Source organism: Mustela nigripes, chromosome 12 (assembly GCF_022355385.1).
Source record: "Mustela nigripes isolate SB6536 chromosome 12, MUSNIG.SB6536, whole genome shotgun sequence".
In the NCBI taxonomy this organism is placed as follows: Eukaryota; Metazoa; Chordata; class Mammalia; order Carnivora; family Mustelidae; genus Mustela; species Mustela nigripes.
Window position 1 is genome coordinate 71,653,157 of NC_081568.1, and position 62,549 is coordinate 71,715,705.

The window sequence follows — 62,549 nt, forward strand, 5'->3', positions numbered from 1 at the left end:
ACACCTGAAACTAATATAACCCTATATGTTAACTATACTGGAATTTAAAATGTTGCAGGATTTTTTTCTGTCAGTGCCCGTGGTTCCTGGTCACACCACTTCGAAAAATGAGGAGGTAGACCAGACAGTGGTGGGCAGCAAAGAGATAGTACAAAGCTCCCAAGGAGGGAGGGTACCCGAAAGGGTTTCCACCAGAGTTTCTAAGTTTAGGGGTATTTATGGGCTTGTTGGCAGGCTGTCTTAATCTGATTAACCCTCCCAGCGTCTGTCATCCAAGCAGATTTGTTACATATTATATGGGAAAAGGTGGAGGGCTCCTTCCAGAGCAGTGTAAGATCCTTTTAAGGATGGTGTCCTCTTAGGGTTGGTGGAGGGCGGCCTCTTGTCCCTGCCTCCCTGCCTTCCAAGTATCCTTCATCATAAAGTAAATTCTTTAAGGGTTTCCTGGGTGACTCAGTCAGTTAAGCATCTGCCTTCAGCTCAGGTCATGATCTCAGGGTCCTGGGATCGAGCCCCTCATTTGGCTCCTTGCTCAGCAGGGAGCCTACTTCCCACTCTCCCTCTGCCTTTCCCCCTACCACTACCTTGTGCTCTCTCTCTCAAATAAATAAATATTTTTTTTAAAAAAGCAAAAGCAAGAAAAGGAAAAACAGATAACTTGAACCTTATCAAAATTGAAAACCTTTTTGCATCAAGGGACAGATAAAGAAAGTGAAAAAACACTCTACACAACAGGAGAAGATATTTGCAAATCATGTATCTGATAAGGAATCAAGATCTGAAATATATAAAGAATACCTAAAGCTCCAGCAAAAAGACAAAAAACCTTATCAAAAAATGGACAAAGAATTTGAATAGACACTTCTCTGGAAATATACAAACAGCCAATCAGTTCATGAAAAGATATTCAACATTCTTAGTCATGACAGAAATGCAAATGGCAACCACAATAAGATACCACTTCATATCTATTAGGGTATAAACAAATGAATAAGTAAGTGAAAATAATGAGTGTTCACAAAGATGTGGAGTTGGAACCCTCATACACTGGTAATGGAAATGTACAAATGGTAGAGGTGCTGTGGTAGTTTGGCAGTTCCTCAAAAAGCTAAATAGAACATTACCATATGACACAGCAATTTCACTCCTAGGTCTATACCGAAAGAACTGAAAGCAAGGATTTGAATAGATATTTGTATGTCCATATTAATTATAGCAATATCCAAAACAGCTACAAGGTGGAATAAAGCTAAGCGTCCACCACCAAATGAGTAAATTAAATAAATGTGGTATAGACATAAAATGGAATATTACTCATCCATAAAAAGGAATGAAGTTCTGATATGGGCTACAACAGGAATACGTAACGCTAAGTGAAAAAAGTCAGACACAAAAGAACAAAGAGTGCATGATTCCATTTGTGTGAAATATCCAGAATAGGCAAATTCATGGAGGCATTAAGTAGATTAGAGCCTACCAGGGGTGGTGGGGAGAGGTGGGGGATGCACGAGGGCAGTAATTGCTTAATGACCACAGAGTTTCTGTTGGGATGATGAAAAAGTTTTAGAAACAATTAGTGGTGATGGTTGCACAACAGTGTCAATGTAATTAATGCCACTGAATTGTATACTTAAAATGGTTAAAATTATAAATTTTATGTTTTACCATAATAAAAATTTTTTTTTAAAAAACCAACAGAATAAAAAAACAGCAAAAAGTAAATAATCCACTCACAACATGGGCAAAAGACACTAAGAGACATTTCACCGAAAAGGTACACAAACGACAAGTACATGAAAAGATATTCAACATCATTATCTATTAAGTAAATTCTAATTAAAACCATAATAAGATATCACACCTATGAGAATGGCTAAAGTAAAAAACAGTGACAATACCAAATGTTGGTGAGGATGCAGAGAAACGGGGTCACTCATGTTGCTGGTAAGAATATTAAATAGAGGACAGTCACTCTGGAAAGCCTTTTAGCACTTTAAATATGCAAGTACCATATAATGCAGCAATTGCAGTCCTAGGCATTTATTCCACAGAAATGAAAACCTATATTCATGCAAAAACCTGCTCACAAATGTTTATAGCAGCTTTACTCATAATAGTCAAAAACCGGAAATAACCCAGACATCCTTGAATAGGTGAATTGTTAAAGAGTGTGTGATACATCCATAACATGCAATACAACTCAGCAATAAAAAAACAAAGAACTCTGAATGCTTGAAAGAACCTGGGTGATCAAAACAAAACAGAACAGAACAAAACCCAGTCAAGAAATGAACAGGAAACATGAACTGACATTTGTGCAAAGAAGACCTCCAGATGGCAAACAGACACATGGGGAAAGTGCTCAACATCACTTAGCATCAGGGAAATACAAATCAAAACCACAATGAGATACCACCTCACCATCAGTCAGAATGGCTAAAATTAACAAGTTAGGAAGCGACAGATGTTGGAGAGGATGTGGAGAAAGGGGGACCATCTTACACTGCTGGTAGGAATGCAAACTGGAGCAGCCACTCTGGAAAACTGTATGGAGGTTCCTCGGAAAAATAAAAATAAAACTACCCTATAACCCAACAATTGTACTACTAGGTATTTATCCAAAGGATACAAACATAGTGATCCGAAGGGGCACCTGCAGCCCTATATTTATAGCAGCAATGTCCACAACAGCCAAACTATGGAAAGAGCCCAGATGGCAGATGTCTATCAACAGATGAATGAATAAAGAAGATGTAGGAGATAGATATATATCTAGATATAGATCTAGACAGACAGATAGATAGATAGATAACTTGGCCATCAAAAAGAATGAAATCTTGCCATTTGCAACATGGGTGGAACTAAAGGGTACTATACTAAGCGAAATAAGTCAGTCAGAGAAAGACAAATACCATATGATTTCACTCGTATATGGAATTTAAGAAACAAAACAGATGAACATAGGGAAAGGAAAAGAAAAGTGAAATAAGGTGAAAACAGTGAGGGAGGCAAACCGTAAGAGATACTGAACTCTAGGAAACAAAGTCAGAGTGGCTGGAGGGGCGGTGAGTGGGGGATGGGATAATTGGGTGACAGGCATTAAGGAGGGCATGGGATGTAATGAGCACTGGCTGTTACATTCAACTGATGAATCACTAAATTCTATGAAAGAAAGAAAGAAAAAGGAAGGAAGGAAGAGGGGAGAGAGGGTGGGAGGGAAGGAAGGAAGGGAAGACCTGAGTAGATCTCCAAAGGATGATACTGAGTGAAGAAAAAAAAAAAAAAAAAAAACCCAAAAGGTTATATACTATGTGATTTCACTTATACAACACTCTTGAAGGATAAAGTAATAAGAAATGGAGAACAGATTAGTGGTTGCCAAGGATTAAGGAGACTTTCAGAGTGCAAGAGAAATGGGCATGCCTACAAAAGGGGAACAAGTAGAGTCCTTGCTCTGTATTTTGACATCATCGAGGTCATATCCTAGTTGTGATATTGTACTACAGCTTTGCAAAATGTCACTGAGGGAAATTAGGTAAAGAATACACGGGATTTCTATATTATTTCTTACAGTTGCATATTAACCTATAATTATCTCAAAATTAGAATTTAACATATACATTCATACTCTATATTTAATATATTATTAAATATCATTAAGTAATTAAAAAGCAACATTAATATATTTAATATTTGTATAATATATATTAAATGCAGAGAGAGATTTATGTGTATATTATCTAGAAACAATACAAATGTCCATTGATAGAATGAATAAACAAATTGGGATCTATTCACTCAATAAATACTACTCAGCAATAAAAAGTAATGAACTGCCTGGGCACCTGGGTGGCTCAGTTGGCTAAGTGTCTGACTCTCAATTTCAGCTCAGGTCATGATCTCAGGGTCATGAGATTGAGCCCCTAGTTGGGCACCACACTGGGCAGAGCCTGCTTAAGGTTCTCTCTCTCCCTCTCCTTCTGCTCTTCCCCCTGCTTGTTCTCTCTCTCTCAAAAAAAAACAAAACAAAAAAAAAAACTGCTGATAATGCAATAGCTTTGGTGAATCTAAACACAAACAAACAAAAAAAGCACTATGTTGACCAAAAGAAGTCAGATACAAGAGAATGCACACTTTTCATTCCATCTATAGGAAATTCTAGAACAAGTAGAACTAATCTGTGCTGATAGGAATCAGAAAGTGGTTACCTTTGGAAGATGGGTAAAGAAGAGTCTGGAAAGAGGTACTAGGGAACTCTCTGGGGTGATGGAAATACTGTTTATGATATCTGAGGTGGCAGTCACACATACATATAAAGGTCAAAACTGATTAAACTGAACATTTAAAATCTGTGCATTTATGCATGTAAAGTATACAGATAAAACAGCTCTAATTTCCACAAAAAACTTTGAGAACTTACATTCATCAAGACACCCTCAATAGAGTGCCAAGGCAACCCAGACATAGAGTGAAAAAATGGATTTGAGTAACCAACTAAGGGCTCATATCCAGAATAGAGAATGCTCAAAAAACAGTAAGAAAAAGACTGAGAGGGGCATCTGGGTGGCTCACTCATTAAACATCTGCCTTCAGATCAGGTTATGATCCCAGGGTCCTGGGATCGAGTCCTGCATCGGGCTCTCTGCTCAGCAGGGAACCTGCTTCTCCCTCTCCCACTTCCCCTGCTTGTGCTCCCTCCTTTGCTGTCTCTCTCTGTCATAAATAAATAAAATCTTTTTTTAAAAAAAAAAGAAGAAAGAAAAAAAAACAAGATAATTCAATAGAAAAACAAGCAAGATACTTGAATAAGTCCTTCACAAATAGAACATTCCAATAAAAAATGGAAAAAATGATTAATAAGACTAATTATCAGGGGCACCTGGGTGACTCAGTTGGTGTAAGCATCTGCCTTTGCCTCAGGTCGCAACCTTGGGGTCCTGGGATCGAGCCCCTCATTGAGATTCCTCCTCAGCAGGCGGTTTGCCTCTCCCTCTCCCTCTGCCCCTACATTCCCCTCTCACTTCCTCTCTCTCCTCTCAAATAAATAAATAAAATCTTTTAAAAGAAAAAGGCTAATTATCAGAGAAATGCAGTCAAACTACAATGAGATACCTCTACAGATCCACCAAAATAGTTAAAATTAAGGACACTAACAACGCCAAGGGCTAGCAAGGATGTAGAGCGACAGAAAGTCTCACGCACTGCTAGAAGGAGCATAAATTGGTTCAATCACTTGAGAAAATTGGTATTTGCTATTCAAATTGAACGTGTTCAACGTGCAAGTCAACTCCCAGGTACATACTATCAGAAATGCAAACGTTCTTGCAAGTAACGAAGGACATATCTATGTATAAGAATGTTGCTAACCGGGGCGCCTGGGTGGCTCAGTGGGTTAAGGCGCTGCCTTCGACTCAGGTCATGATCTCAGGGTCCTGGGATCGAGTCCTGCATCGGGCTCTCTGCTCAGCAGGGAGTCTGCTTCCCTCTCTTTCTCTCTGCCTGCCTCTCCATCTACTTGTGATTTCTCTCTGTCAAATAGATAAATAAAATCTTAAAAAAAAATGTTGCTAACCATGTCATCCGTAATAGTCTGCTACTAGAAATATCTCCACTATCCATCGATAGTAAACCAGAAAAATACATAGTATAGTATGAAGACAAGTGCACTAACTTGATGAATCTCACCATCATGATGTAGAAGGAAAGAAATCAATCACAAAAGAATATATACAATGCATACTGTAGGCTTCAATTTATATAAAAGCCCAAAACTGCCCAAATCACAGTGTTCAGACATATGTACTTAGGAGATAAATCTAAAAAGAACAGCAAGGTAGTAATTGCCTGAAAGGTCAAAATAATAGCTCCCTATGGAGACAAGAAGAGGACTGTGATGAGAAGGGGTAGCTTGGGGGCTGGCAAAGTTCTGTGTTTCTGTCTGGGCAATTAGTTACGCAAGCATTTGCTTTGCAATGATTCATTAAGCTGTACATTTGCTTAATGCATTTTCCTATAGCATATTATGTTATATTCATAATAAAAGCACAATTTTTTAAATAGGTTTTTTAAAAGATTTTATTTATTTATTGACAGAGATCAGAAGTAGGCAGAGAGGCAGGCAGAGAGAGAGAGGCAGGCTCCCTGCTGAGCAGAGAGCCCGAGGCTGGGCTCAATCACAAGACCCTGGGATCATGACCTGAACTGAAGCCAGAGGCTTTAACCCACTGAGACACCCAGGCATCCCATAAAAGCAACTTCAAATGAAAAGAGAATATACCTTAACAGTTAGGGCCTAAGGGACCAGAAACTTTGGATACCTTTTCTTCTTTTCTGTAGCTCTTTTTCTCTAACTTAAACAAGCAACTAGAGATGAAGAATGGGGTGTTTGGAGTCAGACCTTACCTGAGCTCAAATCCCAGCTCTCTCTTATCAGCTTTATGACCTCAGGCAGGTCACTTAAGTCTGTAGGCTTCTCTTTCCTAATCTGTGAAATGGGGATAATAATAATGACTATGCTATTGGGCTGGTGCCTGGCTCATCAGAAGCCCTCACAAAGTGTCTGCTGCTATTGTAGTAAGTCTAAATCACCTCTACCATGAAGAAACAAAAGTGAAATCCAGTTTTTGGCATAAAACACTCCACTGGGATTTCTTAATTTGTTTCTTCTCTGCCTGGCAATGGGCGCCACAGAGACCGTGCCTGTCTTGACCTACTGTTATCCCCAGGGGGCGACACAAATCCCAACTGAGAGGAGTCCAGGTGTTTTGCTTTTTTTTTTTTTTTTAATTTCTTCTCAGCGTAACAGAATTCATTGTTTTTGCAGCACACCCAGTGCTCCATGCAATATGTCCCCTCCATAATGCCCACCACCTGACTCCCCCAACCTCCCAACCCCCGCCCCTTCAAAAACCTGTTTCTTCAGGTTGTTTTTCAGACTCCATAGTCTCTCATGGTTCATCTCCCCTTCCAATTTCCCTCAACTCCCTTCTCCTCTCCATCTCCCCATGTCCTCCATGTTACTTGTTTTGCTCCGTAAATAAGTGAAACCATATGATAATTGACTGTCTCTGCTTCATTCAGCATAATCTCTTCCAGCCCCGTCCATGTTGATACAAAAGTTGGGTATTCGTCCTTTCTGATGGAGGCATAATACTCCATAGCGTATATGGACTTCCTTATCCATTCATCCGTTGAAGGGCATGTTGGTTCTTTCCACAGTTTGGCGACCGTGGCCATTGCTGCTATAAACACTGGGGTACAGATGGCCCTTCTTTTCACTACATCTGTATCTTTGGGGTAAAAACCCAGTAGTGCAATTGCAGGATCATAGGGAAGCTCTATTTTTAATTTCTTAAGGAATCTCCACACTGGGGCACCTGGGTGGCTCAGTGGGTTAAAGCCTTTCCCTTTTCCTTACCTCCCCCATAGTATATAATTAGCCACCTCTCACAAAGCTGGTGGAGCAGCACTTTCTGCTGATGGGCCCTGTCCCCATGCTTTAATAAAACCACCTTTTTGCACCAAAGACGTCCCATGAATTTTTTTCTAGGTCATCCTTGGCTCTGGACCTCACCCCACTGAACCTCACCTATGTTCCAAAACCACATCACTGGGACTACCTTCCCAGATCCCTTGAGGCATGCAGCTTACCAGCTGGGTTTACCCCCAAATCATCCAGGCATCTGCTAGGTGACATTTGGGGCTTCCTTGGAACCTCCAACCCCATTCCCAGTTCTCTATCCTCATCCTTTCCCTGCAATGAGATCCCTCCCACACTGCCCTGGCTGTTCCCAAGAACTTTTGCCTAGAGGCAGTGGGACCCAGAACCCCAGAGAGCTCAGGGCAATTAGCATGCCTGAGTTAGGACCTAGGCAGGGTTTAGGGGCCAAGTTTCTCTCTCAGGTGTCCTCATTCTGCCTTTACCAGAGCATTGGGTTAAAAGCAAAACACCTGAACAGACACTTTTCCAATGAAGACATACAAATGGCTATCAGACACATGAAAAAAATGTTCATCATCACTAGCCATCAAGGAGATTCAAATTAAAACCACATTGAGATACCACCTTACACCAGTTAGAACGGCCAAAATTAGCAAGACAGGAAACAACATGTGTTGGAGAGGATGTGGAGAAAGGGGAACCCTCTTATACTGTTGGTGGGAATGCAAGTTGGTGCAGCCACTTTGGAGAACAGTGTGGAGATTCCTTTTTTTTTTTTTTTTTAAGATTTTATTTATTTATTTCACAGACAGAGGTCACAAGTAGGCAGAGAGGCAGGCAGAGAGAGAGGAAGGGAAGCAGGCTCCTCCTCGAGCAGAAAGCTTGATCCCAGGACCCTGGGATCATGACCTGAGCTGAAGGCAGAGGCTTTAACCCACTGAGCCACCCAGGCGCCCCACTGTGGAGATTCCTTAAGAATCTTAAGATTTCAAAAAAAAAAAAAAATGAATCTTAAGATTTCAAAAGAACGTTTTTTGGTGGTTGTTTTGTTTTTTGGGTTTTTTTTTAAGATTTTTTCTTTTTTTCCTGAGAGACAAAGAGTACATGAGCACAAAGAGTGGCAGAGAGAGAAGTAGCCTCCCCGCTGAGCAAGGAGCTGGATGCTGGACTGGATCCCAGGACCATGCGATCATGACCTGAGCCGAAGGCAAACGCTTAACCGACTGAGCCACCCCAGCACCTCGAAAGAACTTTCATTTATTAAGAACCTTATATGCCAAGCACTATTAGAAACATAATAGGTATTTTTTCCTTCAAGTCATTCCATGTAATGAGAGAAACAAACAGGGAATTAAATATTAAAATATGGTGTGGTGGGACGCCTGGTTGGCTCAGTTGATTAAGCGGCTGCCTTCGGCTCAGGTCATGATCCCAGAGTCCTGAGATCGAGTCCCACATCGGGCTCCTTGCTCGGCAGGAAGCCTGCTTCTCCCTCTGCCTCTGCCTACCACTCTGTCTGCCTGTGCTCACACACTCTCTAACAAACAAATAAATAAAATGTGGTGTAATTAATCCTATACACAATACTATGAAAATAGCTTGGGACAGAGCAAGGAGGAATGTAGGAATGTAGACTGGAGCGGCTACTGTGGGGAACAGTGTGGAGGCACCTTAAAAGACTTAAAGAATAATTACCGGGCACCTGGGTGGCTCAGTAGGTTAGCCTCTGCCTTCAGCTCAGGTCATGATTTCAGGTCCTGGGATCGAGTCCCACATCAGGCTTTCTGCTCAGCAGGGAGCCTGTTCCTCCCCTCTCTCTCTCTGCCTGCCTGCCTACTTGTGATCTCTGTCAAATAAATAAATAAAATCTTTAAAAAAAAAAAAAAAAAAAGAGGGACACCTGTGTGGCTCAGTTGGTTGGACAACTACCTTTGGCTTGGGTCATGATACCGGAGTCCCAGGATCAAGTCCCGCATCGGGCTCCCAGCTCCGTGGGGAGTCTGCTTCTCCCTCTCCCCTTCTCCTCGCTCATGCTCTCTCTCACTGTCTCTCTCTCAAATGGATAAATAAAATCTTTTGAAAAATAAGTAAATAAATAAATAAATAAATAATAAAAATAAAAATAAAAAAGAACTATCATGCGATCTAGCAGTTCCACTTCAGTTATGTATCTGAAAAAAATGAGATCACCAGCTTGAGGAGATATCTGCACCCTAGATTTGCTGCAGTTTTTCTCATGGTGACCAAGACAAAGAAACAACCTAGATGTCCATCGTTGGGATGGGTGAAGAAAATATGGTACACACACACACACATAAACACACAGTGGAGATATATTTAACCATAAAAGAAGAGAGAGAAAAAGTAAGAGAGAAGGAACCACTGCCTTTTGTGATAACATGGATAGGCCATGGGCTGTTTGGACAAAGCAGACACACCACATCTTGGTTCTCCCCCACTGCGTGCAGTTCTAGGTTCCCAATCTCAGTAGCATTATTAGACCCTATGCCAACGATGTGAGCCGGTGCTGAGTGTCATTTGTCTTGATTTCCTTCTTCCCTAATTTCACAACCACATCAGTGAACAATTTCAAGGGGCCTAGTAGGGGCCAGGTAGGGCTGAATATGGGGCCAGAGATGAGTCAGAGCCAGTCTTCCTTTCTCTAGCTTACATTCTGGGGCAAGCTATAGATGGCCAACCCCTGCACACATTCTAAGGAGGCTGCACTCTCCCTCATGAGATCACATCTAAAATCAAAACTCCAGTCAAGACATTCCTGCCTGCACAAACTCAAAATGTCTGTTTGTGTTTGCCTCACCGTTTCAAAGCATTCCTTTCAGGTATGGTACAGAAACTGAACCAAAGGGTAATCTCCTATGACACTAATTTCCATATTTGGTACAGAGAGCCTCATCTACCCAGGATGTGACACTGAGAGAAGGGAGCACACAGCACACCTAAGTTGGCGACACTGGTACTGGAAGACTCAAGCGTGGGTGTCATTTGTGCCATCCAGTCCTACGTATGCCTCCTCTGCCTCCTGTAACTCAACAAACTGAACCAAGAATTGGAAACCACCTAAATAATCAATAGGAAAATAGCTAAATAAAGTAACTATTAAATGTTTTTTAAGGGATATTAATGATATGGAAAATATTTATGATTTGTGAGGTAAAAAGCAAGATACAAAACTCTGAGATCAAATTCACTCAAAAATTATAATCTACACCTGTCTGAATTATATACATATTTATAACCCAGAAGCACAGGTGCCGTTGTTAAGACTTGGGCAGCTTTTTTTTTTTTTTTTTAATGTTTTTTTAGGGGCACCTGGGTGGCTCAGTCAGTTAAGCATCTGCCTTTAGCTCAGGTTATGATGCCAGGATCCAGGAGTTGAGCCCCACATTGGGCTCCCTGCTCAGCAGGGAGTCTGCGGGAGATCCTCTCTCTCCCTCTTCCTCTCTCCCTCCCCCCACTGTGTACGTTCTCTCTCAAATAAATTCTTTTTTCTTTAAGATTTTGTTTATTAATTTGAGAGAGAGAGAGAGATCACAAGTAGGTGGAAAGGCAGGCAGAGAGAGAGGGGGAAGCAGGCTACCTGATGAACAGAGAGCCTATGGGGCTCGATCCCAGGACCCTGAGATCATGACCTGAGCTGAAGGCAGAGGCTTAACCCACTGATCCACCCAGGCACCCCTAAATAAAATCTTTTTTAAAAATAAGATTTATGGAGCACCTGGTTGGTTCAGTGGGCTAGGGCCTCTGCCTTCAGCTCAGGTCATGATCTCAGGTCCTGGGATTGAGTCCCACATCGGACCCTCTGCTCAGCGGGGAACCTGCTTCCTCCTCTCTGCCTGCCTCTCTGCCTGCTTGTGATCTCTCTCACTGTCAAATAAATAAAATCTTTGAAAAAAAAGTAAGATTTATGTTTTTTAAGTAATCTCCACATCCAACACAGGGCTCAAACTCACAACCACAAAATCAAGAGTCAGATGCTCTGCCAAATGAGCCAGTCAGGCATCCCACTGGCAGCATGTCTACTCAGTGTATGATGTGATGCTCCAAAAGTCAAAGACTATTTGCCTGCAGCACTGGGGCATGGAATGCAAAGACTGTGCCATCAGGAAAAGCCCAAGAACCCTAGTCCCACTAAGGGGGTATGAGCTTCCTGACAGGGGAACCTTCAACAGGGAGACAACAAGGAGGCCAGAACTCCAGAAACTATACACTGATTTAGCTGCTTTACTTTTCTTTGCAATCCTACTTTGCCAGTTTTCAATAAACTTCAGTACCTAGCAGAAAACTGGACCTAAACTAGAATTTGAAATCTAAGAGGATTCAAAGAAGCAGAGTACTATCGCTAAAAGGAACAAAAACAAGCTGGTCAGTTTAGCTTCCTCCCAAACAAAGCATGACCCCTGTCACCACTCAAAGGAAGGACTCCATGCCATCATTAAAATGAAACACACTTTTAATATCATAGATTTATATCTTTGCCATTTATTTTTAAAATCTTATTCAAAATATTAAATAATACAATTTCAGATATGAAAAATTACTGCAATAAAACAGTTCAGGTGTATTTCACTGTGCTCCCCTTCCTTATCAGGACAGTAAATTGTCCACCTGAAAGAAATGGTGAACTGCCCTACTTCTTCCATCTTCACACAAAGCACATGCCCACTGGCTCGCCTGGGCTTTCTGAACAGGTGTTCAACATATAGTAAGGGTTATGTTTTCTAAAAAGTTGCAGTGACATTTGTAAGTCAACCATGGTTCAAATCACATATTTACATACTGATCAACTCTTTATTATATAAAGACAGGCTAAAATGAAATACAGTAAATAATTTCCAGTTGCTGTGAAAAACAAAACAGAAGAAAATAAAACAAGTACTGGGGAGAAAAAGTCAGTGTACACATATATCCTTTATGTATACAAACAACTTCATTCAGGCATAATTTTAATTTGAAAGGCCTAGACACAATATTATTTAAGTGATAATGGCCCCTAAGATTTATTCAAACTTACTATAAAATAATAAACAAAGTGAACAAATCTGATACAATTTCAAACTCTACTCCTTACTTGAAAGCTTGGAGGAACCCATGCTACAATCAATTGCTAACTAAAAGCAATTGTATGTGTATTTAATATTTTGCCACAATTTCTATCCCTAAATTTAATTCAGTAATTCAAGCCAATATATGGTATCTCTGGAATATTTTATCTATGTCCACTGCAAACCGCAGTCTCTCTATTGCCAGAATTTCTAGAAACATTTATTAATGTGTTGCCTAAAATTGCAGTCGGATTGAGCAATATCATTATCTTAAATTATGTTTAAATTATCCAAAAATATGCAAATCAATTTTCCTGAAAGAAAAAATGATACTTATATGCCAAGCACTATTACACACATCCTTGTAGATTACAGTTTGGGAGCACAAAATATGTGCTAAAAAAATAGTACTTGGATGGCAGAAAGAGAATCTGAGCCAGCAGTTCCAGATAATGTTAGGATTTAGTTGAAGGCTAGGATCTTTTATTTTTTTTTTTTTTTTTTTTTTTTTTTTTTTTTTTTTTTTTAAAGATTTTATTTATTTATTTGACAGAGAGAAATCACAAGTAGGCAGAGAGGCAGGCAGAGAGAGAGAGAGAGGAGGAAGCAGGCTCCCTGCTGAGCAGAGAGCCCGATGCGGGACTCGATCCCAGGACCCTGAGATCATGACCTGAGCCGAAGGCAGCGGCTTAACCACTGAGCCACCCAGGCGCCCGAAGGCTAGGATCTTTTAAAACTAGCATTACCAATACTTCCAGAAGAAGTACAATAAAGAAATCTAAAACAAAACTAACAGAGAACGCTTAGCTCCACATTCTGGACACCTGATTAAATTTACCTCTAAAAATGTAGATAAAAAAATTATATACTCCTTGTTTGTGACATTTCATTTCCAAAGCACCAAGGCAAAATAAAGAGAGACCCCCATCTCTCATTTAAGTACCAACTGCCTATGGCAAAACATCTGCACAATATTATATAAAAAAGTCAAGCAAATAAAATTACATAATAAGCAAACTCAAATCACAGTGCTTTAAAAAATATAATCATTGGTAATCTTCAGAGAAGGCATGGCCTCATTAACATTCTGGTCTAGACGATGATATTCCACTGTTTTGGAACAAAGACCATCACGCCATTTTCTGCTTTGAACCAGAAGGAAAATCTGGAAAATAAAATAAAATAAAATAAATTAGATATGCCAAAAAGAAAATAGAGGATATGCTAAAAGTATAACAAGTATAAAAAGGTTTTATACAAGCCTAGGTTACCAAATTCAAGAAGTAAAAAAACAATAACAAAAGGGCTTTATTTTCCCTCTTGTAAACAAAAACAGAGCTACTCAAATTTTAATGTATAGAGTGCTTGCTGAAAACTGATTCTGGATTCTATCTATAGAAATGAATTAGAAAACCACAGTGGAGCCCAGGAGCCTGCCTATTTAACAAGTCCCTTAGATGTTTAGAACAGATATGGCCCAACATTTCAACACTGGGATAGAGTATCACTGGCACTCAAAATAAATATGTAATGATTTTATAGTCAGGGAAAAAAATCATTAAATACTATTAAGTTCAATGCTTACTTAATTAGAAGTATTAAATTAACAATCTTTCTGGAGCATAGGGGAGCTCAGTCATTAAGCATCTGCCTTCGCCTCAGGTCATGATCCCAGGGTCCTGGGATCAAGCCCCATGTCAGGCTTCCTGTTTGGCAGGAAGCCTGCTTCTCCCTCTTGCACTCGCCTTGCTTGTGTTCCCTCTCTCACTGTGTCTCTGTCAAATAAATAAATAAAATCTTAAAAAAAAAAAAAAAACTTTCTCCATAAATACTCCCACTGAAGTAGAAATGGTAACTTAAGATGTAACATCTCTTTTTCAAAAACCACTAGGCTTTGGTTTTGCTCATTAAAAAACAATTCTACTTCCTTTTTTAGAAGCACACAAGGTAAAGCAATCTGTCTGTAATTTGTTAAAACATACCACAAGTTTATAAACTGATCAGACATCTTAAAATTTTACCATCAATTTAAACTTGACTGAAAAAGAAAAAAATTCTGAATTATCAAAACATTAATAAGAAATAGGACTGAGATAATTAAGGGCAATTTGAGGGGCTGAAAACCCCAAACATACCTTCCTTTTGTTGTGATATGTAATGTAAACAACAGCAATACAAAAAGCAAAAATAATAAGATGAAAAAAGAAATGGCTATCTTCCTCTTCAATATTTGAGGATGGGGTCTTAAAAGATCTCACTGACTGTTCAATTTCCATGTAGTTCCTGTTTTCTTCCAGAGCCTCACTGGACTCCTCGTCCCTGGGGCTGGTGGTCCAGTCATAGTCTGGTTCTCCATAGTCTCCATTGTCCAGAGTATCTTTGGCAGTGGACGGAGAACTATTGAGTGTGAGAAGATCCTCCTCCTCTATGCTGGGATCTTCATTGTTATCTGTTTCCTCTTGAGACAGAGAAGTAGTAGGTGAGGGATGAGGGGCTACAGATGCCCCTCCACCTTTCTCTGTACTAGTTGTGGGTCGGAGAGTGGTGCTGATTTGGAAGACAGAAAGGTTGGTTTGGTTTTCATGTGTTAAAGCACTCATATTTGGAGCAGAAACATCTTGCTGAGGTACAGCGTGGCCCGGCAAATCAGTTTGTGGTTGAGCTAGAATAAAGAATATTAAACTGAAAGCTCCAACTTCATCTCCACCAGGCTACAAGCATATTTACCTAAATTTTTCACTAAGCATTTCTCTTTGCCAAATTCCTTTCCCTTGAGAATTTATTAATAAGTCTCAATGGCCATCAATCAGTTACATGTCTTCTTAGTCAACTATTCATCAGGTAAATAACTCTTTAGCCAGAAAGTAAGAAGTTTAGCACAATAAGAGACCTACTACATTACACAGCATGTCATCAAAAGATAAAGGAAAGAGCAGATGGGATAACTTTGGGTCACAATGGTAAAATTCATACAAAGCTCTTTCTTATCCATCCCCTCTGTTTTCTTTTCAAAAACGGGCTGGACTTCAAAAACCCTTGTCCAGACTGCACCCCATCTCCAGAACAGAAAGACTGGTGGCCAATCCTGGCTCAAGAAGGTCACAAACTAGATACAGAATGTGAACCTATAGGGTGCCTAGGTGGCTCAGTCAGGCATCTGCCTGTAGGCTGAGGTCATGATCCCAGAGTCTGGGGATAAAGCCCTGAGTCTGGCTCTCTGCTTAGCAGAGAGTCTGCTTTTCCCACTACCTCTGATGCTCGCCCTGCTTGTGCTTTCTTTCTCTCTCTCAAATAAATAAAATCTTTCTAAAAAATGTGAACCTAAATATTTTCAATACAATACAACAAATTTAAGAAGAGCTATAAGCAAGCTGTAATCAGCATTTCTAAGTGATACTAGAACCTGAAGACCAACTTCCTTTCTTTCTTCCTTCCTTCCTTTCTTTCTTTTAGGTACTCTTAGGACGAAGAAAGCAAAAACTCAAGGGGAAGAAAAGGAAATTGGATTAGGAACTTGAAAACTAAGTGTTTAAAAATAAACTATTTTATTTTTAAGATTTTATTTATTTATTTGACAGACGGAGATCACAAGTAGGCAGAGAGAGGAGGAAGCAGGCTCTCTGCTGAGCAGAGAGCCCGATGCAGGGCACCCTGAGATCATGACCTGAGTGGAAAGGCTAAGGCTTTAACCCACTGAGCCACCCTGGTGTCCTGAACTAGACTATTTTAAAGATTGGGTAAGGCAATCCAGAATGGGAATGACACCAAATATGTACAAGCTCTTATTTCCCTATGCTCCCACCCACTCAGTATGGTTTACTAAAGTAGTTAAAATTATTTACAGAAGTAACTCTATACACCAAAAGTTCAGAAGAATCCCTGCTGAAATTTAACAGTGTTTCTAATATACAATCTAATGTAGTATCTGTTGAAAAGCTTCAAGAATACCCATTATACTTGTAAAAATAATGAACTGTCTGGGGCACCTGGATAGTGTAGTGGTCAAGCGTCTAACTTGATTTTGGCTCAGCATCTCAGCTGAGATTTTGACTCATGATCTCAGCATCATGAGATCAAGCCTGTGTTGGGCTCCACATTTAGCAGAGTCTGCTTAAGACTCTCTCTCCTTCTCCTTCTGCCCTCCCCCAATTTGTGTTCTTTCTCTCTCTCTCTCTGAAAGTATATAAATCTTTTTTTTTTTAAAGATGAATTGTCACATGAGATCTAAAAACACAAAGATACTATTTTAAAGCCTATCAAATTAAAGTAAAATACTTTGTAGGGGTAAGATTAAACCAAATCATTCCTGGGCTTTCACAAACATGTGTATGCACATAAATCAACAACCTAACAGACCACTCTTTGTTCAAACATGTAATACTTGAATACATGAATACACTCTGGTTTGTGTATCATAGTTGACAACTCTTTTGTATAGAAAAAATGGCTAGTTTCAATGAGACTGACTGGAATCTCTTAGAAAAAAAATTAGTAAATTGGTTAAAAAAAATTAGTAAATTAGTAAAACTGCCTTAAAGTATTTTCAACAGTTGGCCCCTTGAAACTTTCCATTAAAAGAAAACAAAGAAAGAGGGCCTACAATTGAGTACCGTAGTCAGAAATCAAGAATTTCTTAAGACTTTTTATATTTGCATTTACAAATTACTATTTCTCTGGTATATTTAACTTTCCTGTCGAAGTCAGGGAAAATATGATTTAAAAGCTAATTTTTTTTAAAGATTTTATTTATTTATTTGAGAGACAGAGAGAATGAGAGAAAGAGAGAGCATGAGTGGAGAAAGGTCAGTGGGAAAAGCAGACTCCGGGACTCCATCACGGGACTCCAGTATCATGACCTGAGCCAAAGGCAGTCACTCAACCAACTGAGCCACCCAGGCGCCTCAAAAGCTAATTTTTTTTTTAAAGCTGGGAGCCAACTAACTAACCTTCACTTTTTAAAAAATTGTCTTTCTATATGTGACTTTTAGAATAATCATGTATAGTGCTCACTTCAGCAGCACATATACTAAAATAGAACTATCATGTATATTTAAAGGACACAAGCTGATAGGAGTGCAAATGACTGTAATTATCCCCACCTCCCACCCCTTTCCCTGTCCAGAAACCGATCCACTGTGCACTCTGGAATTCAGTGAGATATCAGCAAATCCCTTCTTTTATCTCTTACTTTCTTTTTATAACTGAAAACTGCTCTCCCTTAAAGACATAATTTCCCTGAAGTCCTTTTAATTAACATTTGTTTATTCACCCACATCCTTGCACCTCTGGGTTTGGAAGAGGGGAAAGTATTCTGGGGTGGTTGGGGGAGGGGTAGGGACAGAAGGGCCCTTCCAAACCATTCTCCCGTTCCCCCCCTTAAATGCACCGGCCTTGATTCTCCCATCATCAGCTATAATCCAATAACCTTTGTCCATCAAAGGTTCCTATTCTCAATGACTTTAGCTCCTGGCTAAAATCAGTTCATTCCACCCAAGTGCTCCTGTCTGGAATCCAAAACCTCGACCTCTCTTCTGATAAGCCAGACCTTCCCCTTACCTTATCAAACTTATCAAACCTTAACTTATCAAACCATGGTCACTATCATCACAACTCTTCCATAATCTCAACTGCAGGCAACCTACTTGCTGATATGACCACCTATCCTAATTCATTCTCTTGCCTTCATAGTCCAAAAGGACCTATGATTCTCTGATCCCACCATCTTCTCAGTCCCCCATGACCACCATCCCACCCTTACCCAATACCCTTGTCCTTTCTCTTTACCAAGATTCAATTTTGTAGTCAGCCATGAACCCTCCCTTATGTACACCACCAATCCCCTTTCCCCTTGCTCACGCTGTCCCATTCACTTGGCAAGGCTACATCCCAAGTTCAATCAAACTCTGTGACTACTCCCCATCCGCACCAAGCAGCTAAACATGGCTGGAAATAAATACACAATCATGTCACCATTTTTATTTCATTTTAAATTCAACGCCAAAGATTCAGATGTACGTGTAATGTTGCTGGCACTTATACTGTATATTTCTAGTTCATTTAGCCTCCCATTCCCTTAGGAGACCACTCCATTCACATGCTCCTCTGTTCTCAAAAACACCTTCTCTGTTGTCCTCATTTTCAACGGATGGCATTACTTCCTAACTGCTCTGAGAAAAAGGGAGCCATGAGAAGAAAATTTACATGAACTACCAGAACTCTAGACTTATAAATCCAACTGCTACTTGACATCTCCTCTTGGATGTCTGACTTTCAAATTAACATATTCAAAATGAATTCTTACTTAGGCTTCCAGAAGAATGGGAATAGACAAACTTTTCCCTATTCCTCCACTGAAAACAACTAACCCTGGATATTATATATAAAATAACATAAGACACTGAAAGGTGGAAAGAATAAGGCAGAGTGGTTACAGAATTCAGGACCTGAGGAACAACCTAGTTGTGACTTCCCTGGATTTTCTTTTTCCCTCACGTATTCTAGACCTGTAGCTGAAGAAACCAACATGGAAACATCAACGAGTATGTACAAAAACATGCCGTCTCCTGTCCCACTACAAAAAAAAAGCCTGTTCTCTCTAATCAAAAAAATTAGGAGAGAGGCAGCCTAGCAAGAAAGAAAACTTTAGAAAATGACTGCTCTACTCCAGGCAAACACTTACACACAGACACACACACACACACACACACACACATGACAGCTCCGCTGTCATCCACACCAGCAAAGGCCAAGTAGAAAGCCTACTGCAGAAGCCACCTTCTGCAGGCTGTAACAAGGTGCCTCTTCCTCCTCCACAGTGTAATGGTGTCAGAAGAGGCCTAGTATAGAGTCAAGACTTTAATCATCATCCAGTAGTAACAAGGCCACCCCCACCACTGGATAAGGGGAGACAGAACTCCCACCCTAGTCCAGAAGTAACAAGAAGACCATTACCCTTTGGGTGTCAACAGAGATCAAGTGGAGACCCTAGAGTTCTACAGCTATCTGACAGTACTGTGCAGCAACCCCCTCCTCCCCTCCCAGAGCAATGTCATAAAAAGCCAACCAAAAGAGAAAGTTAAGACCCAAGGCTTAAAAACACGAACTCCCACAACTCACCCAGTATGAAATACATCATGTGAATAGCCCTATAACTATTAACACAAATGAATCTTTAATTTTAAAACTCCCAAAGAATTAATCTCCAGTCCCAAATGGTTTTATGGAGAATTAAATGTTTAAAGAACTATCACCAACTCTACAGAATCTCTCCCAGAGAACATGAGGAAACAATGTGCAATTTATTTTATGAAGCCAATATTATTATCTCGATACCAAAACAAAACCACTACATAAAAAGAAAACTACACACTAATATTTTTCATGAACAAAGATGCAAAAATCCTTAACAAAATATTAGCAAATAGAAATCAGTAATATATAAGAAGAATAATATTCCATGAACAAAGGTTATTCCAGGGTGCAAAACTAATTCAGTATTCAAAAATCAATCGATGTAATCTACCATAATAACAAGTTAAATAAACCTTGACCTAAGTCTCACACCTTATACAAAAATGAACTAAAAATGGATCACAGGAGCTTCTGGCTGCCTCAGAGGAGCACGTGACTCCTGATCCTTGGGTCATAAGTCCAAACCCCATACTGGGTATAAAGATTACTTTAAAAAATAACAATAATAAATAAATACAATAAAAATATAAATATAAAATTTTTTTTAAGATTTTATTTATTCATTTGAAAGAGAGAGAGAGACCACAAGCAGGGGGAGAAAGAGAAGCAGACACCCCCAACCCTGCTCCAACGCAGAACTGGATCCCAGGACCTGGAGATCACAACCTGAGCCGAAGGCAGATGTTCAACCATCTGAGCCACCCAGGCACCCTTGGATCACAAATTTAAATGTAAAATGTAGGGACACCTAGGAACTCAGTCAGTTAAGCATCCAACTCTTGGTTTCAGCTCAGGTCATGATCTCAGGGTCATGAGATCAAGGCCACCTCCGGTTCCACACTCAACACAAATTCTGCTTGGAATTCTCTCCCTCTTTCTTTCCCTTCCCCTGGGCTCCTCCCCTTGCTCTGAAGTGCACACATGTGCTTGCTCGCTCAAATAAATCTTTAAAAAAATAAAAATAAATGTAAAATCATAAAGCTTTTAGAAAAAGACAAAGGGAAAAAAAATCTTTAGAATCTAGAACTAGGCACAAATTTGTAGACCTGACACACAATACATAAAAAGAAAAAAAAAATCCATAAATTTGATTTATCAAAATGAAAAACTTTTGCTCCATGAAAGACTTTCCTGTGAGGATGAAAAGATAAGCTATACAAAAGAAGAAATATTTGTGAGATCCAATGCAAAAAAGGACTAGTATCCAGAATACATTAAAAAAACCTGAAAACTTGGGGCGCCTGGGTGGCTCAGTGGGTTGGGCCTCTGCCTTAGGTTCAGGTCATGATCTCGGGGTCCGGGATCGAACCCTGTATTGGGCTCTCCGCTCGGCAGGGAGCCTGCTTCCCCCTCTCTCTCTCTGCCTGCTTCTCTGTCTACTTATGATCTCTCTCTCTGTCAAATTAAAGAAAAAAAATCTGAAAACTCAAAAATGAGAAACCTAACCATCCAATTAGAACACAGGCAACAGACACAGAGGCACATTTCACTGACGAGAATATACAGATGGCAAATAAACACAGGAAAAGATATTAGCCACTAGGGAAATGCAAATTAAAACCACAATAAAGCTATTACTGTACACCTATCAGAATGACTAAAATAAAAAGTAATGACAACACCAAATATTGGCAAAGATGCAGAGAAGCTAGATCACTTAAATGCTGCTGGTGGTAACATAAAATAGGACAACTATGACAGAAAACAGTTTGGCAGTTCCTTAAAAAACTAAATACGTAACTACCATATGACCCAGCTACTGCACTCCTGGGCATTTATCCCAAAGAAATGAAAACTTACAATCACACAGAAAATCCACACATGAAAGTTTGTAGCAGCTTTAATCATAAAAGTCAAAAACTGGAAGCAACCCAGATGTCCTTCAAAGGATGAGTGGTTAAACAAGTGCAGTGTGTCTATATAATATCAGAGTATTACTCAGCAATAAAAAAAAAACAAACTACTGACACGTGAAACAACTCGATGAATCTACGAAGAATTACACTAGGTAAAAAAATTAAAATTAAAAAAAAGCCAATTCCAAAAAGTTACATACTATATGATTCCATTTATATCACATTCTTCAAATGATAAAATTAAAGAAATAAAGAACAGATTAGTGATTGTCAGGATTTCAAGATGGAGTGGGGATAGGAAGGAAGTAGGAGTAACTATAAAAAAGCAACACAAGAGGTTGGTGAAATGCTCTTTATCTCGACTGTATCCATGTCAATACCGTGGTTGTGACATGGTACTAGAGTTTCTTAAGATGGGGAAATGGGTACAAGGTATACAGAACCTATATTATTTCTTACAATTGTAAGTGAATCTACAAGTATTTCAAAATAAAAAGTTTAAGGAAACATACTTTTACTTCCCACTCCAAACGAGTAAGGCCTTCTAAACCCTCTGCCTGCTTCTACTTTAACTCCTACTGTCTGCTTTTGACATAGCAGCCAGAGTCTTCCTGTAAAAACTTAAGTTCAATTATGCTTAAAACCCTCTGGGAGCTCTCCATTTCTATCAAATGTAAAACTCTAAGTCTTTATAATAGCCTACAAGATCCTACATGATCTGGCACCCATTACCTCAACCTCATATCTTACTAAACTCCCAAACTACTCTATCCCTGTTGCCTACTTAACGGATATCAATACCTGTTTACTAAACATGCTCTTGCCCCAACTGTCACCACAAACCCTACACTACTTCCCAAGTAGCATCTTTGCACCTATCACACTCTCTGAAAAGCCTTTCCCATAGTTTTCAGCCAGGCAAAACCCACTCATTCTTCTAAGGGTATCTCCAATATCACTGCATTTGTTATTATAACTACAATACCTAGCACCAAGTAGGAGCAAAGTTAATAAGCATTATTCAGGGGCGCCTGGGTGGCTCAGTGGGTTAAGCCTCCCTCGTGCCTTCAGCTTAGGTCATGATCTCAGGGTCTTAGCATCGAGCCCCGCATCGGGAAATCTCTGCTCAGCAGGGAGCCTGCTTCCCCCTCTCTCTCTGCCTGCTTGTGATCTCACTCTCTCTGTCAAATAAATAAATAAAATCTTTAAAAAAATAATAAGTATTGTTCAAGGAGTAAAAACTTGGACCTCCTGGTCCTCCACTCCTTCAAACCAGAGAATACAATCTAGTCAGAAATGAAGGGTATTCAGAACAAAGTGACTCTGACTTTATGGATTTAATTGCTGAGCTTCTACAATCATATGTATTACTTTAGATTTCTAAATGTCCCACTTTTACCCTTTACTATTTGATATTACCACTCTAGTTAAACAACATTTTTTTTTCTGAAGATTTTATTTATTTATTTGGCAGAGAAAGAGATCACAAGTAGGCAGAGAGACAGGCAGAGGTGGGGGGAAGCAGGTTCCCTGCTGAGCAGAGAGCCCTATACGGGGCTCAATCCCAGGACTCTGAGACCATGACCCAAGCAGAAGGCATAGGCTTAACTCACTGAGCCACCTAGGCGCCCCTAAAACAACATTTTAAAAATGACTTTCTACATTAAATTCTCTCTTTTTTTTTACGGGTCTCTTTAAAAAACTGTCTTAAAATAGATTACAACAATAACTCTTTTTTTTTTTTTTTTAAGATTTTATTTATTTGTCAGAGAGAAAGCAAGCACAGGCAGACAGAATGGCAGGCAGAGGCAGATGGAGAAACAGGCTCCCCTCCAAGCAAGGAGCCCAATGTGGGACTCGATCCCAGTACGCCGGGATCATGACCTGAGCCGAAGGCAGATGCCCAACCAACTGAGCCACCCACGTGTCCCACAACAATAACTCTTCAACAAGAATGCAGAGTACCCTGCATGAGCACTGAGTACCCAGAATGGGCACTGAGGCAACAGTGTCTCAAAAATTAAACATATTACCAATTAAATTTAGGTGATCATTTGGGAGCAATCCGATGGCAAACACAGAAAGAAGGCACTTTTGAAATGACGTGGTAAGACCTAATCATAAGATGATCATCTAGTGATCCAAAACAATGCTTATATTAATTTTTTTTAGATTTTGTCAAAATAAAAATATAAAACTTTAAAATCCTTACAGATTGCCAAGAATACAACCAAGTACTGCAATTTTAAGAAACCTAATTTGAGAGGCACCTAGGTGGCTCAGTGGGCAGGCAAGAATTCTACCACCGAACACCAATGTCCAGTAGGTGGCTCAGTGGGTTAAAGCCTCTGCCTTCAGCTCAGGTCATGATCCCAGGGTCCTAGGATAGAGCCCAGTATCGGGCTCTCTGCTCAGCAGGGAGCCTGCTTCCCTTCCCCTCTCTCTCTCTCTCTCGCTCTCTGCCTACTTGTGATCTCTGTCAAATAAATAAAATAATAAAATAAAATCTTAAAAAAAAAAAGAAAAGAAACCTAATATAAAACAAGTTTAAATAAATCTAATGCAGTAACTTCCTAACTTTCTATGCTTACTTGAAGTTTGGAACTCAACACATCTTATTTGGCTGTTTTTTTTTATTAAAAGAGTAATTACGTTGGGGTGCCTGGGTGGTTCAGTCTGTTAGGTGTCTGCCTTTGGCTTGGGTCATGATCCTGGGGTGCTGAAACTGAACCACGAATTGGGCTCCCTGCTCAGCAGGGAGTCTGCTTCTCTCTTTCCCTCTGCTCCTACCCCTGCTTGTGTTCTCTCAAAATAAATTTAAATTTAAAAATCTTTAAAATAAAAAAAAATCAAACAAAAGAGTAATTATTTGAAATTGCTCTATCATAAGGTAAGCTTACAAAAAACACTTTTCTTACCAAAGTTTTACAAATGGCATGCAGCACTGCAATGTAGCTGCCTCGTTCTTAAGAGCATGTTAGTTTACATTCAAATTATTTTTAGAAGAGAATAAGAATTTTAAATTGACAGAAAGACTTAATAAAAAAAAAAAGAAAGATTATCTAACATGTCCCAGTTTAGTTGGAGCAATATTTATGGTGTTCTAATAAATAGAAACAAGAAGACACCTTAATACTCCACATTTCCCCCTTGCTTGACCCTCCCTACAAAATTTTCAACCAGGGGGAAAGCTGTTTATGAACTACAGTTACCAGCTATATATCCCTCAAACTGTATGTCTTAATCATTCCAGTAAGAAATATAAATGTTTAATGTCAGGTTTTGTCTTAAATGATTAAATAACCAAAACAATCATACTACGTAAGTACTTTGGGAAAAGGAATATTTGCATCAACCAAAGAAATCCTCGTTATATTCTACTCTTGATGAAGGGGCCTTGGGAAAATGAATCTCAGTCCTTCCCCACAAACTTAAAATGCTTCTGGGATGGTGGCTGCCCTGCCCTCACTGCTGCTGGGGAAACCTAAGGAAGTAACCACAGCACTGTAGTAGACGAATGTATGGCTAGACAGTCCCTGTTGGCAAATAAGAAAACACTATCCCATTCACACTGTTTTTCATCTGAAAATTCCAAAAAGATTTAAGAAGAAGAGCAGGGCTATGTCTGCCTAAAGAAAAAAGGGAATAGTAAACAAAATACATGCTTAATCAAATTCTTATTAATAGATTTGCCCCCCTAAGTCTCAGGCCCTAAATTACACACTTCTTTATTTCCTGATAAAGCCTTCAATATCTTCATTCACAATGTAGTATTTCTTTTTTTTTTTTAACATTTTATTTATTTATTTGATAGACAGAGATCACAAGTAGACAGAGAGGCAGGCAGAGAGAGGGAGGAAGGGAAGCAGAGAGTCCGACATGGGGCTCGATCCCAGGACCCTGAGATCATGACCTGAGTCGAAGGCAGAGGCTTTAACCCACTGAGCCACCCAGGCGCCCCATAATGTAATATTTCTAAGAAAAGAAATACTTAATCATGCAGCATTATTTACAACAGCCAAGACAGAGAAACAACCTAAATGCCTATGGATGGACGAATAGGTAAATATGTGGTATGTATATACAATGGAATAATACTCAGCCACACACTCACAAAAAATGAAATATAGCATTTGTGACAACATGGATGGACCTTGAAGCACTATGCTAATTGAAATAAGTCAGACAGAGAAAGACAAATACCATATGATTTCACCTCTATGGGGGGGGGGGGGGGAATCAAAACAACAACAAACAAGCAAACAAGCCAAACTCATATAGAAGAGACTGGTGGTTGCCAGAAAAGAGAGAATTGGAGGTTGGTGAAATGGTAGAGGAGCACCAAAAGGAAGAAACTCCCAATTACAAAATAAGTCATGAGGATGTAATAAATAGCATGGTGACTATGGTCAGTAAGAATAATAATGCATATTTGAAAGCTGCAAAGAGTAAATCTTAAAAGCTCTTATTACAAGAAAAAAAAATTTTGTAACTGTTACAAAATGTGATATGTTGTAACTACATTTATTGAAGTGATCAGTTCCCAGTGTACACGAATACCAAATTTATGTTGTACTCCTGAATCTAGCATGTTATATGCTAATCATACCTAAATAAATAATAAAAAGAATTTTAATAAAAAATTTTAAATGAAATAAAATCCTACGACTCTATTTAAAGGAAGCAGTAGTCTTTTCCAGCTAACCCAGGACACAAGGAACCATGTTTACCAAGAATCTCCCTTGTCGCCTTCCTCCTCTCCTCCTCGCAAGCCCCTCAGGAGCCCAGAGCCTCAGTATCCTGGCTCTTTGCCAAGCACCAGAACCTCCCAGATCTCAGAGAAGCACCAGTATCCTAAGACAGCTTTCTCCCCTTCACTTTTGCTCTCCAAAATTATTCCTTCAGCTCAGTCTGGTCAGTGCCCCGGCCCACCCTGGTCTTTACCCCTTACCTCACCGTTCCGGAAACCGCCCACACTCCCTTGGCCCTGCTACACCCCTGCGTGCCTCCCCCGCCCGACCCCCGCGTTGGGACCCTCTCTAGACACCACACCTCCTAACCGCGGTCATCTCCTCAGCATCTGTCCCCTCTGTCCCCTCACGACTGCGAGCAATTTCGGAGACCCCACCACCGCCATACCCTGTAGCAACCCATTCTTCAAGATTCTCTAGACACCACCACCACTCCTCCCTCCACGCCCATCTACATACTCTGCTCCCCGCTCCCTGGATCCCCGCATCTCTCATCCCTATTTCTCGGCTTCTCAGAGACCCCACCTCCTCAGACTCCCTCAGACACCTTACCCTCCGTCCTCGCCCCTAGAGACTCTGCCCTGTCTACACAGTGCCATCTGCTCCCGACACTCCGAAGCGTCTTTTCCCCGGCCGGGCCTGTCTCCCCGCCCATGCTGGCCCTCCGCGTCTTCCCGCGCCCGCCCTGCCGCCGCGCCCCCTTTACCACTGGACATGGTGGCGGACGCAAGCAGGAGCGCCGGGACCAGCGGCCACGCCAATACTCCGGGGACCTGAAGGCCGGGCGAAGGCCGCAGTTTCCTTTGCACGGTTCCCCTCATCCTCCTCAAGGTAGCAGCGGCCATAACGGACTCCGCCAGGAGCCTGCGCGGTTGCTAGGCTCTACGTCATGACATCAGACACTGCGTAAGGCACGACGGCCTAAGGCATCTACGTCCCAACGTGATGACGTCGCAGCCCAGCGCGGCACTCAGGAAATCCGCGGAGGAGGAAGGGTACGGAGCTGTTGCAGCTGGTCCGCCCCACCCAAGCCCCTGCGGCCTGAGGCTGTTAAGTGTTAGACGTAGAGAGGGTCAGAGCGCAGCCTTCCCTGCCTGCCATGTGATGGGATACTCTATAGTTCAGGGAAGTATTTTAAAACATTGGGGTTTTTTTGGTTTTTTTAAGACTATTTTTCAGTAATCTCTATACCCAAAGTGGAGCCCGAACTTATAACCCTGAAATCAAGTGTGGACTGAACCAGCCAGGTCCCCCTAAAAACATTGTTAGAAGGGGCACCTGGGTGGCTCAATGGGTTAAGCAGCCAAATCTTTATTATTATTATTATTATTATTATTTAAACTCAATTAATTAATTAACATATAGTGTATTATCAGTTTCAGAGGTTCAGTTCAGTGATTCATCAGTGTTATATAACACCCAGTGCTCATTCCATTAGGTGCCATCCTTAATGCTCATCAGCAAGTTATCCATCCCTCCCTCCTCCTACGCCCCCCCTTCCCTCCAACATCCCTCAGATTGTTTCCTATGATTAAGAATCTCAGGGTTTGTCTCTCTGATTTCATTTCGTTTTATTTTTCCCTCCCTTCCCCCATACTCCCCTGTTTTGTTTCTTAAATTCCACATAGGAGTGAAATCATAGGATAATTGTCTTTCTCTGACTGACTTAATTTAAGCGGCCAGCTCTTGATTTTGGCTCAGATCACCATCTCAGGGCGGTGAAATCAAGCCCCACCTCCACCTGCATGCTCAGGGGGCACTCTGCTTCGGATTCTCTCTCCCTCTGCCTCTCCTGCTCTCTTTCTTTCTCTCAAATAAATTAAAATCTTTTGTAAAAAACGTTGAGGGGCGCCTGGGTGGCTCAGTGGGTTAAGCCGCTGCCTTCGGCTCAGGTCATGATCTCAGGGTCCTGGGATCGAGTCCCGCATCGGGCTCTCTGCTCTGCAGGGAGCCTGCTTCCTCCTCTCCCTCTCTCTGCCTGCCTGTCTGCCTGCTTGTGATCTCTGTCTGTCAAATAAATAAATAAAATCTTAAAAAAAAAATTAAAAATTAAAAATTAAAAAAAATTTAAAAACGTTGAAAGGGAAGTAGCTGCCCTCCCTCTCCCAAAGGCAAATGAATCCCAACTGTTCACAGCAGCTGTATCTAGGTGGTGGAATTATAGGTAAGTGTTTTACTTTTTATCTTTCTCCTAATTATTTATTACTTCAACAGATATTTAGCACCTTCTCATATTTCAGTATACAGCAATTAACAAAACAAACCACATACCCTTTGTACAGTTTGTGAGGAAGACAATAGTGTAAAATACACACTATACAATGGTAAAGGCATAATGGAGCAAAAGCACGAAAAGCAGGCCAGGAAGTAGGGCGCAAACAGCCTCCACATTTCCTACAATAAGCTTCTGTTACTTTTTAAATTTTGTGACTTAAAACCCCCAATATATGAAAATGCAGATTTAGCATTCCCCCACAGCCTTGACACATGCTTTGGCCTGTGTGTTCTGCAATTTTTTTTTTCTAAAAATGGATTTTACTAAATGCCATTAGTAATAAAAAGTTGTCATAAACAGAGTGTCTGCAAATGTTTCTTAAATAAATGTCTGTAGGCTTAAAATCATAGAAGTTCCACTTCATTGATCTGCAGGAAAATCATTGTGGCATGAAGCAAGACATTTGCTGTACCCATAGCTTCACCACTCTGATCTCCATGATTCCCACAGAATCCTCAGAGACACAGCAGAACTGCCCCTCTAAGAAGGGGCCCCTCTTCTCTTGAATCTGGTTTCCCTTAACATTTATCTGGCCCCAGTGACAGCTCAGAAACACACAAACTCTGTGTTGGTAAAAAAAAACTAAGAGGTCATTCATGTTCGTTTCCCTAAGCCCACCACAAGCCTAGACAGACTGAATGGTGCCCTTATTCCAAACCCTTCATGGTAGCCAGGACACAAAGTCTTCCCAAATTCCCTTAGAGCTCTCCCTTCTCTGAGTACACAAACCACCACTCAGTTTAGCGAATAAGACTCTTGATTCCAGCTTCTGCTTGTTGGGAGCTTTAGACATTAGCCTTTTTCCCTAATAAACTCACCTTCAATCTTCTCTTCTTTGTCCACTTTCTTCCTTTTGTCCCCACACCAGAATGTTTAGGTTCTCTTACTGATGAAATACCATGAACTCGGGGAATTTTGCACAATATTCTGACATACTGCATACAACAGGCAGATATTTATGTAAGTGGGAAGGGAAATATACTCTCAATATTCACAGGGCCCTTTGTACATTTCAAAATACCAGTACTGTAACCGGCATCTGACTGGATGTACCGAACAACCATTTTGTGCCAAAATCTCTGGAGAAATTCACAAGTTCACTTTGAAATAGATACAGAGCCTCATGAACCCAACAAATGAAGGCAGTATGACAATACTGAGGCCAACAAGTTTTGGGAGACACAAAATGCTTAAGTAAATCTTGTTTGGCATTGTCACCTCCAAACATCCATTACACATACACACAGATGCACACACACACACACACATATATATTTGAATAGAAAATAAGTTCACATTTACTGAAGCCAGATAATATATACATAGTTTACTCTTCTGCTTTGTGTTTGAAATTTACACATTGTCATTTTTTAAAATCTAAATTGCAGAATTCTAGGGCGCCTCGGTGGCTCAGACAGTTAAGCATCTGCCTTTGGCTCAGCTCATGACCCCAGGGTCCTGGGATGGAACCCTGAGTTGGGTTCCTTGCCTGGTGGGGAGCCTGCTGCTCCCTCTGCTTGTGCTCTCTCATCTGTCAAATAAATAAAATATTTTAAAAAAATAATACATGGGGCGCCTGGGTGGCTCAGTTGGCTTCGGCTCAGGTCATGATCCCAGGGTCCTGGGATCAAGCCCCACATTGTGGTCCCTGCTCACCAAGAAGCCTACTTCTCCTTCTCCCACTCCCCCTGCTGTGTTCCCTCTCTCTCTCGGTTTGTCCCTGCCAAATAAATAAATAAAATCTTAAAAAAAAAAATAAGATCTTTTTAAAAATAATCTTTTTAAATAAATAAATAAGACATTACAGAATTCTAGAACAAACCCCAGTGATCCATGCCTTTGTATGATCTCCTGCCCTTGAGTGTGGAAGGGACCTGTGAATATGATGGGATATCATTACTGTGATTAGGTTATTAAAGGACACATGAGATTTTAAGAAGGGCAGATTTTCCTCAGAGGGCCTCACCCTCTGAGGGTGACTTTAGAAGGGTTGGGGCAGTTACAAAATGAGTTAAAGGGCGCCTGGGTGGCTCAGTTGGTTAAGCATCTGCCTTCAGCTCAGGTCATGATCTTGGGGTCCTGGGATCAAGTCCCATGTCAGGCTCCCTACTCAGCTGTTTCTCCCTCTGTCTCTCATGAATAAATAAGATCTTTTTAGAAATAATGAGTTTAAGTCCTGGTGAATGCCACATACAGCATGGTGACTATAGTTAGTAATACTAAATTGTATATTTGAGAGTTGCTAAGAGAGTAGATCTTAGAAGCTCTTATCACAAGGGGAAAAAATTATAACTGTGTGGTGACAGATGTAACTAGATGTTGTGATTATTTTGCAATATATACAAATATTGAATCATGCTATACACCTGAAACTAAAGTGTTCTGTCAATTTTACCTCAATAAACAAAAAATAGGGGCACCTGGCTGGCTCAGTTGGTCACTCAGTTAAGTGTCCAACTCTTTATTGTGGCTGGGGTCATGATCTCAGGGTCATGCGATCCAGCCCTGTACTGGGCTCCACACTGAGATTCTCCTCCCCCTGCATGTAGGCACGCATGCACTCTCTCTCAAATAAGTAAATCTTTAAAAAAAATATATATATATATATATATATATATAAATTTTTAAAAGGGGTAAGGTATGGCTAGTGCTCCTCCTAGAGATTTCAAGTGTGAGAGGGATTTGACAGTAAGGGAATTCTTCCATTCCAGCTTTGAAGATGGGAGGGGACCATATGGCAAGGAATGCACTGGCCTCTATTTGCTGAGAGGAACCCCCACTTGATGGCCAGCAAGGACATGAGGACCATTATCCTACAACCAAAAGGCATTGAATTCTCTTACAACCATGTGAGCCTGGAAGAGGACCCCAAGCTCCAGACAAGAACACAGTCTGACAGACATCCTAATTTCCGCATCATGAGAATCTTAACAGAGAACCCAGTCACACCATGCTAGACTTCTGAACTACAGGCCTGGGAAATAAATGAGTGTTGTTTTAAGCAACTATTTGGCTAATTTGTTATGCAACAATAGAAAACTAAAAATCTCTCTCTCTCTCTCACACACACAGTACAAACACAAATGCCAAATGCCCTGTTTACTTATACTTTTATTAATAAAGACAACAGAAGAATGAGGTTTCAATATTTTATTCAAGTTTTACTTTAAGTGATGTTAATTACAGCATTTGAAGGGGAGGATCTAATTCCACACAAAATGGAAGACTCTAAAATGTACCCATTAAACGGCTAAAAAATAAACTGAGTGGCGAGAATATAACAAGTCCAATTTCGATTCCGAGTGTTGTCACAATGCGATTACAGTCACAGAGACTCTTCCCAGCTCAGAGCTGGGACTCTTAGAAGCTATTTCATACTCTGGTGCAAGGGCAGAAAACCACAACATGAGAGGGAATTAAGTCCTGAATTATTGGCTTCATCACATCCAACTTTTCCACCCCCAAAATGGCACAAAAGAAACAGCTACCACACCCTGCAGACTACTTTTGGTGTAAAAGAGGTGATGGACTGGAGTGGAAACAGGTCAGGAAAATCTGTCTAAAAAAGTCTCTTTCAGATGAGTGTGTACATTACCACCCATGAGTCTCTCCTTCCTTCAGACAGGAAACCCAGTTCAATTCTCAAGAAGTCATAATTTCATTCATGTACTCAATACCAATGAACAAAGTGCCTACAAATTATCAGCTTCCATTTGCAGCCATTTCTAGATAAAAAAGAAACCTGAACTCTCTAGAGGGGGCCCCAAGCTCCTCCAAGTCTACAGCTCAAAGGACTTTTCTTGGAACTGGGTTTCTTCTGTACCTCTGAAAGGGTAACACCTTAAAGCTGAATCATCTTTAACCTGGAGGTCTAACATGATATTTAGCAATACTTGCATCCCAGACATACAACATTAAAAGGTACACTAAATTCTGAAGGTAGCTATGCTCAAAATAGTTTAAAATTAAACGATTGTACAGTATTCATTTATGCCTGAAATTCCAGTCCTAGACCAAGCTTGTGGCCGCCAGCATTGACATTCTTGCCATCCAGCAGAGCTGATAGCGTCAGTTTGATACCTGCAGGGGAATAGTCCCAGGGAGAGGGAAGAGGGAGGAGAGAACAGATAAGAAAGGTCAACACACAGAAGAAGAATGGTTAACATGCTAGGCATCTCAAAGCACACTGGCAAGACCCCAGTGAATTCAGAACCTGCTTGGACTGTGTGTGATCAGCAAAACAAAACCACGTGACCCATCAATGCCTCTTACTGATCACCACTGGACTAATTAATTGGTAGCCTGGAATGAGCTTATAAAACACTAATTATTATTCCACAGCTTACACAAACGCACTTTACGGAGTCTACTTTTTCCTCTTATCACCCCCTGCTACAATAATCTCTCCACCACTGGCACCAGGCAGCAAACTTCTTCAGCAAAAATGCCTTGGAATGAAACCTAACCATGAATCAGACTCCACCATCACACACTCAGCCTGCACACAAACACAGACACATGCATACAACTAACTGATATTTTCCCTACAATAGCTTAATTCTGCCATCATGTACTCTTAGATTTCTAGAGCTCAAAGACCCAATTTGGCCAAACTAACCCCAAGATGGTACCATCTCTGTAGCTCTAAGACACCAGGGACTGGTCTAGCCAACTGTGCAGAAGAAACCTGCGTAACAGTTATACAGTGAGGATGATTTAAGGACTCGTTTTAAGAACCTGCTGGAAATAAGTATCAAGCATTATAAACACACTGGAAAAACAGAGGGGAAAAAATAACCAAAAGTGTAATGTATATTAGCCCTGGCCTTTTTCTCTCCTACTACTACTTCTAGTCTCCAAATGTTTTATAATGACTCTATGTCCTTTTATAAACACTTCATTATAAAACTTTATATATACTCATCTATAATGTATAACACGGGTATTATATGAGTAGTAACATAAAGCAGGAAACCACCACCCCAATTTTTCTTTAAGAACTGATTTCACGAATTTATACAAGCAACACATACATACCTGGCTTTAGGGTCTGAGTGTATCCTAAACCTATCAGGCTGGAGTTGTTCACTTTAGCCTAGTCAAGGAAAAGATAAGACAGTGAAATTCTCAAGTACTTCTTGTTTCCATCTCCAAAATGAGTAAGAGCTCTGTAATCAACCAACCCTGGAATTCAGGATCAAATTCTTTTTCCTGACCACTTCATTTATGGGATTCATTACATTTAACATGAAATATATCAAATCTGAGAGCTAAGTCTCATAAAAGAAACTCAAAGAGTCAACCCAACTGTCAATTAAAAAGAAATTATTATTTAAATTGATTCCTCAAGGTGTGAATGCCCATATATATGCCCTAAATATAGACCTGTGCAGAGGTCTATGTTTAAGTTATAACAGGTAAAGACTTTCATTTGTGGCCAGAGAAATATAAGCCTTTCTTAGATGGAAGACTTTTTCAAAATCTGTTTGTTAGGATAAGGGAAAACAGCAAATGTCAGATGGAGTATTGAGGCTCTTTTTTTTTAAAGGCATAACACTGTTAGAATTTTCCCTTCATGGGGGCACCTAAGTGGCTCAGTTGGTTAAGTGCCTGCCTTCAGCTCAGGTCATGATCCCAGGGTCCTGGGATCCAGCCTGGCATTGGGCTCCCTGCTCAGCTGGGAGCCTGCTTCTCCCTCTACCTCTGCCTCGGCTCATGCACGCTCCTCACTTTCTCTCACTCTCTTTCTCAAATACATAAAATATTAAAAAAAAAAAAAAGTTTTCCCTTCATGAAAAAAGGAAGCAAAAATCATAGTGACATGAAGAAGGTTTGGCAATGCCATGCCTGAATTTAAAATGAACATTAGAGGGGCGCCTGGGTGGCTCAGTGGGTTAAAGCCTCTGCCTTTGGCTCAGGTCATGATCCCAGGGTCCTGGGACTGAGCCCCTCATTGGGCTCTCTGCTCAGCAGGGAGCCTGCTTCCCTTCCTCTCTCTCTCTGCCTCCCTCTCTACCTACTTGTGATCTCTGTCAAATAAATTAATAAAATCTTTAAAAAATAATAAAATAAAATGAACATCAGAGTAAAAGAATGACTTAGCCAGTCACTTAAATTTCAGCACTTAGTGAATGCTGATTAATAATTAAGTTCAGGGGCACCTGGGTGCCTCAGTCAGTTAAGGGTCTGCCTTCAGCTCAAGTCATGGTCCAAGGGTCCCAGCACTGAGTTCAGCATCGGGCTCCCTGATCAGTGGGGGTTCTGCTTCTCCTCTCCTATTTGTGCTCACTCTCTCTCAAATAAATAAATAAAATCTTTTAAAAAATAATTAAGTTGAATGAAGCAGTTGGGTCAATAATGATTTTGCCCTTGTTCTTCTGCCTGAGTTTTAGGGAAATCTGGGCCTCTCTCTGGCCTCTTTCTTGTGAAATATGAAGAGGTCAGGAGCAGAGTGATCTCAAGCCATGAGGACACCAAGTCCTGGAAAAAGCTGACGCTGCCAGTGTGCATGTTTTCCTGCTTGGCTGTTTTCTGATCTGACAACTCTCATGAGAAAGAACAAAGCAGCGGGAAGGAAGATCTTCCAGCAGACAGTGCCCTATCTGACTCTTCCTTTTTGCTTATCCCATCTAATTATTAAGGTCCCTTTTCCTTTGTTTCTAAATGCTTGGAAAGGAGCCAGGTTCGTTGCCATTTCAGACTTCAAATGGCCTATTTGTAAATTACATAAAGACCATCCAGCAACACGAGATTTCCTCATTCCACCCCAAAAGAGATGCAGCTAGTAGTGCCCTGTGACAACAGAGATGAGTTCAACAGGATTTAATGCAAAAATCGTGCAACTCAAGGGTCCGTGAGCAAATCCACTGAATCTGCATGATTAGATGTCAACTGCTAAATGCCAGGGCCTGGTTTCTTAATATCCAATACAGAAGTTAATATTCAATACAGGAGGCAAGAGAATGAGAAATGAGAAGGAAAATGAACATTTAAAACCTTCAGATTCATGGGGCGCCTGGGTAGCTCAGCGGGTTAAGCCTCTGCTTTCGGCTCAGGTCATGATCCCAGGGACCTGGGATCAAGCCCCACATGGGGCTCTCTGCTCAGCAGGGAGTCTCTCTCTTCCCATCTCTCTCTCTGCCTAGCTCTCTGCCTATTTGTGATATCTCCCCCCCTCTCTCTCTCTCTGTCAAATAAATAAATAAATAAATAAATAAATAAAATCTTTAAAAAAAAATGAAAGAAAGAAAAGAAAACCTTCAGATTCAAAGTAAACCCCTTTACAGTGTGCAGGAACAAGGGATGATTAGAGGAGGAGGCTCCCCAGCAAACCATCACATCCAGGCCCCAGCACATACCAAATGTCTGCCCCATTGGCCACTGACCTCTCTGAATTTCTCCGTTTGTGCACAGAGGGTTGGGATGATTATTTTTTTGTAAAGGCACTTACCTCAAATGGGTTGTGTGAGAATTAAATACAGTAACCCACACATAATGGATCACACACAGTACCTGGCACCCACAGTCAGCACAATTACTGTTAGCACTTTTTTCATTTCAAACTCTCTCCCAGCGAGAAAATCTCCAGCCCAAGAATGCAACCCCAGCAATCCAGAAGGACTCCAACCTCACCATCATGTGGAGCCTGGGCAATGCATGATTCTACAGGTACTCACCGAGAAGCAGGCGTCAGGGTCGATCTGATATTTGGCTGCTATTCCAAAGCGAGTGTTACTATTTCCTGCAGTCCAGGCCAGATTGACAGCAGTCTCTAACTTCTTGTTCACCTTCTGATAAATGGAGCCACCAAACTCTGTCCCATCATTTCTGCAAACAAGCAGGGCATAGATGCTAATCCACCCCCAAAGGCAGGCTGCAATTGGGCACAGCTGTCCAAGTCTAACAGAGGACAACAGTGCTGTAAATGAACCAAAGTGATCACAAAACAGGTACCCACCCAATTAGGAAAATGTATGATAGGAATGGAACAGACACTGGAGTTGGGAGGGTTCAGACGAAGGGAAAGGCTATCTGAACCATCACCAGAAACACCCACAGGCAGGAATCTCTGGTTGCATGGAACTTGAAGCTGGCTTCCAAAATATTCTTTAAAGTAAAAGCAGTGGGGCTCTTGGGTGGCTAAGTCGTTGGATATCTGCCTTTGGCTCAGGTCATGATCCCAGCCTCCTGGGATGGAGCCCCACATCAGGCTCCCTGCTCCACAGGAAGCCTGTTTCTCCCTCTCCTGCTTGTATTCCCTCTCTCACTGTCTCTCTCTGTCAAATAAATAAATAAAACCTTAAAAAAATTTTTAAATAAAATAAAAGCAGCAACCGGGCACACGAGTGGCTCAGTCGAGCGTCCAACTCTTGATTTTAATTCAGGGCGTGATGTCAGGGTCATGGGATGGAGCCCCGAGTCGGGCTCCCCTACTCAGTAGGGAGTCTGCTCGGGATTCTCTCCCTCTGCCCCTCCCTCTGTGCATACTTTCTATGAATGAATGAATGAATAAATGCAGCAACTAAGACCCTGGGATTCTTGGAAGGGGGGATTGGATTGTTTTTTTGCTGTAGCTACTGCTAATGTTATTACTTTTATATATGTGTCTATCATAACAATAGTAAGGAAAGTGAAGCAATGAGAAGAGAACTCAGTCAGAAATGGTGAGAAAGGCTGGGCCACTCATATCTTTCAGAAGGCAGTTATAGCTCTTAGCACCCCAGCTACAGCCACTGCTTGCTGCAAAGACACAGTCAAAAAGCAACCTGGTCCCTTGGGGGTACAGTGATGATAAAAGAGCTTCACCTGCAATTCAGACTGGTCCACCTGTGCGAAACTCTTGGTCCAAACTACCGGTATTTGCAGTTCTGATGCAATGAAAAGGAGCTACTTGGTGCATTACAAAATGTCTCCTTCAAAAACAGAATGAAACCCAACTGGGACAAACTCCTTCCTCTCTTCCAAACACACCATACTGACTCCAGCTTCTGGAAATATCCCCCTCCACTTCTTCACATTCTTAAAATGAAAAAGTTCCACCTCATCACTTTGGGTGTTTCAAGTAGAAATGTCACCGGAAACTGGTAAGGCACAGCCTATGTGCTGTGGAATTCAGCAAAGACCTTAGAACTCACTAATCCAAGGACAAATTCTTGCTGATTCACTGCTAACTCTGCTCCTCACCGCTACACTCTCCCTGAAGTAGACGCTCATAAATACATTCTAAATGCTAAAGTTTTCCCTGAAATTCAATCATACAGATATTGTGCTTCCAGTAAGTACAGGTTTAGCCCAGGCAACCTAGGATTCCACAGGGAATCCTAAATTCTTCAGAAAATCCGAGGATGTTACAAAATAGCAGCTTGTCCTACATAATAGATTTCTGAGGGATTTTAGTATAACTGAAATTGGAAGTTTTTCTTGGGTTCACATGTTTGTCCAAAAAAACTGTCAGTTTTTAAAAAATATATTCTAAAACCGGCAACACTGCCTTCCTGTACTGAGCTCTCAAAACCATAAACAGAGGGAAGTCATTGTTCAAATTCAACTATATAAAGCACAAAGAATCTCTATTACACATCGGGGCCTCCACACGCACCAGGGCAACCCAGATTAGCTGTGTCAGCTGTTCCCACACCAGCTAAAAATAAATCATGTCCACTTATTTTAAAATCAGGAACATGAGGCTCAGGTACGTGGGGGAAACAGCCAATAGCCATTGTTCTTCCTAGAACTGGTACCAATTTCCAATTCCAAACCAAGAAAGACTTTCCATTTCAGTCAAAACTCCAACTTTAAAAAACCCTTCTATTACTTGCACTGTTTTTCCTGTGACACTTTTGTATGCTACCTTTTTTTGAATTTACATTTTTTTTCTTTACTTTTTTTGGTGTACACTTCTATGGATTTTAACACATGTGCAATATTTGTGTGACCACCACTATAATCAGAATACTGAACAATTCCATCACCCCCAAATCTCATTCCACCCCCTTAGTAGTCACACACTCCCACTCCCAGCCAGGAAACCCTGGACTGTCCTTCACTATGGTTTTCTGTGATTTCCTAGTTTTAAAAAATTCAAAAATTATATTAATATCTGTTATATTATATTCTGTTATGTCAATTATATTAATTAAAATAGTGTTCCCTTATCTGCAGGAGGTATGTTCCAAGACCCCCAGGGGATGCCTGAAACCACAGACAGTAGCAAACCCATGTATATACTATGTTTTCTCCTATACATACATCTCTGAGACAAATTTAAATTTAAAATATAAATTAGACATGGTAAGAAATTAGCAATAACTTCTAATTTATTATTTTAATAAAATACAACTATTCTATCAATATACTGTAACAGAAGTTATATGAATGTGGCCTCTCAAAATATTATATCGTATACACCTTCTTCATACTGTTTTGTTTTTTGGGAGGGGGGAGCGGCAGGAGCAGAGAGAGAGAGAGAATCTTAAGCAGGCTCCACGCCGACATGGGGCTCAATCTCACAACCCTGAGATCATGACCCGAAATCAGAAGTCGGATGCATAACCATTTGAGCCACCCAGGCAGCCCAGTATACAACCTTCTTGGGATGATGTGAAATGACAAATGCCTACATGATGGGATGAAGGTGAGGTGAATGACACAGACATGTGATGCAGCATCAGGCCACTACTGACCTTCTGACAACACATCAGAAGGAGATCATCTACTTCCAGACCGCGGCTGACTGTGGAACTGTCAACTGATATCGTGGAAAGTGAAAGGGCAGAAAAGGGGGAACTACTGCGGAAAAATTCTTCAAAAAAGTTTGTAAATGGAAATGTTATTAGATCTTTAAGAAGTCGCTGCTTTAGTGACCTCTAGTGGGAAGAAAGAAAATTGGTAAAGTTGTCCCCCAGTTGTGCCATAGGTTAGTTTCTCATGCCTAGGGGATTTGGGGCTGAAATGTGCATTTCCATTCACCTAAATCAGCAGCACTCCACTTTAACTCCCAAGGTTGATTACAAGGAGCTCTCTAACCTAATCTGCACTTTTCTCTCCCCTTCATGTACTGTCTGGTAGGCAATAAACTTGTGCATGCTATGCCATGCAGAAAAGACACTATGCAACTGAGATCACCATTCCCTAACCTGTCTCTCAGATCTGCATTTCATTTACCACAGCAACCTGACCTCAGGCATCACACAGAGAAAAAGACAGTGGCACCTTTCCCTGCCATTTTGCTACTAAAACTGAAAGGTGCTTAAATGTCCACAAAAGGACACTAGCAGGGAAGGGACTCTCCTCTGGATGGACATCATGCCACTGCTGTAACTGAGCAGTGATTCTGTGTGTACCAGTGACAACAATGACTGTCTCTAGAACACAAAGAACCTAAGCCACTTCAGGAAATGGGCAGGTGGGAAACAGAAAAATATCAGCAGGCCATTTGGCTCATCTGATTTCAACATACTCTCAAGTGATTAAAAATTGAGCTTGAAAAGCAATCTCCCTTCTGCACACACTCACACACCACACTCACATACACTTACACATTAGTGTGGAGCTGGAACTCGTCAGTCTTGTAGCCAACCGCGAAGTTGCTCTGGGTCACTCGAGACTTCGCAGTCTCAAAATTCATCTGGTAGCCAGCCAGCCAGCCTTCATAGCCCAGCACCACGGCACCCCGGACTGAAGGACCGGCAATGTCGAAATCCACATCGCAGCCTAGGTTGATGTGCTCCCGCTTATACCCTGTCTTGATTTTTGCATTTTTTTTCCTGAAAGAAAAGAAATTGTATTAAGATCACAAGCTAACTCGCCTTGCAACAACCATACCAACAAGTACCAAAAAAAGCATTATTTTAAATCCCAGTTTACATACAGGGATAGGAGGCCAAGGGAGGGCCCAGTTCTTCCTTACACAACCTCTAGGCCACATCGGCAGAATACTAGCTCTCTAACCAGAATCCAGTGTGCAGAAATGCCCCAATAATGAAGTGAGAACAGAGGCTGGAAAAGCTTGGGGGGAAAAGTGCTAAGTAATTTTCTTTTACTAAACTCTCCCTATGCTTAATGTAATGGCCTGCACAGGCATTTATTAGGGAAAATGCCACCATGTAATTATGAAACAGATGTTTCTTTGCTATTCTCTAAGACTATGAAAAAGACATGGTGTATCTGTCATGAAGGCAGCTATCTAAACAGCCCCTTTTAAGGAGATGCTTGCTTTCTAACTTTGTAAGTAAAGAAAGTAACAAATACTAGATAGATCCCTTCTAAGTAAATATAACAGATAGCTTTTAATTCAGTATTCAAGAGATCCTAATGAGTATATTTCAGAGACCTGGATACTGACCTGCAACCTGGGGCCCTGCAGTCATGGGGGCTGGGAAGTCCTGCAAGACAGGACAAGTCTGTGGGTCTTGTCTGCTAATCCCAGATCTGCATGTATGACCAGATTGGTGCCTCCTGTGCCTACTACTCAGGAAAAGTAGGTAGACTCGTGTCACCTGCAAATATATTACCCTGCCTTTACCAAAGGTCAACATGGGATACAAGACCACACCTATCAAATAAAATTTAGACTATTTTCTGTTATTCAGCTACAAAATGGACATCCTCCCACAGCAAGCTGCATTGTCTGCAGAGATCGGGATCTACACCACAGCCTTGCCCACCCCAATCTCATTCACACTGAGATTAAAACTTCATTCCCAGCACCCAGACTCTGGACTCTAAATACCAGCCTCTCCTAAAAGGCACCAGTGTCCCTTGGAGAAACAGCAGACTACAGATCAGGACAGGGTGAACTTGAAATATTTATCAAAGCTACCAAAGACTACTGTGGTTGGCGCACAATGCCTTCAGAGCTAGCCTGAAGAGACTCCTAACGGCTTCAAACATGTAACAATGAGCTCATCTTTAAGAATAACACCAGCAATGGATTGAAACATAACAAGTATGTATAAACCTATGCATTCATTCATAATGACACTTAAAACACACATAGCAGTCATCATCAGAGACTAGAAAACCAAAGTGTAACTTCAAAACAATAAATTAAAAAGGAAGCAAACATTTTCCTACCTTTCCTACCCTAACTCTATCTCAAGATAACCAATAATTTAGGAGAAGTTTCTTTTTATTGAAATATTCTAGCTACCACATGAAGAATGAATGATTAAAGTAGAATTATCACCAATTTGTAACCCCTAATGAATGAATTGTGAATAGCACCAACTTTAACATACAAAGAACAAACTACGCCTTCTATATCCAAGTCATGGAAGCATAGAGTACCACTTGTATTTTACCACCCCCACCAGGAATCTAAATGCAACAATCTAGAATTTAAATCTAGACTTACTGATTCACGGTAAACATGGGGGACAGAGGAACAAGTTAAATGGCACCACAGAGATGCAAACAGCAAAATTTAGTCTATACCTAATCTTACAGGACAAATTATCTAGTTTCAATGAATAAATTGCAGAGGAAGGTGAGGAGAATCTAAAACTTAAAGAGATTTAAGGAGCCACAGGAAGCAATATTTACAATTTTGCATGGACAATTTTTGAGTCTGTAAAAAAGAAAAATGAAATCATGTAAATCTGATCAGGTTAGAGACTTAAAATTCAAGGAATTATGATTAATTTTTTACAATGCAATCATACTGTAGTTACACTTTTTTTTAAAAGATTTTATTTATTTATTTGACAGACAGAGATCACAATTACGCAGAGAGGCAGGCAGGGAGAGAGGAAGAGAAGCAGGCTCTCTGCTGAGCAGAGAGTGTGATGCAGGGCTCAATCCCAGGACCCTGGGATCATGACCTGAGCCAAAGGCAGAGGCTTTAACCCACTGAGCCACCCAGGCGCCCTGTAGTTATACTTTTTTAAAAAAGGAATCATATCGTGCTTGCTTCAACAGCACATATATTAAGATTGAAATGATACAGAGAAGATGAGCATGGGCCCTGCACAAAGATGACATATAAATGCATGAAGCGTTCCATATCTAACTCTAGGGAGCAAACTGATGGTTATCAGAGGGGAAGGGGAAAGGGGATGGGAGGGCACTTGCCGTGATGAGCACCAGGTAATGTATGGAATTCCTGAAACATGATATTGTACACCTGAAACTAATGTAAAACTATATGTTCACTAACTGGAATTAAAAACTTTAAAAAAAGAAACTTATCACTTAAATATACATACTAAAATACTTACAGATGAAATTATGTGATAACTGATTTACTTCAAAAAGTCTGAGGGATAGATTATGAATGTATAAATAAAACATAATTGGTTTATGGGTTGATAATTATTAAAGCTGGGTGATAGGAACATGATGAGGGCTTAACATACTATTCTGCTTTTTTTTTTCTCTGCTTTTGTATGTTTGAAATTTTCAATATTAAAAAATTTAAGGGGTGCCTGGATGGCTCAGTCGTTAAGCAGATGGCCTTCAGCTCAGGTCATGATCTGAGCCCTACATCAGGGTCCCTGCTCAGTGGGAAGCCTGCTTCTCCCTCTCCCACTCCCCCTGCCTATGTTCCCTCTCTCACTGTCTCTCTGTCAAATAAATGAATAGTCTTTAAAAAAAATTAAGGTTAAACATTCCAAGTTGCCAATGATAGAATTTCAGACATTGTGGCTGAAAGTAAAGCAAACACCATTCACAAATGACAGTGATGCGTGCAACTTTTGTTCATGTGGCTTTGGTACATTTTCTCGAGCTTTGAAAGAAAGGAATAACAACCAAACAAATTCTCTCTCCACAAGAAAAATTCAAAATAAACCTATTCTGGACTTCCTGCACTTTGGGGAAAGAAGCCTAGGTTTTGGCTTATTGAATTGGCACCATGCTAGCTGGGTGATTTATGAAAGAAATATGTTCAAAGGCTGACATTTAGAAAGAGAAGGAGACCAAGAACGATAAAAACCAGGCATCGTATAACCACCAGTAAAAAGCTGTGCTGGGCGCATGGGTGGCTGTGGGTTAAAGCTTCTGCCTTCAGCTCAGGTCATGATCCCAGGATCCCGGGATCGAGCCCCACATTGGGCTCTCTGCTCAGCGGGGAGCCTGCTTCTGCCTCTCTGCCTACTTGTGATCTCTACCAAATAAATAAATAAAATCTTTTTTAAAAGAGGGGGGGGTGGGGGGAAGCTGCTGCTGACCATAGTGCTCTGCCGGTGGAAACAGCAGTGTTTACCAGCCATGCCAGACCATTCACACAGTGCCTCCCCTACGCTGTCTCAAAGAATTCTGGCCAGGAGCACAAAGTCCCCACAGAATGGGCAGTGCTGGGGCAGTGACTCAGATTCCTCTCCAGGTTCCTGCTCTCATGTAACACTCCACGCCTTTGGAGTTTTCCCTCTTTCAAATATTACTGGGATTTTTCCTTTTAAGCTACTTCCTGGTGCTAAACTGACAACTGCCTGAGTGAGGCATAACTCTGATTTCCGGTTAACAAACTGGCTTTTTTCTGTGGTGGGGTACCCAGCGTGGGTGCTGGTCCATAGATGAATCTGCAGCCTCATCCATAATGTGCTCTATGCTCAGCTCCAGACAGAAGCCAGGATGCTTTCCCAGGCTATCCCCCTTAGTAGCTTTGGAAAGCCAGCTTTCATTTCCAATCTCCATTAGGCCATCAAAAGTTTTCTCAAATACCCAGGAGCAATATGGACACAACCTTGGTTTCTAAATGCCATTCTTCAATAAAATGAACTGAAGTTCCTTGGAAAAATGCCTGATAGCAGGACTAGAGAACAAGCAGAAGATGAGCCTGGTACATCTTCTGAAGTAGAGCTCAAAAGAAATGATAGGGGATAATAAAACATAGGATGTCAACTTGGAAGGAGGCCCAAGAGCCATATCTAAAACAAACGAGTATAAAATATATTATGGTAATGGATTATAACCCACAGAATAAAATAAATGTCGATGGATTCATACTGATATAAATAATTGATTAAATAAATAAATGAAGGAGAAGAGCAAGCTCTCCCTTACAGTAGAATCCCAATTAATAAATGCAGAAGGAATGATGGGAAGAGAAAATCACCATCTGCCAAACATAATTGCTGCAGGCAAGAATCACCAATGGATACTAGGTTTCTTAGTCAAAGAAACAGATTATCTACATAGTCTCAAAGTATCTCCCAAGATATTTATTTACAAAGAGAAAAAGAGCTTCATAGAGAAACCTCACAAACACCACTTTAGTCAAGTGATCAAAGTTAATGTCACTAGTAACAAGCATACTGACATCTATGCCCTGACATCACGCACCAAGAAAGATGCAACACAACATCACTTCTGTGGCTGTGAAAATGGGTAACCTGAGTTTCACCATGAGGAAACATCAGACAAACCTAAATTGAAGGATTCTACAAAATAATTGGGCAATCCTCTTTAACGCTGTCAAGGTCATGAAAAACGAAGAAAGACTATGTCTCAGATTAGAGGAGACAAATTTCCTGGTTCTGATCATCATATTGTAGTCATGTAAGACGTTAACATTAGGAAAGGCCAGGTCTAGGAAATAAGGGAACTCTACACACTACTTGTGCAACAATTTTGTGTATGTTAAGTACAAAATTACTTCAAAATACAAAGTTACATTTAAAAAAATGTTCCTCTTATGTGTATTACTGCAGGACCTGGAGACTTCTCTGCAAACCTCCCAAATGTAATGGGAGGGAAATCCCTTACAAATTCCTAAGTGTGCCATCTCAGCACAGCAGACAAAGTCCTAGGCAGCAAACTCAAGCATGTGAGCACATTCCCCTGCCTCCCATGATATCAGAGCATCTCTCTGGGTAACCTCTCCTGTCACAGCAGGGTGCCTGGAGGGAAGCAGGCAAGCAAGAAAGCAATGCTCCTGAGGGAGAAACTACAACAGGATGAGAACAAGAACAAATGCAGCTCCTGCCCAATGGTCTTCACGTCATTCAGAACAAAGTTACAATAAGACTCTAACCTCCAGAGACAAAAGCCCTGCCTGCCCAGTCCCTTGCAGTTACCCACATGCAGTACAGGCTCTGAGCTCAGTAGACCCTTCCTCTAAAACACATTCATCAGAAGGGAAGAAAAGAAATAATATGGAACTGCAAAAGATGAAATCCATAATGCCACTATATATATGCTTAAAGATTGCTGAGATGCTAAATTTTAATGTATATTTTACTACAATTTTTAAAAACTAACAAATGAAATTCAGTATATACTCTTGCACCTGTCAGCAGTATGTAAAACAACCTTCTCCAAGTTTAAGACAACTACTGCTCTGAGTGGTTAAAAATTTTAAAAAAGGGTACCCCGTCTAGCCAAGGACCTGAGGCAACCAACACACCATCTTGCCTCCTAATGAGCCCAATAACTGTCAAGTCTAATTGGATTGAGGCTAGGGGGCATGGGGCACAAAGAGCAGCCTCAGGAGCCTCCCTACAGTTAGAAACCACACTCTCTTGGTGCTGGGGAGAGGACCCTCCCAGCCTACAAATTGGGGTGGCAACCATGATCCCTTAGTCCCTGCTTCCAAACCTCGCCACTGTCCTGAAGCCTTGGCCATTTGTATTAGCAGCAGCCTCACTCACGGGAAAAAGCATTATTGGACCACAAGTCCTACAGCCCGCCACAAATGAAGCCAGGAGAACCACAATGGGCAGCGCAGAATCTTACTGGTACACATGGCTAAATGTCCTTGCTTTAAAAAAAAAAAAAAAAAAGCCACATGAGATTCTTACCCTGTGTTTGGTGAGAAGGATGAATCAAAGGTCAGCTTCAGTCCACGTGCAAGCTGAACGGAAAAAAATTTACCAGGTTTAGTCAAAAGGCAGGGCAACAGATGTCAATGAATAAAACTATGTCTTTTCCCAGGTGCCCATTACCTGATCTTCCACAGTGATCTCTGTGCCTAGCGTGTTGTCAGTGTTCCATTTCTCTGTAAACGTCAGACCATATTCGGTCCACCTGTACTTGGTTTCCAGACTGCCCGTCACTTTGGTGGTCTCAGTGTTGGCTGAACCTGAGCTTGTAAATTCCTTTAAAGGAGAGAAAGAGTCACAGGCTGTATACCAGCACGATGCCACCATAAACAGAACATACGTCCCCTTATGTAAGGATGTGTGGGGCAGGGGCTAAAGCCTCTCCTATAATTCAATATTTAAATGCAGATGGGGCGAAAGATGTCTGTTGATTAAAGGACTCTTTTTGGGGAATTCTTCACCAGGAGACAACTTCCTTCCTCCCTGGTAATGCTTTAGTCTAGACAGGAAGGCAATCCCCCTTCCATCCTAATAGAAAAAACACTGAGCTAAAGATGACACTGCAGTAGATCAGCCCCAAAACTTCCTCCTTCCAACAACTGCCATAAGCACAGTCTATAAGGGACTGCTAAGGGGCACCTGGGTGGCTCAGTCAGTTAAGCATCCAACACTCTGTTTCAGCTCAGGTCATGATCTCAGGGTTACGAGATCCAGCCCCCACTACTCTGAGCAGGAGTCCATTTGAGATTCTCTGAGATTCTCTTCCTCTCCCTCTACCCTTCCCCAGCTTGTGCATGCACTCTTTCTCTAAAATAAATAAATCTTAAAAAAAAAAAAAAAAAAGGAGGGGTGCCTGGGTGGCTCGGTGGGTTGGGCCTCTGCCTTCGGCTCAGGTCATCATCTCGGGGTCCTGAAATCGAGTCCACATTGGGCTCTCTGGCTGCCTCTCTGCCTACTTGTGATCTCTCTCTCTCTCTGTATCAAATAAATAAATAAAACCTTTTAAAAAAAAAAGGAACTTCTAAGTTTTTTTTTTAATTAATTATGTGGCGTTGAAAACCAGTAAAATTTTTTTATTAAAGATTTTTATTTATTTACTTGAGAAAGAGAGAGAGAGAGCATGCACAGTTGGGGGGAGGGGCAGAGGAAAAAGAAGCAGGTGATGCAGGGCTTGATCCCAGGACCTTGAGACCATGACCTGAGCTGAAATCAGACACTTAACCAACTAAGCCACCAATGCACCCTGAAAACAAGTCAGTTTTAATATAAGAAACAAGGAAAAACAAAACTGAGGCCTGTCAATTAAGTATACAAAGCTGTTAAATTGGGGATCTGTCAGCAGGGTTCCCCTGGATCAACCATCCCATAGAGGCTGCAATGAATGTGACGACCACAACCCACCACAACCAAAAAGGGCCTTTCATTTGGCTCTGCCACCCAGGACATGGCAGTCACTTACTGATCTACAATAAACACCCGTACTCTGTGTTGGTCAGACAACTTACCAGTCCATTCTCAGATTTTGTTTTCAAGTCAAGTTTTATTAAGCCAAATCCTAAAGAAAGGAGATGGTAACTGTTAATAGGTTAAATAACTAACTTGAGAGTAGCATCTCTGCCTCCGTCCTGCTGCTCCAAAATGCCATGAGTGTGTAGGGAGCCTGTCTCCGCTGCTGCCTGCCCACGTGTGGAGCTCAGGAGGTACCAAACAGTGGCAGAAAGAAAAGGCACAGCACCCCCCAGAGCCCGACCTGCACTCCCAGCAGAATGGGAGGAAAAGGTGCATGACAGCATGAGCACATGCCGAAGGACAGGCTACATTCAGAAATCACACTCCACTGCAACGGCATACACAGAGCTGCTCCCACCCATGGGAGATGAACTCAGAACGTCTGCTTGTCTGTAGTAATTCATGAGCCTGCCCCTACCAGCTGCACAAACCAAAACTACTTCACCAGCCATCAAAAGCTTGTCTTATTTTCCCTAACATGAAAGTTGTAAGAGCCAACTGACCCAAGTCTCTCAAAATGTGATGGGTGAAATCCCAAACATGCCAATCCAGCCTGTGAATGGAAACACTCACCATAACCCTTGGTGAAGACATCCCTGGCAGATTTGCCAAGATCAGCATACGTGGGAGGCACGGCCATCTTCTGCTACAGTAAAAGAATCACCAGAAGAAATAATTCAGCAATTAGGGAAATTAGTTTTCCATCAATAAAAATTATTAGCTATAATTAACCACCAATAAAAATCATCAGCACAGAGTTCCAGATGTGCACAGAGAAGCCTTATTATCTTGAGCTTCTCCTTGTATCCAGAGGTTGAGATACCTAACAAGTTTTTGTTGATAGCAGATCAGCCTGCCTTTAGATCTCTTCTTGGCATCCCCAGGACTGAGCATAAGCCCAGAGTATAGCAGGAGTCAGTAAATATTTGCTGAATGAATTAATTGTCAACGACACATTCCCATGAGCCAGCTACTTTGGTGAACTGCAGGACTCTTGCCAATAAAATGTATCTTCTTACAAAATGTCGGCTACTATGACATTAAATGCAATGAAGAGAAATCAGAGCTTTTTCAGGCCAGCTTATTTTCCAAATGGTTCTGATTTCATTCATTCAACAAAATACAGAGTACCTACTATGTGCCAAAATGAATGTAACATTTCAAAAAACTGCACTTCAGAGGAACCCATTTTTTGAGTACCATATTCTTCACACAGAATATAGTAAAACCTAACAATTAGGCAACTCTCCGTGTCAAAGGAAACGAAACTACACACAAGCCTGAAAAATAAATGCAAACATTTATTGAGCTGCAGTGGGACTTTATTTTTAAAATCAACTATCAGGGGTGCCTGGGTGGCTCAGAGGGTTAAGCCTCAGGTCATGGTCTCAGGGTCCTGGGATCGAGTCCCACAACAGGCCCCTTTGCTGAGCAGGGAGCCTGCTGCTCCCTCTGCCCCTTCCCCTGCTCATGCTTTCTCTCTCTCTCTCTCTCTAACAAATAAATAAAATATTTAAAAAGAAAGGAGGGAAGAGGAGGAGGAAGGGAGGAAGAAAACCATCGGGGCACCTGGTGGCTCAGTTGAGCACCCAACTCCTGATCTCGGCCCAGGCCATGATCTATGCTCTATGCTCAGCAGGGAGTCTGCTTCTCTTCCTCTTCCTCAGCCCCTCCCCTCTCCCCCACTCTCCTATGCTCTTTCTCTTTATAAAATAAATGAATAAATCTTTAAAACCAACTATCGGGGTGCTTGGGTGGCTCAGTCGTTAAGTGTCTGCCTTTGGCTCAGGTCGTGAACCCAGGGTCCTGGGATTGAGCCCCGCAGGCTCAATCGGGAAGTCTGCTTCTCCCACTCCCATTTCTCAGCTTGTGTTCCCTCTCTTGCTGTGTGTGTGTGTGTGTGTGTCTCTATCAAATAAATAAATCAATCTTTAAAAAATAAAATAAAATAAAATCAGCTATCAAAGTACTACTTGAAATTGTTGTATAGCCTAAGTCAGTCAACAAGCATTTATTAAATATCTCAGTGTTCAAGGAAGGTGAGTAGTTCAAATAGTCCTTGCCCTAAAGATCACACTGTGTCCCTGGGAGGCTTTGCTATGACGTAGTACATACACAGCATTAAAATCCTAACACAGGGCAGCACACACAGAGGCAGAGAGAAGCCACGAGACAGCAACCATCACATGCATCTTCTCCATTTCCAGAATCATTAGCCTCAATTAGTGGAAATTCAATAAACCCACAGATGGTTCCATTAATTTTTAAAATACATGAAATCACGTATGTATGTATTCACACAAACAAACACCTTCATGGCATGTTCCCAGTAAGCGGGAGCTGCATTTCCTTAATTTCCAAGACACTGAAAGAAGCAATGAGTGCACTAGAAAATAAACAACTATAAACTACCACAATTATAAAATTGTGGTCCAAGTCCTATTTTATGTTTTTCAGAGGTTTTGCTAATTCTGCTTCACCTCACTTTTGTGTCAGAGCAGAGCGGAGTAGAGCAGCCCAGTGAGCTGTTTACGCTATCCTATTTTTGTTGCTCTTGTTATTTCTTGCACATGATCAAGCTAGAACCATGGATAGCTCAGTCCACATTAGGGTCAGGCACAAAAAACATGGGGGAAGATCCATTTTAGGCTGTCCTCATTGGCTGTTGCAAGTCTGGGGACTCCTGTCTCCTGACCTGTTCCCCTTCCCCTCAAAACAAACCTCACAGACACATCCACCCCTGAAACAGAGCAGGAAACCATCCACCAGGTCCTCCAAACAGAATACCGCCAGCATACGCGTATGTTCTGGCCACAGATTGCCCTGGTTTCCTCCAAGGAGAAGGAATGAAACAACCCTGTGTCCAAGGCTGAAGTTATGCAGCCCCAAGGAAATCTACACAACATCTCAGCTAAGGGCCCAAATGCTAACAGGAATCAGTGGACTAAGCACCCCTCTTCAGAGCTGCCTTTCCCCCACTGGGCCACAAACAGCCCCGGGGGAGGGGAGGAGCAGTACAGTGGCAGTATCTCCAGATGAGCTAAGACCTCCCTGTACCTCAGGCGCCAGGGCCTTCCCAAGTACCCTCTGCTGGCTCTAGGACCCACCTCACCAGACAGGAGCAGCTTTCATATTTGGACTGGTCTGCCCCTCAGGGAAAAGGCAGATCACTCATCATTTAATGCTCCCAAAATACCCTCGCTCGTCACTAATTCCCAAAACCGAACAAGTAAAGCCACCTGTCAAAAAAAAAAAAAAAAAAAACCCACTCCACTGCCAGCAAATATCACCCTAAAGTACATGGCTGTGGCCATTAAAGAGATTACCCTCAAAGGACAAAGGAGTTGGGGGCACAGAGGGAGTGTGGATCAGGCCAGACTCTCCATGTGGCTCCCACTCAGCCCCTGGCAGGGAAGATGCAGAGCAACCCCCAGTTGAGTGGGAGCCAAACCCACTCCTGGACCTGAGCACACACCCACCAAAAAAGGCAAAAGGATGACTCCCACTTCACTGGAAGCCCCCAAGTGCTGTGGAATGCAGCTTCCCTGTGCTTTTGGTGCTGTCTTCTGCTCTCCCCACCCAGTCTCCTTCTGCATTTATTGGAGGACAGAGGCAAGGGCCAAGATTCCACTTTTTTTACAACTGCCAACAGCCCCCAGGATATGCCCATTTTTACACAGTCCTCAGTACCCACTGCAAAAACAATTGTGGTGTAGAAATTACAATTCCCATTCATGTTTTCTCAGGCCAGGACCAGAGGGAAGAGAGCCTGGCATCCTGCTTTCTCAGTAACCTCCCGCCTGTGCTGACTCTGAAACTGAACCCTGGCCCCAGCCCCTACCTCCACCCAGATCAGCTCCAAATCGCTCACCATCTGTCTCTGCAGCATCCACCCCATGTGCCTTCAGAAGCCCAGCCTCTGGGGACTGAGCATGAAGTGGGGCACTCTGACATAGGAAGGCAGCCAGCCCTGGCCAGATGCCAGAAAGCTGCCTAGGAAAAGCAGGAACCCAGCTGTCTGCCTGGGAGCCTGGGAGCCTGGGAGCCTGGTTTCCGAGGATATGTAAAACACAAGGGATGGACAGGATTGGGCTGAACAGACTCATCCCCAGTCACTGATGACTTTGAGAAAGACTAGTAAATCACAGCAGGAGACAGGAGCCCCTGGTAACCCTCCACTGCCTGCTAGGCTACCTACCCAACCATACCCTGGCTGACCTTGAATGGATTATGTAAGCTCCACTCCAGCTGAGGAATGAAAATCCAGCCCATACTGGAAGCTGGAAGGGTAGAGATAGTGTATCGCCTAGCATGGCCTGCATAACACTTACATAACCTCTGCCTTGGGGGGACATGGCTTCCTTGACTCATCAGTTGCCTGGCAGTGACGCTGCTCTGTTCCTAGCACCCCCAACACTCCCACAGTGCACACCTACCTCCAAATCATACCTTGAACTCAAAGCATCCCAGAGCCTGTCATGCCTAAATTTATCCGAAATATGTAAAAAGTATGTGTCAAAGATGACAAGCCCTGGCATGTAGCAGATATTCAATATAAATGCCTGTTTAATGCGTAAATGTGCAAGGAGCAAGAAAGTATTTTTATAGTGGGAGGAAAAAAAAATAGAAACTTAGTAACCGACAAGAGAGTCTAAGTAAATGACAATGTAGCCAGGCAGCAGGCTCTCCCTCTACAGGGAAGGTGCAAGGCGACCAGGGAGAGGGGGTGGAGAGACCCACATCCACCTTGGTGGAGAGACCCTTCACCCCCACTGTGACCTAAGGGGAGCTCCACTGGGGCTGAAGAGACCCAGTGCCTTCAGAAGGGACCACTGCCACTTCTGACCTCAGAACAAGGTGTGGACTTTATTCTAATGGCCTCAGGGAGCTGCTTCAAAGTGAATGACACATCTGTGTTTGAGAGGCTCACTCAACAAACTGGCAAAAACGTATATGAAAACATCCACTGTTGGTGTGGAAAATGCTGAGTCCTGCTCACGCCAAGTGTTAAGTACTCTGTACAGAACAGTCCCTTTGGAGACAGGGGCTGGCCAGTGCCTAAGTGGGCATACCTTAACCTAGTGGCAATTCAACCGTGAGGAACCCACCCAAGGCACCCAAAGACAAGTGCAAGAGGGTGCTCACGGCAGCATGACTGACAACACACAAGCCAAAAGCAATGTAAATGGTCAACAGGGAAAAGAATGAATAAAATCAGGAGGCTTGCAAACTAAGGAGTATCACGTGGTAATCAAAAAGAATGAGATGGGTTTATGCTTGGTGGCAAAGAAAGCTATGTTTGATATGCAGCTGACCCTTGCACAACACAGATTTGAACAAATCTACTTTTATGTGGATTTTTTTCAACAAATACAGTGTAGTACTGTAAATGTATTTTTTCTTACTTACAATTTTCTTAATATTTCTTCTCTAGCTTAGTCTACTATAACATAATATATATAACATACAAAATATGTGTTAATTGACTATATATTACCTGTAAGGCTTCTGGTCAACAGCAGGCTATTAGTAGCTAAATCTGGGGGGGAGTCAAAAGTCGTACAAGGATTTTCGACTGCATGGGGGGTAAGCACCCCTGACCCCCATGCTGCTCAAGGGCCAGCTGTAGTTAAATGAAAAAAATAAGTCACAGACAATGTGCAATTCCATGTTACTAGAGGAAAACCCTTTTACATACATGTTCATATGTTCACACATTTGCATATGATGGAAAAGCTGTAGGCCCACCTGTAAGTTGTGGCTGCCTGGGAGCCGCTTGGAAAGGAAAAGGGGCTTAAGGAAGGAGTGGAGTTAAAATAGGATTTTCAATGTTTGTTCCACTTCATTATTTAAGTTGTTGGTATATATTGGTAATTTTTTTAAGAACAGAAAAACTAAAAAATCTAACCAGTGTGTGTGAAATTGAGCTATGTTGCCTTCACGATGCTGCAATAAACCACATTCTAAAAGGCAATTAACTGCAGGGCAGGTGCCAAAAGGAAAAGCCATGTGGAAAGTTATCTATCCCGGTTCCAAGAACAGATTCAAACTACACTGAGATGGCAGGGTTAACAGGCAAGGCCTGTCGGAGGCACATGCTACTCCCAGGTGACCACCTGGGGCTCAGGCCACCCTTATCAGGAGGCAGAAGTAAGACAGAACTCCCTAACTTTAGCATACCTGAGAATGGCCTGAGCTACCTGTTCCAAAGCCTTCTTCCCTCCCTCTCCGCCCTTCCCAGCCTAACAACAGGCAGCACGGCACTTTCGCTGGCAGAGGCAGAAGGATCCAGGTATCCTCAGAGAGGGGATAACTGCTGCAGTGGCTGACACAGGGAACAGGATAGTGTTCAGCTCAGTCAGGAAAGTCTTCCAGGCAAGGTTAGTGTGCTGAGAGACACCATCTTCGAGGGCAAGGGTACAAGAGGGCTAGGACCTAAACAGCAGGAGCCACCCTGCCATGGCATTTCCCAGCCCATCTGGGTGCCCAGGCAGCAAGGTCTAGTGACTTCTAGAAGGAGCTATGAGACTGATGGGGCTTCTACAAGCACCAGCCTCTACCAGCTGTGTAACTTTGGACAAGACTTTGATAAACTTATATTCCCAGGGTCTCACTTTGCTCATCTGTAAATGGGGCTAACAACAATGCCTTTCCACCAGAATTACTGCAAAGATGAAGTAAGGTAGGTAGGCAGGACATGTAGGAATGTCTGGCACACAGTGAGTGCTCCATAAACAGCAGTGCTAATCATAATCCATTATTCTGCATATTCTTTTTTTTTATATTTTATTTATTCATTTGTCAGAGAGAGAGCGCACGTGCATAAGCAGGGAGAACAGCAGGCAGAGGGAGACGCAGACCATCCTGAGCAAGAAGCCCGATTCAGGACTCCATCCCAAGACCCCAGGATCATGACCCAAGCTGAAAGCAGATGCACTTAACTGACTGAGCCACCCAGGTGTCCCCATTCTGGATAGTCTTTGTTTGCTCCTCCAGATCCACTTTCCACCTCCATCCTGTTCTATGCCCCAAGAGCTGATCATTATGGACTGCTATCACAGGATGGTTGGCTTTCGCCAAGAGGAGGCACCAGAAGAAGATGGGAGAGTGAGGCTGGGGTATTCATTCCCCAAGCTCCCTCCCTGCTGGCCTCAAGTGGGCTCGGATTACTTTCCCAGGCCACAGCTCCTGCCAAGGGGCCCTGTCCAGGTTCCAAAGGACCCAGAGTAGGGGGTTGGAGGGACACAAATCACTTGTCAGATGCTCCACACCCTCTTCACACCTTTGCAAATGATCTCTTCATTATGCTTTCTTTGATTACCGCACATAAGTTTGCACCTGATCCCTGCAAGGACCCTGACCAACACAGCAATCACCTCCATCACCATCACCATCCTGAATTTCCCTCAGAAAAGGAAAACTGCAGGAAAGCCTTTGGCTCTGCTGTTTCTCTTAACAGCATTAGAGGTGGTTTGTCTGAGCAGAACTGGGCCAGCTTATAGGAGGAGCATCAGACCAGCCAGGGATTCGAATAAAAGCACCTCCCCCTAAGTATGGGGACCAGGAAAAGCAAGTTCCCCAGTAGAAGGCCAGCCCAGCTCTGAAAGCCAATATACTGGGCCAACACCATCAGAAGCCTCCCCACCCACCCCCATCTCACACACAATTTCTCACCACAAAGGCAGCCTCTGGTTAGGTCTACAGGGGGCTGGCAAAGCCAATGTCCTGCGCTACCAGGACTTGCTACCTGGTAGCAAGTCTGTGTTCCCAGTGCAGCTGTCCTTCCCTCCTACTCCACGACAGTCTCACACTGGGCAGCCCAGCTTCCTAGGCAGTTGCTTCTATTTTAAAACACTCTGGGAGGTAGGCCACCCCAGCAAAGCCTTCCATAAGAAGCTTCATGACAATGTAACTGACTTGGGGACACCCTGCTTGCCTCTCCACCCATCAAGGGAAGAAAGGCCTGGGCTGGCAGGCAACATGCCAAGTCTGAGTCCCAGGTGCACCCAGGGCTCCTGCCTGGCCTCAGACTCCTCAAGTTCCCTGGAGCCTTGCTACCTGGCTTGACCTAGCGGGGTTAAAATAGACAGTGCTGGGGCACTTGGGTGGCTCAGTGGGTTAAGCCTCTGCCTTCAGCTCGGGTCATGATCTCAGAGACCTGGGATTGAGCCCCACATCGGGCTCTCTGTTCAGCAGGGAGCCTTTTTCCCCCTCTCTCTCTGCCTGCCTCTCTGCCTACTTGTGATCTCTCTCACTGTCAAATAAATAAATAAAATCTTTAAAAAAAAAAAAAATAGTGCTTGGGCAGGTAGATTTGGGAGTCAAGCAGCCCTGAGTTCCAATATCACTCCACAACTCTCTAGATATGTAACCTGGGCAAGACAAGTCTCACTTTTCTTCAGCTCTAGTATGGGGAAGGAGGACCTGTCTCAGCATCGCTGTGAGAAATGAATTAGATTATTAACATAAAACACTTACTACAGTAAATGGTACCTGGGAGGTATGCAACAACCACAGATAGTGTTTTGTTAGAGGTTTGCATTTTACAGATTTCCTAGTATAATTACAGGTGCTATGCAAGTTATCAAAAGGTCACCCTCAACCACAGGGTCCAAAGTCCTCCCTGATGACAATGAAGTACTATTTAGCTCAATATTCTCCACGTAGGTCCTAGAATGCCTCCTACCTCATTCCAGGAAAAACTAACCTTTCTCCTAATATGCCCAGGGTCATCGTCTTTATAACAAAGAGGGGGGACTCCACAGACTGCACTCTCCTGACAGCGAGCTAGCCTACACCCAGCCATACACAGGTTCACTCAGATCAGTGTGAAAGAACACTCCCCTGCTGGACAGCAGAGTCTACCTTTCACATCTATTAGCTCATCACAGGGCCCTTTGGTGTGGCAACCTCAGTGTGAATCTGCCAGCCCTGGTCCCAACTCTGTGCTCAAGCCTCCTGACCCACGAAAAGGAAGCAATGGTACCTCTCTCCCAAGGCTTGTAGGATGGTGGATTCAATGTCACAGAACATATGTGAAGCCCCCAGGAGGGTGCTAAGCAGGCTCTCTAGTAAGAACTGTTTTGATGATGATGATCACACACTGGAGAAACTGAGGAATAAGACAGCGACCTGACCTGTACTACTAGATCAAATGGCTCATGTCAGACCCAAGTTGTGAACGCAATCTGCTCTCCACACCTCTCTCCAGCACAGTTCTGGGTACAGGGCATGGATACCCAATCACCCACACACACACCCCCGAGGGCGAGCAGTCAAAGGAGGAAGGTGCCCAGGCCCAGTGGAGGATCCCACTGGTCACATTTCCTCAGTGGCTACCAGAGGAGTCTGGAGAACTCCAAGGCCACAGACCCTTCTTCTCAGTCACCACCAACAAAGACGTCAGGCCATGAGAAATTCCACCAAGGACAGAGTGAACTGCAGTGTCTTGGGAGCATCTTACTGGTAAACATGGGGGGTCAATGTCCCTCCTTACCACCAGTTTGAAGGGTACTGCCCACATCTGCCGCAGGGTGCCTGGGTGACTCAGTGGGTTAAGCCTCTGCCTTTGGCTCAGGTCATGATCTCAGGGTCCTGGGATGGAGCTCTGTATCAGGCTCACTGCTCAGCAAGGAGCCTGCCTCCCCCCACCCCCTGCCTGCCTCTCTGCCTACTTGTGATCTCTTGCTGTCAAATAAATAAAATCTTTAAAAAAAAAAAAATTTTTTTTTTTTTTTAAAAGAAAGAAAGAAAGGGAGCAAAGCAAACAGGCCCAAAACCTTAGAAGAATCCCATTCACCTGGGTCACCCTCCCCTGCAGGCCCAGAAACACCAGTTCTACAGGTTTCCCACAGGACATGAAAAGTCACAGAATGAAGGTAACATGTTTAAAACAGTTATTTCAAATTAGGAAACAGTTTCAACTCTCAGCACTCTAGAGCTGTACATTCCACTGCAGCTCTTGAAACACGTGTGACCCTGCTAAGCAAGGCTATATTTTAGAAGTGAATGAGATGTGCATGTCCCTTAGAAAGGTTGTCCAAGATCAAGATATTATGGTCGGGGCCTGCAGCCACGACATATGCCCGTTCAATAATTTCAGAAATACTTAATGAGCACCTACTATAAGCCATGTGCTCCAATGCTAAAAACTATCCTCCTATCAGGAAGGGTGAGTTGCCTCTCAAGAGTGCATCTACCGCCATCGACTCTTCTCAAGTCTACTGTGCGCCAAGTGGCACCACCCCAGGCACTGAAAACAAAGCTGCATAGGGCTTAAGCCGAACCCTGTAGAACTCGGTCCAGAGCCGGGGTGGAGAAACAAGGCTAGTCCTGGGCAGTCTGCCCTGGCCTTGCCAACCGAGTATTAAGCAAAGGAGGGGTCCATTCTCTATCTCTCCACAGAAGTGAGGCTGGTCAAGGGCTAGGCTTCCCTCAGATCTGCACCCACATGCAACTTCCTGCTTCCGCCTGACCTTGTCTGTCGATAAACTTACAGGATTTTTCATGAATTATCCTGAAAGTTACTCAATGCCTGGCACATAAATGCTTAGTAATAATGTTTAAAATAACGGGGGCTAGCTATGTTTATTGAACCCTTTCCAGAACACCACGTGGAGTTAAAATGGTTTGCAGAGGATGGGATAAATCCTCCCTAAAAGCCTCAAGGCTGTCAAGGTTTCTATCTAAGGCTCTGCGCTAAGCAACTCATTTCATTCTTCCCAAAAACCCAAAGAAGGAGAGCTATATAATTGCTCCTATGCCACAGATGAGAAAACCCAGGCTTGGTATCCTCTCGGCTGCGTGACCTTGGACCAGTCACTAGGACCGCAGCTCTGAAATCCAAGGGCTCTGAACCAGTTTCGTGAAAGCACCGCCGCACTCGGTGAATGAATGAGCAAACGAACCAGGAATCCCTCCTAAGGCCAAGGAGGCCACATCCGCTCCCCGCGGGGCGTCCTCTCCCGAGGCCTAGCCTACTGCCGAGGCCCCAGCGGCCTAAGTCGACTCTCAGCCTCCGGTTCCGCCCGGTAAGGAGCTGGCACCGGCGGACAAGTGCCGGACGCCAGCTTCTCTGGGCGTGGACCAGACACGCCGGACACGGCCTGTGGGTCTGGGAGCGAAAGGCCACGGTCGTCACAGGAACTGATCCCCGCGGCGACAGCATGGCCCGCACAGGTCCGTGGGCCGAGCCCGGCAAGCGTGGGTGGAAGGCGGTCCCCCTCCCGACCCGCGCTGGCGGGATCCAGGGCCAGAGGGCGCCGCCGGGAAAGGTCACCTAGACCTGGAGCCGGCCTGGCCTCCCCGCGGCGGCCCGTGCCCTTCCGCCCGCAGGTTCCCGCAGGTCCCCGCAGGCTCCAGTCCCAGCCGCAGGCGCCCCCGGACGTCCGGCCTCCCGCTCCCCCACCAGGGCCCACTTGCCTCCGGCCCGCGCGGCCTGCTGTGCCCGCCGCGGACCGGCCAGGCCCGCGCCGGGCGCCCCGGCTCCTTCCCTGGGGCCTGACCCTGGGGCCCTCGCCCACGCCCGCTCCTCCCCCCACCGCCTCCGGGTCAGCTCCCCGGGGCCAAGCCCGCAAACCCGGGCGCCCGCAAAGCGCGGGCCGCTCTCCGAGGCGCCTACCTTAGCGGCGGCGGCGGCGGGCTCAGCGGCTGCTACCGCGGGGGCTGCAGTGAGAAGAACGAAGCGAGCGGGCCGAGGGCGGGACCGCGCGGACAGCGGCGGCGCGGACCCGCCCCGACCCTACGCGCCCCGACCGGCGAGCTCCGCCCCTGAGCCCGCCCCGGACACCGCCCAGGCCTGGGCCCGGGTCCCCAGCCCCTGTGGGCGCGCGCCCTTACCTTCCTGCGCTCTCAGTGCCCGCCACCGGTGCGTGTGCGCATTGGGTATGCGGGCACGCGTGAGAGCTGCGTGTGCCCGGGCACGGGAACGAGGCGGCGTGAGGACTGACGTGCGCAAGATGTGTGCGTGCGCGGGGACACGCGTGCCGGCCGCCCATGCGGGCCGGTCTCGGCTGGAACTCCGCGGGGTTGAAGCCTGCGTGGAGGGAGGAGGGTCTTCCGGTTCGCTAAGCGGTGGCCGGAGCGGGGGACCTGCGCCAAAAGGAGACGCGCGGGATCCTGGGCCCATATCCCGACCTTGGGGCTGGGAGAAAATCGCTCTCCTCCGGGAAATGATGCGGCGATGCTGGACCAGCGTCTAGCCCGGGTGGCCTCCGTGACCCCAGGGACCCCTACCCTGGCAAAAGCCCGCAAGCGGTGTTAAATCGGGCTCCTGGGGAGCAGTTCCAGGCCCGGCTGGGGACCTGGGCGCCCGAGGCGGCGGGGATACGGAGGAGCGGCCACAACTATCGTTCGGCCGCTCCCAGGTCCCGGCTCCGGAGGATTGTTTCCGCGCCTCGGACCCCAGGCTCTCCGAGACCTGCGGCGGCCGAGGGCGACGCGCTGAGCAAACTCCCCTGTGCGCCGAGTTCGCACTCCACATTAGCAGACACTTTTTCCCTGGAACGAAACTGCTAGTAGCCATTTCCCGAGCATTTTGAGAAGTGAAAAAAGTAAAAACTGCGTTTCGCCAGAATGTCTCCTGCTGAGTCTCACAGCGCGCAGACGTCATGCAGGTTCTGGCCGGCCGAGGGCCCCTCCGGGGAGGAGATCAGCGTCCAGCAGGGGCCTGCCTCCCGCCGAGCGCGGGTGGAGCGTGGCGGCTCCCTGCTAGGCCTGAGCGGGTGGTCTCCTTCACCAAGAATTACCTCTGAGTGTTCCCAAGAATGAATCCCTTCGTAACTTGATGAAGATTCCGCGCGTCTTTCACCTCAGCCAACAAACGTTCTCCAAGGCTTGAGGCGTCTGGGGGCCGGGTGGAGGAGGCGCCAGCTTATGAAATCAGGACACTCGTTCACAACCAGCTGTGGCACAAATTCAAGGAGAAGGCAAGTGGGGCGTGGGCAGACGCAGTCAGGACAGGCTTCTGGAAAGAGATGGCAGCTTAAATGGGAAAGGGCAACTGGGGTTCCAGTGGGGGTGGGATGTTGAGGAAGAAGGGCACTAAGGTTACGGGTGGGGGTGGTGACACGGTGTACTGGGCTCTATAGAGAGCTGAAGTCTGATTGGAATTGTGAGCAAGCACAGTTAAACCTCTTGAGATCCTGGAGCGTGGAGGACAGATGCTCGCACTCTCCCCAGGCCGGTAAGCGCCTCCATGGCTGACTGGGGGACTCAGAGCTTCCTCATCCCCACTTTGCACACAAGGGCCCCGGAACACTCCTGGAGAAAGTGTGGCAAGGAAAGCCACTGGTCACCCATGAGTGTAGTTCAGTGGACTTTGGTCGGACAGGACCTCGGGGAGGCAGGGCGGAACCAGATGGCTCTGGAAACCTCACATTAGTGAGGAGCAGATTCCTCACCCTGTGCCAGTGAAGCGTAGGTGTGATGCTCAGACCAAATGTCCGAGGGGCTCCCTCCTCTGCACCACTCCTTGCCAAACCCTCTTTCAGGACACTGAGCTTGGGAAGAGTTCCCTCTGCCCCACCTGCTCTGAGTTCCTTCTGGGGCTCCCCTAGGTGCTGCTTTCATATTAATAACAGGTGAGTTCCCTTTGACTCACTGGTTGTGTGACCCTGAGCAACAGGGCTCACTGCTCAGCTTCAACTTAAGAGGGCTGTGGCAAGTTTAAAGTGGAAGACAATGCAAGTAAGTGCTCAGAAAACAGTGAAGAACCCTGGTGGGACATAGAATCTTCAGACCTTAGTGTTGACCTATCCCCACCACAGCCCCCAGGGAACAACTGAATAAGGCCTCCTGAGTTGCCAGGCTTAGCACCCCCACCCCCAGCCCCACCTTCACTCTGTCTACCGGGGCCTGTGACTCAAGACCAGCCAATCAGGTCCTCTCTTGTAATTATGAACAAACCCAGATCAGGTTTAACCCCTTTTCTTTGGAGGGAATGACCCTTTTCCCCCTTCTATCAGTCCTCAAGCTTTGGTGGAACTGACTCCATCGGCTACCGGGATGGACCAATGCCCCATCTAGACTTCCAGGGGCTTTTAAAATAAAGATTTGCCTAAGAATGAAGCCAACCAATGAAAGAGAGATGGAGACCAGATCCTGGGAACATCGCAAAATAAACACAATAAAAAATTTTCTCCTGCCTATCCAAAACCATGAGGTTCCTAGGTTTAAAGCAGTTCCAAGAAGTTTCAACATCATATCCATGGTTTTTAAAAAATTATATATACAGACACACAGAGAGAAATACCGGAAGGAAATTTATTCAGTATTAATAATGAAAGTTGTGTTTCAATTTACGGGACTTTGTGATCCTTTTTTTTTTTTTTTTTTTTAATTTATTTGACAGACAGAGATCACAAATAGTTGGAGAGGCAGGGCGGGGGGCCGGGGAGCAGGCTTCCCGCTGAGCAGAAAGCGGGAGCAGGGCTCAATCACAGGACCCTGGGATCACGACCTGAGCCAAAAGCAGAGGCTTTAAACACACTGAGCCACCCAGACGCCCTAAGACTTTGTGATTCTTTTTTTTTTTTTAAGATTTTATTTATTGGGGTGCCTGGGTGGCTCAGTGGGTTAAGCCGCTGCCTTCGGCTCAGGTCATGATCTCAGGGTCCTGGGATCGAGCCCCACCTCGGGCTCTCTGCTCAGCAGGGAGGCTGCTTCTCTCTCTCTGCCTGCCTCTCTGTCTACTTGTGATCTCTCT

General features: G+C 43.3%; 2 protein-coding genes and 1 non-coding gene across 8 annotated transcripts; 1 reads left to right on the top strand and 2 right to left on the bottom strand.

Annotated features, from left to right (window-relative positions):
• Window positions 1–12,985: 12,985 nt before the first annotated feature.
• On the bottom strand, window positions 12,986–27,198 carry C12H5orf15 (chromosome 12 C5orf15 homolog). The gene is made up of 3 exons (XM_059417567.1): window positions 27,009–27,198; window positions 14,640–15,166; window positions 12,986–13,669 (listed from the first exon to the last, which is right to left on the bottom strand). The coding sequence occupies exons 1-3, from the start codon at window positions 27,145–27,147 to the stop codon at window positions 13,538–13,540; spliced, it is 798 nt and encodes a 265-aa protein (XP_059273550.1). The 5' UTR covers window positions 27,148–27,198; the 3' UTR covers window positions 12,986–13,537.
• A 4,514-nt stretch (window positions 27,199–31,712) lies between these two features.
• Window positions 31,713–60,662, bottom strand: VDAC1 (voltage dependent anion channel 1). 6 transcript variants are annotated; one of them, XM_059417570.1, is made up of 9 exons: window positions 60,592–60,662; window positions 48,419–48,491; window positions 47,842–47,891; window positions 46,460–46,612; window positions 46,316–46,368; window positions 40,115–40,342; window positions 36,254–36,404; window positions 33,615–33,672; window positions 31,713–32,657 (listed from the first exon to the last, which is right to left on the bottom strand). In XM_059417570.1, exons 2-9 carry the CDS (start codon window positions 48,483–48,485, stop codon window positions 32,566–32,568), a joined length of 852 nt encoding a protein of 283 aa, XP_059273553.1. In that variant the 5' UTR covers window positions 48,486–48,491; window positions 60,592–60,662; the 3' UTR covers window positions 31,713–32,565. The 6 variants fall into 6 exon arrangements, with proteins under 6 accessions (XP_059273553.1, XP_059273552.1, XP_059273557.1 ...); XM_059417569.1 differs by lacking the exon at window positions 60,592–60,662 and adding an exon at window positions 59,684–59,773; XM_059417574.1 differs by lacking the exon at window positions 60,592–60,662 and adding an exon at window positions 59,466–59,573.
• LOC132028948 (U6 spliceosomal RNA) lies at window positions 42,479–42,585 on the top strand. Its single transcript, XR_009407602.1, has one exon. It is a non-coding gene; the product is annotated as a U6 spliceosomal RNA (small nuclear RNA).
• Window positions 60,663–62,549: the final 1,887 nt, after the last annotated feature.

Excerpts from the sequence above, each read along its gene's own strand:
- VDAC1 (XM_059417568.1), bottom strand. The coding sequence starts at position 59,841 with ATGGGCGGCCGGCACGCGTGTCCCCGCGCACGCACACATCTTGCGCAC. Across the intron at positions 46,613-48,418 it reads TGTCTTCACCAAGGGTTATG|GAATTTACAAGCTCAGGTTC; the intron begins GTGAGTGTTTCC and ends TCTCCTTTAAAG. Across the intron at positions 40,343-46,315 it reads TCCTTCTCACCAAACACAGG|GAAAAAAAATGCAAAAATCA; the intron begins GTAAGAATCTCA and ends CTTTTCTTTCAG.
- C12H5orf15 (XM_059417567.1), bottom strand. The coding sequence starts at position 27,147 with ATGGCCGCTGCTACCTTGAGGAGGATGAGGGGAACCGTGCAAAGGAAA. Across the intron at positions 15,167-27,008 it reads GTCCGCCACCATGTCCAGTG|CTCAACCACAAACTGATTTG; the intron begins GTAAAGGGGGCG and ends TCTTTATTCTAG. Across the intron at positions 13,670-14,639 it reads CATATCACAACAAAAGGAAG|ATTTTCCTTCTGGTTCAAAG; the intron begins GTATGTTTGGGG and ends TTTATTTTCCAG.